The sequence below is a fragment of the Primulina tabacum genome, chromosome 9 (genome assembly GCF_025594145.1).
Source record: "Primulina tabacum isolate GXHZ01 chromosome 9, ASM2559414v2, whole genome shotgun sequence".
NCBI lineage: Eukaryota > Viridiplantae > Streptophyta > Magnoliopsida > Lamiales > Gesneriaceae > Primulina > Primulina tabacum.
In genome coordinates this window covers 14,983,532-15,044,479 of record NC_134558.1, presented here as the reverse complement: position 1 = coordinate 15,044,479, position 60,948 = coordinate 14,983,532, and the positions used below count along the sequence as shown (strand labels likewise).

Sequence of the window (60,948 nt, the reverse complement as noted above, 5' to 3'; positions counted from 1 at the left end):
AATAACATGAATATGGAATCAAAAACAAGCCAAAAACAACCAACACATGAAAAGAACGTGAATATCACAAGTTACCCCTTGTTTTCCATGCAAACTAATTTTAAAAATTACTATGGTGTGAATGATGAGTAAAAGGGAGAATATGGCGTGTCTTTGCGTTTTAAACGCACAATTTTTCGTTGACGATTGAAGAACGACGACGAGAAAACGATGGCTTGAAAATCCTTGCAAATTTTGATGTCTTTTTCCTTCAAAATTTTGTGTGTATCGTGTATTTGGTGTTGAGGGGAGAGTTTGTAAATTGTTGGGGTGTGTGGGCGTGAGTTTTCTTGAGATTATGGGGTAGGTTTAAGCTTAAATAAGAATTAAAACACTAATCAAAAGTTTGGGCCCATTAGGAAAGTTAATTAGGCCTACATAGCCCATTAGTGTTTAATAAAAAATATTTTAAATTATTTTGAGTAGAAAAGTTTGTGAATTTATTAGCCGGGTTCCAAAACGTTTGCATTTTTACTAAAAATCCAACACCGATAAAATTTACGTCCCGGCGTATAAAATCACCTCAAAGCCCTTTATTTTCAAAAATACTAAAAATCATCACCCTTAATTTAAATAATTAAAAACAAATCACCAATAAAAACATTTTCTATTTTTTCAGCCCTCGGTCTCCGTTCCTCGATCGCAACTCGAATAACCTTTAAAAATACATTTTAATGCAACCATGTAGAAAAATATATTTTAAACATGCAAATATGCACAATATAATTAATTAATGCAATGAAAATATTTAATTAAAATACAAGGGAATTAAATAATTGCATGCATGTGGTTTGCGTGGACTCTTAAATTTTCGGGGCGTTACAGTATTAACTGGAAAAAGAGAAGGCAACACATACAAAGTTTCATGGAATAAAGATCACATTAATATTCCTACATGTTTAGTTGCCTCTCTTAGTGATAATTGGCTATGGCACAAGAGATTGAATCATCTAAATTTCAAGTCAATCAATAATCTCAAGAAGCATAACATAGTTGACGGACTACCTGATATCAATTTCTTTAAGAATCTTGTATGTTCTGCATGTCAACTTGGTAAACAAGTCAGATCTAGCTTCAAGAATAAAGGTAGTAAATCAACTTCAAGATGTTTGGAATTATTGCATATGGACTTATTTGGTCCAATCCCTATCATGAGCTTAGGGGGAATGAAGTATACACTTGTTGTTGTTGATGACTTTTCTAGATTTACTTTGGTAATATTTCTTGCTGGAAAAGATCAAACCAGTAGGCTCCTGATCAAGCTTCTGAAAAGGATTCAAAATGAAAAATCAATCTCTATCATTAAAATCAGAAGTGATCGGGGCACTGAATTACTAACAAAATTCTTGAGTTATATTTAGATGAACATGGAATTCATCATGAATTTTCAGCTGCCAGAACGCCTCAACAGAATGGAGTAGCTGAGAGAAGAAACAGAACTCTTAAAGAAGCTGCTAGAACAATGCTAGCAGATGCAGACATCTCTCAGCGCTTCTGGGCAGAAGCAATCAACACAGCATGCTACACACATAACATAACAATGATCAATAAAATGCATAATCTGAAACACCTCACTCCTATGACAATAACATGTAAAAGAAATGACATACTCGGAAGCCTTAATATTGAAAAGGGAAAGAACAATATACCATATGTATCATAAACATTTTTCAAAACTAGTATGCATACCCATTCTCAAAATATCATCCAAAATAAATCCAAAAGCCAACACAAATTTTTCCCATCATTCATTTGCAAAATACAAAATTATTAACACTTCCAATGTTCAATATACCCAAAAATAAAAGTTTAATGACAAATGTTCAAAAGTTTCCCTTTCCATGAGCCATATGACTTCTTCCGCCTCGGACAATCCATTTCATTCCTTTTTATCACCTGCATCACATGACATTAACTGGAATGAGATAAAACTCAGTAAGCAGAAAGCTGTACATAACAAGTACATATACAAGAGCTTGGCTTGAAATATGGATATAGCAATGGCAATGAACTATGAATAATACCATCTTCAATGAACAATAGATAACAAAGCAATATAGATGGTATTTCATGGCATGAATTAAAAGAAGGAAAATGATAATTCTGTGACATGTGACCTGTGACCTGTGGAGAGTATCTCTTTGATATAAATATATATCAAAACTGTGAGAGATACTCATAATCATGTGATTGGCCAATGACATGCATGAATTAACTATCATTTCCTTGGCTTTGGTCATGGGAAATTTCATTGAGGCAATTTAACAAATACTTGGTAGGCAACAATAAATTACTAGCTCCTTAACAATCACTACAAGAAAAAAGGCGATAGACAACGGTGAAAAACCGTTGTTGTAGGTATTTAAAAACCGTTGTTAAAGGCCCTGTGGTTAAAGGGTCCGGTCAAAGACAACGGTGAAAAACCGTTGTGGTAGACGGCTAAAGACAACGGTGAAAAACCGTTGTCGTAGGTCTTGTAAAACCGTTGTTAAAGGCCCTGTGGTTAAAGGGTGCGGTCGAAGACAACGGTGAAAAACCGTTGTGGTAGACGGGTAAAGACAACGGTGAAAAACCGTTGTTTTAGGTCTTGTAAAACCGTTGTTAAAGGCCATGTGGTTAAAGAGTGCGTTCAAAGACAACGGTGAAAAACCGTTGTCGTAGCACCAAAAAAACGTTGTTAAAGGTTCTATGGACGCTCGAAGACAACAGTGAAAAACCATTGTCATAGCTCTTAAAACCCGTTGCCTTATAGCAACGGCAACGATTTTTAACTGTTGTATTTTATCGCATTCGACAACAGTTTGTCAATGTTTTTAAACCGATGTCTTTCACTACAATGTACAACAGTTTTACAACATTTTAAATCTGTTGTCTTTAGATTTGATTTTACATCATTTTAAAACTGTTGTGATATATATGATCATTTTACAAACCGTTGTAAAATCATTTAAATTGTTGTCTTATTTATATAATCATTTTTATCCATAAAATCAATTCAAACATCAATATATATGTACTTGATCAAGAACTAGATGCATACAACAGAAATATGTCATTAGACATGTAATTTACCAAACCAACTATTAAAAAAAAGTATGTAACCATATTCAAAAACTTAGTCAAGTTCACAAAAATAAAAATACCCTATAACCAAGACTTGCACATGCATATCAACTCCAAAATATCTTCTGTACTTGTTGGAATGAATTTCTCTGCTGGTGCATCTTCCAAAACATCATTACAGTGCCTGTGAAAATAAAAACCACATAATTTTAATGGTTGGATTAAAATCTGCAACAAAAAATGGTTTAAAATACTTTAAAACAGACCTCAGGGCCTAGAAAAATTTTGCCATAACCTCCTCGCAAGTAGGACATACCAGAAAATTTTAACACACACAAAAACAATATATATTCGAAATAAATTTTAATTTGACCATACACCACACCTATCACCTACACAGCCAGACCATACATCACACCTATCACCTACACAGCCAGACCATACAACACACCTATCACCTATAATTATCACATTCTTTCAACATATCTCGAAAGCAATGAAGAGATCCACATGTTATGAACCAACAAACGTGCAACAAAAAAAATCACACGTCAATCCAGTATCATTTGTATTGTTGATCCACCAACTGAAAGGAAAAATGCAAGAAACCAAAATAATCACTTTTGAAATACATAGAGAAGATGTGCAAAATGACTATTTCTGAAACAGCGCGTAAACATGTTAAAAATCATAACAATAAAGTAAAAATCCGTTCAATATGAGCTGTAATTTTTCAAATAAAATGAAATCATGTCTTACCTATTCATAAATATGATCCTGTATGCATTCGGCCAGCTCGGTGCGCACCTCATCAATTTCTTCCATAGAATACTCCGTTTTTGTGAACTATTAACACACAAAAAATATATTAGTAAAAAAACACAACTTAATGAATTTTCAAAATGATAAGTAGCTAGATAACTTTTAATTATTTTAGATAAGCAAGAAAATATTACTATCGATCGTAGTGAATCGCCCTCAAGAGTTACAACTTCTTCAGTAATCTGCGTCATGAATCTCATCACGTAATAACCACATTGTTTCGCATCCGGCTGCTTAGGAGCCTTTAAAAAATGTCAAATTGTTAATGACAAATATACACATTAAAAAATTAGCTCGAATGAGAAATACACATACCTTTATGACTTCCCATTGTACACGCTTTCTTCCTTTCCTGCCCTTAGTTGAGTTAAACAATGTCAACGCCCTTCATTAATATTGAACATAGTTGAAATATGAGTGTTTTTTCATTAAATGAAATGAATCATTAAAATGGAATATGAACTCACATTTCAACAACATATTTCCAATCCTCATCGCGAATGCGATGACTTAGGGAATCCACCAAATAAACAACCTCCTTATAAGGCTCGATGATAGTGAGAGTCCAATGAAAACTACACACGAACATTATAAGTGTATGCAATTCACTAAAAATAAAACAATTGAAAAATATATTAGGATCTTACTTACCCACAACAACTTGGAACCAAAACCAATTGATCCATTACTACACCACTTAGCCTATCCGCTAAAGAACTCACCCTCTTGTTTAATCTTTCAGTTTTACCTGTTTTGTCGTGTGTATTATTTTTCAAATTTGGAATGCTGTGTGGATTAACGAATATGTATTTAATAATCTTGTTTTCTTTCACCATCTTTTTATAAAGATGCCTGTCATTTCAAGTAAAAAAAATCAAAATTACAGTACATACTAAACTAACAAATTACATGCATCTTATATAATAATATAAGAAAAGAACAAACAAACTTTAAGTTGTTCGAAGACTTACCAAATGTAGACGACTATGCAATTTCCTGAAATTGGCTCCAAGTGATACAAAGGACTGATGTTCTCAAAGTGCAAGTTAACTTCATAATATCTGCAAATACTTCATGATCTAAAAGAAATGCTAATTTCCTTCCATTTTCAAGGGCTCTCTTACAATAACAATACACCATACGCACTGCTCTTGGAAAATTTGATGACAAAGTCTGGTTTCTTTCGACATTGACAGTTTTGTTCCTATGACGCTTCTGATAATTGTATTGTAAACATGTTAGATAGGTGCAATACTGGAGAATTGGACAGACATTTACTTCGAAATATAAGCATATGTGTACCTCTTATCGTAGCATTATCAAATGATTTGGCCAAAGTAGGCTAGTAAAACTCCTGCAAACTTCCCAGACCAGCATACACCTAAAGGCGCTGGAAGTAGTTCACATTCCTGCAAGACCTGCAACAGGTACATTTTCGGTTAAAGGAGAAGGAGAAGAATGTAACAGAGATAAAGAAGAAGAAAAAAGAACTTGAGAGAAAGAAAAAGGAGAAGAAGAAACAGAGGGAGGAAATTAGAAGGAAGGCAGAAAAGGAAAAGAAGAAATCCGAGGAACGGAAGTGTAGAACCCGTATATCAGTAGACGTATAAGCCATGCATAATTCTAGATTTTTAAATTTAATTGACTTCATGGCATGATTATTTTAAATGCATTTGTTTGAAGTTAATTATTTTATTATTTCAGTTCAGTAGTTTGATCTTTAGCATTTCAGTTATTTCAGTGAGGCCGGACCGGAGTTGGAGTTTTGAGATAGAATTTAAGATTCGAGAAATATTTCCAGAAGTTAATTTAGCTAGCAACCAAGTTCATTTAAGTTAGAAAGGGAGGTTTGAGGATTTAATTTAATTATTTGAGGTGATTAAGAAATGAACTCATTTAAGTTATTTAATTAAGGGGTTAGCTCACTAAAATTATTTAAAGGATTAGTAAGGCTTTCAAGGATTATTAGTTGACTAGATAATCAACATTTCCCTTTATTTTATCATGCATTTTTCGGCCACCCTTAGTGCTAGAAGATTCATTTTCCAACTCATCAACTTTGACCAATTCTTTGCATGTAATTAGTAGGATAATTCTAGGATTTTTGGGAGCACAATTTAATTAATTAATGGACATATCCTAGACTAGAAAATAAGCAAAATTTCGGCCACTACCTCCTAGAAGCATCCACCAACTCATTTGATATCAATTCAAAATTTAAAATTCAAAGGGGAGTGGACTTGGTCTTGATTCTTCCTTATATTGTGCACCCTTCTCCTCACCCCTCATAACCATTTTTCCCCCCCTCTCCTTTTCGAAAATTCAGAGTGAATTCACACTCATTTTCAGTAGAAAAATCGTGAGGTACCTAGCCAAAAAGAAGAGAGAAAAATCGAGAGCAAGGTAAGGTAGAAAAGAGAAGCGCTCCACCTCCTCCGTGCCGCGTCGTCGTCGTTTCGTTCGTTTTCTTTCGAAACGAAACCAGGCATGTCTAGATTTCTTTCAAACCTCAATCAAGTCATATTATCATTTATTTTTCAGTACATGATCATGTTTATTCAAGTAAAAATCGAGATCCAAGTCAAAACATTTTGAAACCACACATGCAGAATTTTCGATTTCCTTGGCAAGCTTCACGGTTTCTTTTGTTTTGTGAGTTTCAGGTATTGGATCGACTCCAGGCTCCCAAGGCAGCTTATATACATGTAGTAGGATGCATTAGTACCATGTTGGTCCATTCAAACCAGCCTCATGCTTGCTGGAAATTCAGAATGACAGCAACCTCCCCATAGGTGCAGAAATGTTGTTCGAAAAATTCAGTTTCTTGTCATGGAGGAAGGATCTGATCTTGGCTGCCCCAAGGGCCTATAGCCATGGTTGGATCACTTCCCTAGCAATTCTAAGACGTGACTAAGTTGCCCTTTTGGTGGCTTGGTCCATGGTTCATCGGTTTTTAATAAAAACATCACAACAGCCCCTATACCCCTTCGGCTACTTCGGTTGGACAGCTTTTGGTTTCGGTTTGTGTTTGCTTGGTGTGGATCTTGGTTGGCCTATGGCCCTTAGCCACGGTTCATATCATGCTCCTAGATGTCTAGATCATGCCATGGTCAATCAAATGGCCATTGGAACGACACGAGACATCGATCATAGCATAAACACTACACACGCATGCACGTTGCTCTCGGTTGGACCCTTCGGTTGAGTTTTGGTGTGATGCGGATTGTGGCTGGCCTAGGGCCCTTAGCCATGGTTCAAATCATTCCTTGGGATGTTGGTAAGAGTCTCTGGTCGGTGGTTCACGCCCCTAATGGCCTATAGTCTCGAAACCAACGCAAGTCTTGTAGTTGCGCAGCTGCTGGAAATTACAGCAAGTTGCTGTGTCGTTTAGAAGGCTCGTTCGAGTTCTTGGTTGGCTTTTAGCCCATGGCCTTGGACTGGACAGTGCCTCATTGAGTTATGAAGGTCATGTTTTTGACCGTTTGTCATTTGGATCATTTTTGAGGTCGTACGAGTATTTTACGGTGCAATGTGCCAAATTGACTCTCGAAAGAGCGTTTCGTGTTTTGGCCTCCATTCCACCTAGATTTCGACCCTATCATTTTAGGAACATTATTTTATGATTTTTCAGCGTATTTTAATCATGACTATACGTCGGTTCAGTGTCGGTTCAGGTTGGCTCGGAGTCATGATTAAATGCGAAGTCATTAGGCGTCATAGTCGCATCTTTTGAACGTAAATTGCATCGTTGGTCAAGTTTAAGCTATTGCATAATTTTCATGGCATAGTTAGGTTGCAGCGAGCCTGGGGACGATCCAATCCAATCCAGTTGGTAAAATTACAAGGAATTTTCATTACGCCAGTTAATTATTTTACGTGCATTAAATAGAAAATGATTATTTTTGAGATTTATGCGATATGGCTTGTGGTTCATTCACTATGTGGGAGTGTTATTTTATACGGTCGCCAGTGACCGATCAGTTCAGTATGGTACCTCCCGGTCGCCAGTGACCGGCCAGCTCAGTTCAGTTTCGGCCTCCCCGGTAGCCAGTTACCGATCAGTTCAGCTTAGTGCAGTGGCCACAGGCGTAAAACATAATCTCAACAGAAAATTTTACCAGATATTTCAGTACAGGCTCCAAGGAGCAAACATTTTTACTGTGATTATCAGTTCATTTATGCACGTATTATAATTGCTCAGTACAGATTATTTTCAACATGCCTCAGGACATGATATTTTATCCCATGCATATTTTAAATTCAGATTTTTACTCGTTACCTGCGATATATGCATGCTGAGTCTTTAGGCTCACTAGACTTGATTGTTGTAGGTACTGATGAGGCCAGGGCCGAGGGCGGGGACCAGTGAGCCAGCTTGGGTCAGTAGTAGTGGCACCCGACGACCTCAGAGCAGCAGTTGTTATTTTTTTTCCGCAAACAATTTTATCAGTCGTTGGATATTTTTAAATCGTTGTTGTTGGCAAAACTTTAATTTTCTTCCGCTGCAATATTTTGAAATATTGAACTTGATTCCCCAGTGATTTTATGAATGAGGCCATTTAAGTTCTTTTAAAAAGAAAAATTTTTAATTTTCCGCAAATTTTCAAGAAAGGAGTTTTAGGCCCTTTACAAGAAAAGGAATAGAAAAGAAAAAGTAAAAAACGAGAAAATCAATTAATATCCACTAATTTTCTTATGGTGATTCCTCTGCCAAAGTTGCATATTCTTTTTAACTCATATATTATTTCACTCGTATGATTTTAGGTTGTTTCTTGAAACAAATAGTGAGAAATGAATGAAAAATTAAAGCAGCTGCTGCAATTGATGCAGACTTCGAGTTCATGTAGTTGCAATCACACTGATGAGCCCCTTTGGATTCAGCAGAATGGACTACAATCTAAATATTTCTACTTGGAAACTAGAATTTCCGAGTTTTTTCGGTTTTAGGCAAAACCCAAACTAGAAAATGGCGATTTCAACAGCATATTGGACCCAAATTTGGATGGCAATATCAATGAGATTCAAATGCAAAGAATGGCTCTGGCAGCAACCTTATGCCTAACTCAAGCAGCACAATTTTATTCAGAAAACTGAACGATTATTCAGAAAATCAATATGAATGGGCTAAAACTTTATGAATCAACATATATGTGTATTTACTGTGAATGTATATACAATAACACAATTTAATGAAAAAAATTGATATTTTAAGCAACTATGTTAATCCTGGGAGAAGAGCAAGGACGTGTAACAAAGCTCAAACAATGTACAAAATTCATATGCTTCAGGGAGAGCATATTACCGATAAAATAAAATTTTTAAAAGCATACTCATTACATAAATTCACAATCTTCGCCCTGTTCTTATCAAGTGCCAGATCCAGCAGCTACTTAAAACTAATATAATACTTCTCAAACAACCTCAAATGACCCAAATAATCGAGTGTAATTCTTACCCAAATGGATGACAAATCGTGCGCAGAATAGGACTAAGATTCACGACCTTGCCTTGCTCAAAACTCCCGATTAAAGTTGCAATCAAGGTCGACCGGACCTGGGCTACTTTCGTGGGTCCTCGGTGACGGCGAACGAACGAGCGGCGGCTTTGATTCGGCTGGGAAAAAGGAGGGCGCGCGACGGGAGAGGGTTTGGTGTGTGTGTGTGTTGTCGCGATAATCTGCTGTGTTTTTATTATTGTGTAAATTTAAAGTGTGTGATATATATTGCGAGAAGTACTACTGATCAGTGGGGGATAATTAGTTTAATTGGGGTAATTGGTTTTTTTAACAACAGTTTTTTAAACCCTGTTGTTAAATGATTTAAAATGTTGCTTTGGAAGTTATTTTTTTTAATAATACAACAACGGTTTTATTTAAACCGTTGTCTTAGGCCTAAAAAATGTATATAGAGAACGATTTTATAAACCGTTGTCGTAGCTACTTAAAAAACAGTTGTTTTTCACTGACGTTAATATACAACGGTTTTTAACACCGTTGTTGTAGCTACATAAAAACGCGCTCATAGACAACGCTTATTAAAAACCGTTGTCGTAGCTACTAAAAAACCCGCTCATTGACAACGGTATAAAAACTGTTGTTATTACCCATAAAAGACAACGGTTTTTGTTAAAACCGTTGTCTTAGCTAAATAAAAAACAAGCAAAAAGACAACGGTTTTGAAAACCGTTGTCTTTATACCCAAAAAGCACGCTCATAGACAACAGTTTGCTAAAACCGTTGTAGTTGACCCATAAACGACAACATTTTTAAAAAAACCGTTGTCTTTGACAAAGAAAAAATTCACAAAGACAACGTTTTTCGTTAAAACCGTTGTTGAAAGGAAAAAGACAACAGTTTCTGATAAAACCGTTGTCTTTTCACTGTTGTAAAATGTAAAATTTCTTGTAGTGAATGAATTCAATGATATTCTTGGCTCAATAAACAAATAACATTACATACATCAATAAATTAACAATGGAAGGAGCTAAATATCAATAAACATGGCTTATATACATATATATCATGTGAGCATTAAAAAGGAAGCTTCTACTTACAACCCACAAGCACTATAGTTGCTATGATGATCTTGAATGATTCCTACAACAATAAGCACAATAATAACCATAAATCATCATCATTAATCCAAAGAATCAATCAATTCAACTTAACCCTTCAATATAACCTCAATATCTCTAATCCTTCCAACTCCAATAATAGAAATCTTACCTTGTAGCTTGAAATCTAGTGGAAGAAGCTAAGAAACCAACTATGAGCTTGGCACTTGAAGTAGGCAAATGAAGGAGAGAAAACTACAAGAAAAAGGGATAAGAAACGATGGAGGAGGAAGGAGAAAAGTATAAATGAGTAGAATAGTCTAGAACCATGTTTATAAGCCTCCAATACCTCCAAAAACGTGTTTTCTATGCCATAGACACTGGACCCCATGCCCCCTCCGTGTATAGGTCCGTGTACACTCGGGAAATCACTCATTTTTCATGGCAAGGCCCGGACGCCGTGTAGGGGTTCGTGTACCCACTTCCAGGGGCCAAACCTGCAATTTTTCTTGCGAATTAGCCAAAATGGTAAACATGAAAGTTGTAACCCTATGTCTTTTCTTGCTTCTCCAATTGGCCTCATGTCATTTGAAGGTCTGAGTAAAACGTTATGCCCATTCTCCCAACATGTGTCAGTGCAGGAACAACGATACACACGACACACTTCGGGCCACTTTTGGCTCGTCTTCCCTAATGATTTGAACAAAACTCAAAACATCAAAGTTATAGCCTTATATCTTATCTTTCTAATGGAAGTGGCCTCACATCAATTGGATCAATATACAAAATATTATACCAAAAACCACAACTACTGCCACATTTTTCATACCGTTTCTGCACTTCAATTTCCTATTTGACTCAAAATCAACTTTCTATTCTACCTATTCATTTCCTTAATCATCACCAACTATGAACATAATTCCAAAACAATAACCATAAACAATAACCATATTTTAACCATTCTACATAATCTCAACCATCAACCATAGGATATATCCATTACCATAATAAACCATGAATATCCAATAACCATATTTCCTAAACACCCAACCAAAAATAATATCATAAACAATAAAATGCTAACAGGTTGGGATATTACAATCTCCCCTTCTTATAAAAATTTCGTCCCCGAAATTTGGTTACCATCGAATAACCTAGGATAACGATGCTTCATCTCTTCTTCCGGTTCCCACGTGGCCTCTTCAATTACTTGATTCCTCCAAAGAACTTTGACAAGGCCAATTTCTTTGTTTCTCAACACTTTAACTTTGCGATCAAGAATTTGAACCAGCATTTCCTCGTAGCTTAGGTTAGGCAAAAGATCCAATGAATCATACCGAAGGACATGAGATGGATTAGAAAGGTACTTACGTAGCATAGAAACATGAAATACGTTGTGAACTCGATCCAAGTCCGGTGGCAATGCAAGACGATAGGCTCGGTCTCCAACCTTATTAGGAATCTCAAACGGCCCAATATATCGAGGACTTAACTTACCTTTCTTGCCAAATCGCATAACTCCCTTGAGAGGAGCTATCTTAATAAATACATGATCACCAACCTCGAATGCTAAAGGTCGTCGTCGAACATCGGCATAACTCTTCTATCGAGACTTAGCGGTCCTCATTCTTTCTTGGATCAATGCCACAACATTTGTTGTTTGTTGAACCAACTCCGGGCCCAACATCTTCCTTTCACCTACCTCTTCCCAAAACAAAGGAGATCGGCACTTTCTTCCATATAAAGCTTCAAAAGGTGCCATGCCTATAGAAGACTGTTAGCTGTTATAATACCTGAACTCCACCAAAGGCAACTTGGAATCCCAACTTCCCGGGAAATCAATCGTACAAGCCCTTAGCATATCTTCAAGAATTTGGATAACCCTTTCTGATTGACCGTCTCTTTGAGGATGGTAGGCGGTACTAAAAGCCAATTTTGTTCCCAAGGCTCTATTCAAACTCTTCCAAAATTCTGATGTAAACCTTGGATCACGATCTGAAACTATCGATACCGGTATTCCATGAAGTCTCACAATTTCCTGAATATAAGCCTCAGCATATTGATTCATAGAATACGTCGTCTTGACAGGAAGAAAATGAGATGACTTGGTTAATCGATCCACAATCACCCAAATAGAATTGAAGCCTTTCTGATTTCTTGGCAAGCAAGTAACAAAATCCATGGTTATGTGCTTCCACTTCCATTACGGTATAGGCAAGGATTGCAACAATCCTGCTGGTCTCTGGTGCTCAATCTTAACCTGCTGACAGGTTAGACATTCAGAAACAAATAACATGATATCTTTCTTCATACCTGGCCACCAATAAAGACGTCGAAGATCTTTATACATCTTGGTACTACCAGGATGTACAGAATATGGCGCTGTATGAGCTTCAAGAAGTACATCTTTTCGAATGCCATCACCCATAGGAACACATATCTTACCTCGAAAGGTCAATAAACCATCACAATTCAACCCAAACTCTGAAACTCCTGTCAGATCACTTTTTCTCTTCAACTCTAATAACTGAGTGTCCAACTGTTGTTCCTTCAAAATTCGATCAAATAAGGTTGAGCGGAGAAACATTGCAGATAATCGAGCAACTGTACCTGAAGATACCAAATTGATCTCATTTCTTTGCAAATCAAACAACAAAGGTTTAGAAATCATGGAACCCAATAATGAACTCGATTTGCGACTCAAAGCATCCGCAACCACATTAGCTTTACCAGTATGATAGCTAATGGTGCAATCATAGTCTTTCACAAGTTTCAACCATCTCCGCTACCGCATATTCAATTCCTTCTGCGAAAACAAATAACTCAAACTTTTGTGATCTGTAAATATTTCACAATTCTCACCATAAAGGTAGTGCCGCCAAATCTTTAAAGCAAAAACCACAGCCGCCAACTCTATATCATGAGTGGGATAGTTCTTCTCGTATTCCTTCAACTGACGAGAAGCATAAGCTATCACTTTCTCACGCTGCATCAATACAGCACCTAACCCCTGCTTGGAAGCATCTGTATATACAACAAAATCTTCAGTACCACAAGGAAGTACCAAAACAGGGGCAGAAGTCAACTTATCCTTCAATGTTTGAAACGCTTGTTGGCACTCAATGGTACATTCAAACTTGGTAGCTTTCCGTGTCAAACTTGTCACTGGCAAAGCTATCTTTGAAAATTCGGCTATGAACCGTCGGTAATACCCTGCCAAACCAAGAAAACTCCGTATCTCTGAAACTGTCTTTGGAATGGGCCATTGCTTGATAGATTCAATCTTAGAAGGATCTACCGAAATTCCTTCTTTGGAAACAATATGGCCCAAAAATGCCACATGCTCCAACCAAAACTCACATTTCTTTAACTTGGCATACAACTTCTTATCCCTCAATAGCTGCAACACAATCCTCAAATGCTCACGATGAAGATCTCGTGTCTTTGAATAGATCAAGATGTCATCAATGAAAACAATGACAAAAGTATCCACATACGGCTTAAAGACACGATTCATCAAATCCATAAAAACTAAAGGAGCATTGGTTAGCCCAAACGACATCACCAAAAATTCATACTAGCCATACCTCGTTCTAAACGCAGTCTTTGGTATGTCCTCCTTTTTCACCTTCAGTTGATGGTAACTGGACTGAAGGTCAATCTTCGAAAATATTGCTGCTCCTTGCAATTGATCAAAGAGATCATCAATATGTGGCAAAGGATATTTGTTCTTCACTGTTACCTTGTTGAGTTCTCGGTAGTCAATACATAATCGCAATGATCCATCTTTCTTCTTTACGAACAAAACTGGAGCTCCCCACGGTGAGGAACTAGGTCGGATAAAACCTTTATGTAATAGCTCCTGCAATTGAGTCTTCAATTCTTTCATTTCAGTAGGAGCCATTCTGTATGGAGCTTTGGAAATTGGAGATGTACCTGGAATTAAATCAATAACAAACTCCACCTCTCGATCAGGTGGTAATCCAGGCACATCATCAGCAAATACGTCAGAATAATCCTGAACCACATCAATATCCTGTAATTGCAAATTACTTTCCTTTTGCACATCAACCACTGAAGCTAGAAAACCCATACAACCTTTGTGCAACAACTTATTAGCTTGAAGGCAAGAAATAATAGGAATACCCATCGAAGAGCCTAGACCAACAAACACATCATTATCATGGTCATCTGCTAAAAACTTCATTGTTTTGCTCACACAATCGATCACCGTACGATAAGAAAATAACCAATCCATACCCAATATAACATCAAATGCAACCATTGGAATAACAATATGATCAGCAAACAATAATCTCGCACCCAATTGTATAGGACATGACTTGATAATATTAGTGGGATAAATTTCATCCCCAGAGGGCAACACAACATTGAAGTGTAATGGCATAATTGTAGGTTCAACATATATAGAATGCATAAACACTTCAGACATAAAAGAATGGGTTGCACCAGTGTCAATCAATGTAATTGCTTCTTTGCCGTAGATTAAAATATTACCTGATATCACAGAAGAATCAGGATTAACACTTTCCTTCGTCATAGCAAAAATTCTGCCTTGGACTTTTCCTTTGACTGAGGAGAGAGGACATTTCAGTGTCGGGTGCCCCATCTCCTTGCATCTAAAACATCGTCCACTACCCACCAAACACTCACCCTTGTGTGGCTTTCCACACTTAGGACATACATGTCGTTCAGTATCAGAAGAAGGCACAGGAGATTTAGAGAGCTGCTCTATCTTACCCTTACCTTTGTGGCCACCACGAACATTTGCACTTCCACCTTGTCCTCTAGCTTGGAAAGCTTGTCTTATTAATTGCCTCTCTTTCTCTATCTCTTGCTCATCATGCTCAGCTAGCAAGGCTCTCTCCACGATATCTTGATATGTGACCACCTTGGACATATGAACATCTCTTCAAATCTCTGGCTTCAAACCCCGAAGGAAATGTTTTACTTTATCCTTATCGTTCTCAGCAATAAAAGGAACAAAAACACATCCTTCCTCAAACTTCAATGTATATTCAGTAACAGACAAAGCATCCTGCCTCAATTCCAGAAATTCCTTCACCTTCTTGGCTTTTACTTTGCTCGAGAAATATTTGGCGTAGAATAAATCTCTAAACTCGTTCCTGTAATATCCAAGCTTGGTGAACGGTACGGTTTAAGATTTCTTATGTTTATGGACTATTTGGTTAAGTTTAAGTATATTTTAGATGTTAAGAATTTGGATTTATGATTTATAGTATTGTTGATTATAGATGGTGTGTAGTCATAGTGTATCGTCGTTGCGGTTTAATTCATGGTAATTTGTATGTTGAGCCAATTGGTATGAGGCCAGTTTGAGTGGTTTGATAAGACATAGAGGTGCAACTTTCATGGTGAGAGCGTTGCCGAATTATGAGGAGAAGCGACGTTGCGATTCGATTTTTGTTGCATAGAGTTTATTGTTGGCTACAGAGGAGAGTGCACCCGCACTGGAAAGGCACCGCACCCGCGGTGATTGGGCAGAGGCGACACCGCACCCGCGGTTGGAGAAGTACCGCACCCGCGGTCGACTGTTTTTGATTTTTGGATGTTGTCCAGTACACGCAGCGCACCCGCGGTCCAAGGCTTAGTTCACCCACGGTGGATGTACAGTAAAGTCGTGTTTTCGATTTTAAGTGTTATAAGACTAGAGTTGGCTCACTATTTCCTCATTTCTCTCCTCATTTCTCGAAATTTCAGCTCAAGGGAGACTAGGGTTCCTACATTTTTTTCTTTCCTTTCTTTGATTCAAGCTTATTGTTGGATTATTGAAGTGAGAACAAGGTTCTTTTGGGTTCAAGGAGCTAAGGTAAGCTTATGGTTTAGTTATTCTTTGGATTTTGGTGTTGGGGAGAAATCATGGGATTGTTGATTGTGTTGGTTTTATGGGTTTTATGGTATGGGTTTGTGATTATTAAGTTATTGATGGTTCAATACATGGTTTATTGTTGTAGGATTTGTACCAAGAGATTAGATTCAAGCTTTCTATTGGTTGTAAGTGGAATTCATTCCTTGTGCTCACATGAAGTATATGTATTGTATTTCAATGGTTTTAACATGCTATTCCCTTACACTTGATTCATGTTATGTATTGATATACTTTGTTGTATATTAGAGGCAATTGTATGTCTCAATTATGTCAAAGGGAATACAAAAGAGAAGAGTCTTCAAAGTGTTTGTTTTAATGCCAAAGAGAGAGTTCAAATTGATTTATTGGATTGATAAAGAGATAGTAAGAGATTGCATGCAATTAGTTGATCAACGACCATAGGCTTATATCCCAACAGAGTATCGATTTATATCGATGGGATATAGTTACAGAGACAGAGATACTATTTAAATGTCAATCCAACAGAGAAAAGAGAAATACCATCATTATATTTATACTATAACATGTTATTCATGTTTCAAGAGTTGGATGGTATTTAATGATTTCAAAGTCATGTTTTACAGAGTATGATATGTATCCATTGTTATGTAAGAGTTCCACTCGCTGAGTTTTATACTCATTTCAGTTATTCATGTGATGCAGATAAGAGCGACGAGCCAGGACGTTGATTGGAGCCGGGGTCATATGCATACAAGAGATTGAAGGAAGAAGATATTTTGCTAGCATTTTGACATGATCAAAAATGATATTTTGTATTTTGATGCAACACTTGATTGATCATGTATCTACTTTTGATTGTAAATATTTTAAGTCAAGAAATTTTAAATCCTTCCTCCCTCTAAGTAAATTTTTAATTTTCCGCTGTGTTATTTTATAAAATCGGTCAGAGGTGTTACAGTTCCACTTTAATTCTTGAACATTAACTGTCACCTTGGTGGCTTCCCACCAGATACGAGCAGCTTTGTCCAACATAAACACAGCACAACTTACCTTCTCTTGGTCAGTGAACTTCAAATAATCGAATATGACTTCCAACGATTTGATCCATTCAAGAGCCACTAAGGGATCAGGGCCTCCAATAAAATCAGGAGGGTTCATACGTCTGAAACGATCATAAGCACCCTCAACAGAACTTTCAGTTGTACTTTGGCCTCTTCCACTACCACGACCCTGGCTTGACGTATGCATGCTCAGTAGCTGTTGTATCTGCTCGCTATGAACCATCACTTGCTCTTTCAATAACTTACTGAATTCATTTACAACCTTGGCAGTATTATCAGTAGGAGGGGTCCTATCATCCCCTTCAATATTCTTTCTCTTGGGAGGCATATCCTACACAAATGCTCACTTGAACATAGATAGGAAGAAATGATACATCAATGGCAATGAAATAGAATCAACTCTCAATGTTAAAATCAATAGATGCAGGATCGAAAACATACCGGATTGTCCTAGGTAGAAGAAGTCATATATGGTCCAAAGAACTTTCGCTCTGATACCAATCGAAACACCCCACTCCCACGACAATAACATTTAAAAGAAATGACATACGCGGAAGCCTTAATATTGAAAAGGAAAAGAACAATATACCATATGTATTATAAATATTTTTCAAAACTAGTATGCATAACCATTCACAAAATATCATTCAAAATAAATCCAAAAGCCAACACAAATTTTTCCCAACATTCATTCGCAAAATACAAAATTATTAACACTTCTAATGTTCAATATACCCCAAAATAAAAGTTTCATGACTAAAGTTCAAAAGTTTCCCTTTCCATGAGCCATATGACTTCTTCCGCCTCGGACCATCCATTTCATTCCTTTTTATCACCTGCATCACATGACATTAACTGGAATGAGATAAAACTCAGTAAGAAGAAAGCTGTACATAACAAGTACATATACATGGGCTTGGCTTGAAATATGGCTATAGCAATGGCAATGAACTATGAATAATACCATCTTCAATGAACAATAGATAACAAAGCAATATAGATGGTATTTCATGGCATGAATTAAAAGAAATGAAATGATAATTCTTTGACCTGTGACCTGTAACCTGTGACCTGTGGAGAGTATCTCTTTGATATAAATATAAATCAAAACTGTGAGAGATACTCATAATCATGTGATTGGCCAATGACATGCATGAATTAACTATCATTTCCTTGGCTTTGCTCATGGGAAATTTCATTGAGACACTTTAACAAATACTTGGTAGGCAACAATAAATTACTAGCTCCTTAACAATGAATTCAATGATATTCTTGGCTCAATAAACAAATAAAAATACATACATCAATAAATTAACAATGGAAGGAGCTAAACATCAATAAACATGGCTTATATACATATATATCATGTGAGCATTAAAAAGGAAGCTTCTACTTACAACCCACAAGCACTATAGTTGCTATGATGATCTTGAATGATTCCTACAACAATAAGCACAATGATAACCATAAATCATCATCATTAATCCAAAGAATCAATCAATTCAACTTAACCCTTCAATATAACCTCAATATCTCTAACCCTTCAAACACCAATAATAGAAATCTTACCTTGTAGCTTGAAATCTTAGTGGAAGAAGCTAAGAAACCAACTATGAGCTTGGCACTTGATGTAGGAAAATGAAGGAGAGAAAACTACAAGAAAAAGGGGTAAGAAACGATGGAGGAGAAAGGAGAAAAGTATAAATGAGTAGAATAGTCTAGAACTATGTTTATAAGTAGACTTGTCAAGGCCCGCCCCGCTATAAAAATTAAACGGGTTGAGTTGATAAAATATCAGCTCGTTTGGAGGCGGGCCAGGTGGGCTGAGCCTGTTTGGGTTGCGGGCCAAGACGGGTCGAGCCCAAACGGGGCGGGCTGGCCCGCCAAATTAGGATAAAATTTTATATTTTTAAGTTTTAAGTTTTATATGAAAATTGGAATAAGTTTCATGCGCCTTCATGTCTTAGAACAAATATATTGATAATTTACTCTTAGAACAAATTTATTGATAATTTATTCTTAGAACAAATTTATTGATAATTTACTCTTACAACAAATATACATAAACAAAATTAAAAAAAAATAAATTTACAGATATACATAAAGAAAACAAAATGGAAGAAATTCCTGTAAATTGTATTCATGAATTTTAAAATAATTTTTAAGCATAGCAGTTGTTTGTGAACCCAAGAGTGATTTCGTTTGAAGTCCGACGAGTTGCAGTAAATTTTGTGGACCCGACGGAGGTTTGCTAATTATGTGTATTGTTGAAGACATAAAATTTTTTAAAATTTACAACCGTCTCTTTCCTCGACTTTATGTTCTCTTCCATGTTTCAATATTCATGTTTGCTTTAAACACTTTACTTTTTATGGATTATGTTGTATGATTTCTTAATTTCTTATTTCAATGTTTTTAATTATTTTATGAAACTATTTGACTGAAATATGTTTAGCATATTTTCTTAAAAAAATAAGCGGGTCGGCCCGCCTAACCCCCAGCCCAAGGTGGGTTGGGCAGGGTTGACCATTTAGAGGCCCGCCAAAATGGCGGGCTGGCCCGTCCTGCCCCGCCTAATGGCAGGTTGCGGGGGGTGGCGGGCTGGCCCGCTCCGCCAACCCATTTTGACATGTTTATTTATAAGCCTCCAATTCCTCGAAAAACGTGTTTTCTGTGCCATAGACACGGACCCCGTGCCCCCCTCCATGTGTAGGTCCGTGTACACTCGGGAAATCACTCATTTTTCATGGCAAGACCCGGACCCCGTGTAGGGGTCCGTGTACCCACTGCCAGAGGCCAAAACTGCAATTTTTCTTGTGAATTAGCCAAACTGGTAGACATGAAAGTTGTAACCCTATGTCTTTTCTTGCTTCTCCAATTGGCCTCATGTCATTTGAAGGTCTGAGTAAAAAGTTATGCCAATTCTCCCAACATGTGTCAGTGCAGGAACAATGATACACATGACACACTTCAGGCCACTTTTGGCTCGTCTTCCCTAATGATTTGAACAAAACTCAAAACATCAAAGTTATAGCCTTATATCTTAACTTTCTAATGGAAGTGGCTTAACATCAATTGGATCAAAATACAAAACATTATACTAAAAACCACAACTACTGCCACATTTTTCATACCGTTTCTGCACTTCACTTTCCTATTTGACTCAAAATCAACTTTCTATTCTACCTATTCATTTCCTTAATCATCACCAACTATGAACATAATACCAAAACAATAACAATAAACAATAACCATATTTTAACCATTCTACATAATTTCAACCATCAACCATATGATATATCCATTACCATAATAAACCATGAATATCCCATAACCATAGTTCCTAAACACCCAACCAAAAATAATATCATAAACAATAAAATGCTAAAAGGTTGGGATATTACATAATCTGACCCCGTATGAGATATGGAAAGGGAGTAAGCCTAATGTATCTTATTTTCATGTATTTGGTTGCAGATGTTTTGTTCACAATGACGGTAAAAATTATTTGTCTGCATTTGATTCAAAATCAGATGCTGGACTCTTCCTTGGTTATTCAGCAGTGAGCAAAACATTCAGAATTTTCAGTAATTGAACTCTTAATGTTGAAGAATCTATTCATGTTGTTTTTGATGAAGATAGCAGTGCTCCTGGAATTTCTAACGTGTTAAATCTAAGTAACAGGTTAGATAGGATTCATCTGGAACTGGATAGTGAAGATGATGCAGAACCTAGTGTTAAAGATGCTCAAAATTCAGAACCAGACATTCCTTTAGTAGAACCCCAGCTACACAGGAACCAGATATACCAGAACCAGTAGATAACATTCCAGAACCTGCTAATGGTTTAGATGAACAGGATCTAAATCCATCAAACCAAGAAGAAATTTCTTTAAACCCTTTTGTCTTGAGAAAATCTCATCCTCCATTTTTGGTTATTGGTAATCCAGCAGCTCCATTAAGAACTAGAAGGCAAATGATTAATGAATATATGCATGCTGCTTTTATCTCTCAAGATGAACCAAAGAAAATTGAAGAAGCTCTGCTGGATCCCAGTTGGATCGAAGCTATTCAAGAAGAGCTGAATCAATTTAAAAGAAATGAAGTTTGGTTTCTTTTACCTAGACCATCTCATCAAGCTGTTATTGGAACCTGGTGGGTGTTTAGAAACAAACTAAATGAAGAAGGCACTGTGGTCAGAAATAAAGCAAGACTGGTGGCTCAAGGTTTCAGACAAGAAGAAGGAACATACTATGATGAGACCTATGCACCAGTAGCAAGGCTTGAAGCTATCAGGATATTCTTATCCTTTGTGTTAGAGTAGGTGCCCGTCAAGCCAAGTGTTGGCCGAGTGTTCACAATGAAACTCTATGTATAAACAATCATGAAACTCATATTTTCAATACTGTATATTATAAACAGTTCCTAGTCGATTGAGCCGCCGCAAAGAAGGATATAGGCCGCTCGAGTTTGAGACTAGTATCTGCGATGTGAGTACCATGTTTCATTGGTAGGGAACATTGTGATGTCCGAGCATGCAGATAGGTGCTCCAGGTAGAGTGCACTGAACAACCCTCCATATAGGACTTTCCAAGTGGTTCTCACTTATCGAGTGGAAATGTCCTAGTTTATGGTTGCACACCATTAGTCCTTATTACCCGGGACAATATTGAGACTCTATATGCTAGCATTGCACTTAAACTTGTTTACTGACTCATATTGGGTCATCAGGTGGCAAGGTTAGGTGTTTTGTCGAAACATATAGGAGTCGATGCATTGTAGTCGGGGATTCACCGCTTACCTTCGGGTATGGATATCCTATGTGTGTGTAGTTTGAAATCTCTGATCAGAGTATGGTGGTAAATATGAAAGGAGTTTCATAGATTACACCATCGATGCAACTACGACATGACAATTAGTATTGATTTTTTGACAGCTCTCGATATACCAATAGTTTTCGAATCGGTCGGGATATATGAGATGAAGGGACCGTACTGTACGCTAATCATAATTGAATGGTTCTTGCAGGCACTATCATTTGATACCTAGAGAATCATGTAAGCGGTGCTGCTAGGCGTTTAATATGATTGATTGGTTATTATCAGACTTGAGTTCTGACATTCTTATTATCATGGAGTTTATAAGTAAGAATGGAGCAATTGAGGTATGCTCATATAAGGACATGTTTAGTCCAGAACCACATGGAGATGTGAACCCACAGCTAGTTGTATCAATGAACCATTGATAGCCACACAAGTGCTAACTTTCTAGATCCCGTTGAGAAGTTAAAAAGTAGTTCAATGTGTTAAACGACTTATAAAGGAGTTTATAAGCGCAAGGAAAATTAGAAGTATGACTTCTATAAAGGGAATGTGACTTTTAATTTGAGGAAGTGTTCCTAAATTAAAAAGTTGGCCAAACAAATTATGAATTTGAAAATTGTGATTTTCATAAACATTATTATGGACTAAATTAAATTAATTCAAGTTTTGAATTAATTAAACACTAGTGGACCTAGTAGAGTTCAAATAATTAAATTAATTCAAGTGTTGAATTAATTAAATAACATTGGGCCTTGTAAAGTCTAATTAGAAATAGTTATTAAACTAGTGGGTTTGAGTAAAATCAAGTAAAGTTTAAATGGTATCAAATATATTTGAAATATTTAAATAAAAATCCATGGGCTTTGTAATTGTTACAAGCCCAAATAGAATTGTATGCTTGGGAGGTGAAGGGTTTTGGAGACTACTTTTTCAATATCCAAGGCATGGCATTCACATGCTTACTCTAGCTTTTTCATACACCAACAAAAACACTCATCCCTCTCTCCTCCAAGGGCAAGGGCCGAAATTTTGGGCATAATTTCCCCTCAATCTTGTTCTTCAATTGTTGAAGAAAAACATTCCCTTCTCAAAGAAAAATGCCTTACATTTTCTAGTGTAAGTGTAAGGTGGATCTTCCTTGTTGGTGGTGGGCTTGATTTTGAGCAAGGTGTGCTCTTGGAAACTTGTAGATCAATCTTGCCATTGAAGAGCTTAGTTGTTTGACAACTAAGTTGGAGCCATCATCAATTTTTAAGATTGATAGGTAAAATTATAAAACACCCTATGTATGACATTTTGTGTTTTATTGTATTTGCTACACACTATAGTTTTGGGTGCTCGATTTTCTTGCTTGAAATATAATTTTGGAACTTCCGTTGCGCAATCAAGCACCTTAATCGATCCCCTTTCAAGTGGTATCAGAACTATGGTTACTATTTTGTGTAGCATATACATGATATTATATTGAGGTCAATTTCTAACCGCATGAGACAATAAAAAAAATAAATCGAAGGCCGGACTTTGTTGCTGCCCATTTCGGGCAGGAAGTTACTGCCCATTCCGGGCAGGCTGCCCGAAACGGGTAGCATGGCCAGCCCAACAGCCCCTTGCTTTTCACTAAAAAATTTTTATGTGCATGTTGGCCGGAATCCGACTACGGAGCTCTGGCGATGGCGATGATAACTAGGGTTTCCAAAAGTTTTTTGGAATATCTAAGTGTCATGGGCCTTGAGTTGTTGGGCCACTGGATGGTTGACATATTTTGTGAAATTTAAATGGGCCAACATGTTTTTGGTGAAAAATGATTTTTTGGGCCCTTAAGTTTAAATTTACAAAAGTCGTACATATTTTCTCATGAAATAAATAATTGAATTGGACTTTAATTATTTATAGTAAATTGTGACTTACAAGAAATTCGGTTATAAATAAAATAATTAGAAAGTAGACAAAGGAGTTTGTTTACTTTGTTGATTTAGTTTATAATCGTGTCGATTAGTGATTGAATCAAGATATATAATATTGGATCAATTGATTATTGTGATAATTAATTGATGGTGTATGATATATGATATTATGCATGAAGGATGATCAAAAGCCCAAGCCCAATTTGCTAGGTGTATGCTATGATATTTTGTGTTGAATGATTGTAATAATTATCAATTTATAAAGTGTGCTTGGTTTATGGCCCGTTCCCACCCCATGAGATGTATCCCTATTTGCTATGAATATTTATTTGTAAATTTTAGTATAATGGAAGATTAAGATTGGAAGATGGTGGCCTTGATGATTATGAAGATCGAAGACATGTAAATATTGGAGGCTTATGTAAAAATTGCATTTGCATCCCATGCATTTCCCTAGGATTGGACCTAGGCGCGTGCTTAACTCACATTGTGTAACGTACCGTACTTTTACTATTCAAAATTTGCGGAAAAATAAAAATTTTCTTAAAAGAGTATACAAACTTCAATTTCAATAAATTAAACCGTTTATCTCACAACCATTGTAACAAAAGGTCTCAAAGTAATGTTCACCAAAATATTTGCTTAAAATCTCATAACCAGCAACGTAACTAAAATTATTTTAAACATTCATAAAACTTAAAACATGACGGTACTCGGGTTTAGCCTCTCGCTCAGTCCAAGCCAGCTCTTTGGTCTCCACCCCTAGTCTCCTCGAAATCATCCTCACCTGCATCGATCAAGTCTAGTGAGTCTAAAGACTCAACACTTATAAAATGAAAGTAACGAGTAATACGTAATAAAATCACATGCAGCTTGAAAATAGAACGTACATACGGGAACTTGAACTTGCATAAATAAACTTGAACATACGTACATACATACATAGACGTGCCATAACATGAAACTTTTCTTAAACGTGCTTGCATACTTGTACATACTTGAACATACTTAAACTTCATCATTTTGCGTAGAGGCATGTTTCAAAGCAAGTGACCCATAACATAAATCGTCTGATCAGACTAAACCACAGTACTGGGCTGACAGAGAAAAATCCACTGCCACATACATGAGATCCCCGTTCATAATTTACCGGGTGGATTGGTCCCCGTTCATGCTTTAATGATTTCCAATCCTGATCTAAACCCGTTCATTCTTTAACGAGGTGGGTTGGTCCCCGTTCATGATTTAACGCTTTCCAACCCCATACATAAATTGGTCACAAGATATTTAGCATACCTCAAAAACTTGAAAATATTTTCTTGCACGTCAATATACTTACTTGGCGTTGAGGGATTCGTTGAATTTCATTTAAGGCCGCTGCTGCACATAATAACATGAATTTTAAATACTTAACTTGCATAGCTTAGACGTAGGTATTCAAGCTCACCACCGAAGTGAATAAGTAGCTTTTGACATTCTAGCTCCCTCGGGACTTGACCTCCTTTAATCATCGTACTAATCATTTTCTTAAACCCCAAAACAAAGCCTGCGGTGAAGTCTAATTTTTTTTTCCCAAAATATGAAGTACACGGACCCCGTGCCCGGGTCCGTGTATGGGTCCAGTCTAGGTTCGCAAAAGAAATGCTCGAAAAGAAGTAAGGACACGGACCCCGTGCTAGGGTCCGTCTCGGGGTCCGTGTAGGCTCGCAAATTTGACACTTCCAAGGTAACAAAGGCACGGACCCCGTGTCAGGGTCCGTCGAAGGGTCCGTGTAGGCTCAGTTTACTGACACTAAGGAGGAAACAAGGGCACGGACCCCGTGCCAGGGTCCGTGAACGGTTCCGTGCAGACTCGGTACGTGTGAACCAACGAAAATTTCATATACTCAAGGCTTATTTCTCCTAACTCGATCATCCCGACCAAGAGTCTACACCCCGAGACCCTTCCTAGGATACTATAACCTTGAATCCAAACCCGTACAACCACCACAAAACAACGACATCCAACCTATTACACAATACAACTCAAAACAAGGAAATTAACCCCAAATCGTTTCCTACAGCTTCTAATGAATTCAAGTGCCTACTCGGCAATCCAAATACCAACCCAACATCATACTAAGCATACCTATACGCAGCAACAATCACTCGTCGATTTCCAACGAAGCCTGCAACAATAAAACTTCAAGAACGCATCAATACATAATTTTCTGAAAAAAAATGCAGTTTGAGCAGTCCCACGAAAAACGCCATAACTCACTCAATATTTATCCAAATATTTTGAATTTACTGTCAAATCGAAGGATATCAAAAATTTCTACAATTTTCGTGTTGAAAGTTTTCTCAGAAGCACGACCAAAAAATCGTAGTTTTTGAAAAGACAGCAAAATCGTGATTTGTGATCCAAAATCTGTTTCAAAATTGATCCAAACATCATTGCTCAAACTTCTACACATCACACATGTATGTTTACGCATAAATAACGACACCACGCATAATATGACAAGATCAATGCAGAAGTAACAGAATATACGTGCCTTTGATGTGAGAAACTCACGATACGGCGATACCGAAGCAGAGATGGTGCGAGACTTGATCCGGGACAATTGTGGCTCGATTTTCTTTGAAGAAAATTCAACAAAAAATTGCTGGAATTTCAGAGGAAGGGGGCGGCTGCTGATCTTTTCTAAGAACCCTAATATTTTCTCTAAGAAAATAGAATGAAGTGTGTTGTGTGTGTGTTGTGTGAATAGGCGTGAAAGTGTGTGTGTGCGCGTGCGTTTAGTTAATTAGGGAAATATAATATGCTAATTTAATAAATAAAAATGCTAATTAAGAGTTTATCCCCTCAATTACAAAATCCCCTAATAATAAAAAAAAATACACAATGACTAAAACTTAAAAGGTTTTAAAAACTCATAAGAGTACCAAATAAATGATTTAGGCTTAAAAATGCTAAAACATGAAAAATTATTTAAAATGCCCCGACTTCAACTTACAATTAAATATCACATTTTAAAATTGCCAAAGTTGTCACGGTCTTTTTCCTCGATCCCGCCTCGAATAATCGCCTGAAACATGAAACTCGAAAAACAATTTAACGTGCATCACCTAAACTTAAATAATTTAAAATAATGCATTTAAATAAGTCATGCATGGCTAAAACTCATTTTAAACTGAAATAAATGTTTTAATAATTAAATAAATGCATGGGTTTTACGTGTACTGATTTGGGGCTCTACACACGGGCTATTAGTATTGGGGCAATTGATCATCCTTGTTTTGTTTATTGTTTATAATATATTCATGATATGTTATAAATAATGATTATGTGCGTTATTATTATGATAATAACAAAGTTGCATGAATCCGGCAAACATACGAACAAACATGGCGAGTAAGGTTCGAGTCTTCCATCCTATCACATATTTTAAAACACCAGGCTCATACGCAAAAATGGTGAAAAATGAAAAGAAGGTGTTTGATCTTGCCAAGACTGAAAATGTGATTGAAGCAATGAGACGACGAAGTTACATTCTTGAGCAGCTGAAGTGTCAGAAGCTGGAATCTGTTTTAAAGACTCTTAAGTCTAATTTCGACTCAATGATTTCGATTGCTGCTCAGGATCAGAATGTGATCCAAATTTTGACCGAGAGATTGAGATTAATGAATGAGCAACTCCTTGCTCAAGAACATGCATTTGGAGAACCTGTTCAGTATCATGTAGGCTTCGTTCCCGATTTTACTCAGAATAAGCCAGTTGAGGAAAGAACTATAGCTCCCCCAGAAGCTAAGGTTTCTAGTACTCCTGCATCTCCGAAGCATCCTACTCAATCTTCATCTTTTCTATTTGTTCTTGAATTGGCTTCAGTGGATGAATTCATTCAATCAATTGTTCTTACTAGTCTCTGCTGCACCAGAAGCAGCTTAGGCTGATGATATGGTCCAACCGAAAGCTCAACCAGTAGATCAACCCACGGCATAATCAGATGCTGACCCATCTCAATCACTGTCGAATTGGAGATTTTCTCTGCTGAACATCAAGCGGAAATGGTAGCTATCTTAAATGTTCAATCTGAACCCATTCCAACCGCTGAGCAACTGGAGGCCATGGAAGTCGCGCAACCAGAAGAAAGAGCAGTTCCTGAACCATCTGCTGCTGCTGAAGGATCTTCTGCTGAACAGTCTACTGCTGTTACTACTGCTCCAACAGACCCTGTCTCCTGTACTGCCTTTATTGTTCTTCCTACTGATTCACCAACTCACATCGCTCATATTGCTCATCTTGCTGAAATCACAGAATGACATCTTGCAAGAAGTCCATCCCCAGACGAAGTGCGCTTTAATCTTGAATATGAGATTGATATACTGAGACGAAATATTGACAGACTTTCAGATATCGTCAAAAAGATATCCTATGAACATGATGGTGAAGTTGAAGCCACCAACTTCTTCCGAGAACGTGTAAAGAAATATGTCGTTAAAACGGCATAATCGTTGGCTAAGCTTGAAGTTGAATCCAACCTTTTCAGGAAGAATGTTTTGACTAGTCACGCTAACGTCGTTCTCGGTCAATCTGATGTCATTTGAACTGTGTCTGATCATGAGACGTCTCTTCGCTCAATCTCAACTAAAGTTGAAGCTACTGATTCGAAACTTGAATCCATCGATGCCAAGATTGAGTCCCAATCTCAGTCTCTTCAAGCCCTTAATTATCGGGTTTCGAATCAAGCCCCATTTCTAGAGATGATGAATGATAGTATTATCAATCTTACTGGACGAGTAGATGAATTACTCACTCGCATTGATGACAAAAAAGGGGAAGCAGTAGGTAGGATAGAACGAAGGACAGAAGAAGGGAGAACTGGAGGAAATCTTGCAGAATTTTCCTTCAGAAGCCAAGATCCTCAGGATGAGGATACAATGTTCAGAGACATTGGAACTGATGATTGAACTTCTGATTTAATACTCTTTTGAACTCTGTTTAACTGTTTATTTATTTATCAATTATTTGGTTATAATTGCTAGTTTTTTATATAATTGTTTCTCTTCATCATGCTAACTTCTAAGTTTTGGCATCACCACAAAGGGGGAAATTGATAGACTTAATTTATTGTGGTGATGAGAATCAAAATCAATAGATCGCGTTAGTAAAACCAGAAGATAGTGTAAAAGCAGAAGTTCTCGTATCGCCTTAACAAAGCAGTACTCTTCGAGTACTTATCAACTTAGATAAACAGAAGCAGAACTCGGCTTATACAAGATTAGAACTTAACGTCTTTTACTTGATCTTTACAATATTAAATATTACCGTTACTTTATCTAGTACGAGTATTTATTGCACCATTAATGATGAACAAAGACATTTAACGCTCCTTACCAGTTTTGGCATGAAACAAGACTAATTGTTTCGTAGTTTCTGCAGGACCCATTTTATATACTAAAGCCGATCTTGCTTAGGAGTATCACAAGCCATCTTTGAATATGGACGTTGTACTCAAGTTTTCTATATATATTATATTCAATCCTGTAGTGCCCAAATTCAGTACACGTATAACTCATGCATCTGTTTAATTATTAGATCATTTAATTAATTTTAAATGAGTTTTAGCCATGCATAATTTATGAAAATGCATTATTTTAAATTATTCATGTTTATTGTGATTCACGTTAAAATATTTTTCGAGTTTCATGTTTCAGGCGATCCTTCGAAGCGGGGTTGAGAAAAAGTCCCGGTGACGATTTTTGGCAATTTAAAAATGTGGTATTTTATTTTAAGTTAAAAGTGAGGCATTCTATTTGATGTTGAGGTGTTAGTATTTTAAAGCCTTATTTAATTATCTAGCGAGTTTAAAATTTTTATAAGTTAGCAGGGGGTATTTAATTGGCTAACTAGAGAATTTTATAAATTTAGTGTGTTTATTTTAATTAAAGATTTTGTTAAAGTTAAAAGTAAGTTAGTATTTTAATTAGAGGTTAATTATCTTTTACCCTTAATTAACCTCTTAACTCACGCACACATTCACCTAAGCGCACACACTCACTCACGGCTTCACACACTAAACACACACCACCTCATCCCTTTGTTTTTTTTTTTAAAAAGAAAAAGAAAACTCTAGGGTTCTTGTCACCATAGTGCAGCCGCCCCTTCCCTCAATATTTTCCAGCGAATTTTCGTTGGTTTCCTTCAAAGATTTTAGCGCCACGTTCGTCCCGGATCGAGCCTCACTCCATCTCCGCTTCGGTATCGCGGGTTCGGTAACGTTTGATATCAAAAAGGCACGTATAACCTCTCTTTTTCTGCGTCGATCATGTCATATTATGTGTTGCATTGTTTTATGCGTAAAATTCATGTATGATGTTCATAGTTTGAGTGGATAATTGTTTGGATCAATTTTGAAGGAAAATTTTTAGATCTAAATCACGTTTTTACTGTTCTTGTTAAAACTGCAATTTTCGGTCGAGATTTTGAGAAAACTGTCAATACAAAAAACGTAGAAATTTTTTATGCCTTCGATTTGATATAAAATTCGAAATTTTTGAATGAAAATTGAGTGAGTTATGGCGTTTTTCGTGAGACTGCTCAAACTACGTTTTTCAGAAAATTATGATGTTGATGCATTCTTGAAGTTTATGTTGCAGGCTTCGTTGGGGATCGACGGGTGATCACTGTTGCATATAGGTACAATTTTTATGATGTTGGGATGGTTATTAACGTTTGGTTTCATGTCGATAGGCACTAAGTTGATCCAAGAGTCGTTGGAAAACAAATGTTGGCAATTTCAAATTGTGACGGGGTTGTTGATTGTTGTTGCTCTTCGGAATAATTTTAATGGTTTACTTGAGTTTGATACAATGCCTTAGTGTTTTAGGAAGTGTCTTGAGGTGTCAACTCGTAGCCATCGAGTTTGGTTGAGGAGAATGAAATATTAAGTCAAGTCCTTCACGCAGGTTTCGACCATCAGTGCCTAGCCGAACCCGTACACGGACCCTGGCACGGGGTCCGTGCCTTTGTTTTCTCATTAGTGTCAAATTTGCGTGCGGACACGGACCCCCACACGGACTAGGGCACGGGGTCCGTGCCTTCCCTTTTCTTCACAAAAAATTTTCCCCGCACCCACATGGACCCGGAGCCGCACCTGGGCACGAGGTCCGTGCCCCTTCTTCTTTCCGAGATTCTTTCCACTTCACTTAGACGGACCCGTACACGGACCCGGTCACGGGGTCCGTGTACTCATGTTTTGGGAAAAGTTTAATGGTTGTTTTTGGGTTTGATGTCATGGTTTAATGCAAGGATTATCACGGTCGAGTCAGGGGAAATTTTAGAATGTCTTAAGAAATGATCGAACTTGAGAGTAAGCATGATGAGTACGTCTAAGCTATGCAAGTTAAGTATGCAGTTTCGTTAGTATGTTGTAGCAACAACCTCATTCGAAGTTTAACGAATCCCTCAACGCCAAGTAAGTATGTTCGACGTGCAAAGAAAATATTTTAAATTTTTGAGATATGTTAAATGTCTTGTGACCGATTTATGAATGGATTTGGAAGTCGGTGAATGTGGCCGAGGACCTCTCCACCCCGTTAAATCATGAACGGGTTTAGACCGTGATTGGAAAACGTTAAATCATGAACGTGGACCAATCAGCCCGTTAAATTATGAACGGGGATCTCATGTATGTGGCAGTGGATACGTCCTTGTCAGCCCAGTATTGTGATTTAGTCTGATCAGGCAATTATGTTATGGGTCACTTGCTTTGAAACATTCTCTACGCAAAAATGATGAAGTTATGTATGTTCAAGCATGTTCAAGTATGCAAGCATGTTTACGAAAAGTTTTCACGTTATGGCACGTCTATGTTATGTATGTACGTTCAAGTTTATTGCAATTTCAAGTTTAAGTATGTACGCCCTATTTTGAAGTTGCATGTGGTTTTATTATGTAGTACTTGTTACTTCTAGTTTATACGTGTTGAGTCTTTAGACTCACTAGACTTGATCGATTCAGGTGAGGATTTTCATGAGGAGACTGACGGTGGGGACCAAGGAGCAGGCTTGGGCTGAGCGGGAGGCTAACCCGAGGACCGCCCACGTTATTTTAATGATCTTGTGCAAGTTTAATACTCTGATTTTATGTTTTGATACAAGATGTTTTGAGCAAGCTTTTCTTTTAGCAAAATTTTTATTGGTGATGGATGATTTCAAAGGTATTTTTATGAACGATGAGTTGACGACCGTATGGATGTTTATATTTAAGAAAATTTTTAATTTTTCCGCAAATTTTAAGTAGTAAAAATTACGGTACGTTACAGTTGGTATCAGATCAGTGTTCTTGTAAAGGGTTATGCCTACTGCCAGTCGCAAGAAGCTCACGAAGTCACACCTCAAGTTTGTAAGTTTTAAAGCTTTGAATTATGTTATGTAGTAAGCGCATTGTCATGATTTCAGCATGTTTACATTTTTGAGTTCAGAGTACGTGCATCTATGTTATGGTTATTATATATTCTTGCATAGTGGGTTTACGTGTTGGGTAAATGGTTGGAACAGAATGTCTCCTAGACATGTGATCGACCGTGAAGCAAGGGATGAGGACAGAGAGCCTCGAGAGGAGAGAAGGGACGCTCCTCCACCTCCACCGCCAGATATGCAAGCACAAATGCTGGCAGGAATGACTCAGTTCTTCGCACAGTTTGCGAGAAACAAGACTGCAGTAGATGCGGGGGAGAGGCCCAGACCGGAAGCGGTGTATGAGAGGTTTAGGAGGATGAATCCTAAGTTGTTTTTGGGTACCACTGACCCGATGGTAGCTGAGGGATGGATTAAGTCCATCGAGGTAATCTTCGATTTTAACTGACCGATGCAGATAGGGTCAGGTGTGCCACGTTCCTTCTGTCAGGGGACGCGAGGTTGTGGTGGGAGAGTGCGTCCGTGGCAGTCAACTTGCAGGTGTTGCCTTGGAACAGTTTCAAGGAAGTCTTCTACTCCAAGTACTTTACTGAGGAAGTACGCTCTCGCCTAACAAGGGAGTTTATGACGTTGAGGCAGGGAGACAGCAGTGTGGCAGACTTTGTGAGGAAGTTTGAGAGGGCATGTCATTTTGTACCCCTGATAGCTAATGATGCCCAGAGTAAGCTGAGGCATTTCATGGATGGGTTGCATCCGGTCTTGCGCCGTGACGTGCAAGTTGCTGGTCCTACTACTTATGCAATTGCCGTGTCTAGAGCTTTGGCGGCAGAACAAGACCAGAGGGACATAGAGGCGGACAGGCAGGGCAAGAGGCCCTATCAGGCACCACCGTAACAACAGCAGAAGCAGCATTAGAGGCCCCAATCTAAGAAACAGTATCAGGGGCCACCAGGAAAGAAACCTTATCAGGGACCACCAAAGGGCAAGGGTCCGATTCAGCAGCAGGGGGCGCCTCAAAAGCCCGGTAATTTCCCAGTGTGTCAGAAGTGCAATCGCCAGCTTCCCGGACAGTGCTTATGGGGATCCGGGAAATGTTTTAAATGTGGAGCTACTGACCACATGCTGAAAGAGTGCCCACAGTGGAAGCAGCCTACTCAGGGCAGAGTGTTCGCCATGCACGCACAAGAGGCGAACCCAGACACGACTTTACTGACAGGTAAATTTTCTACCTAAGCTCAGTATTAATTTTTCCTTGCATGTGAAATTTTATTTGGAATTATTAAGGTGCTAGTAATATTTTGAGTGATTTGGGATACTAAATTTTCTGCTATGTTTGAGGTTAATGTTAGAATATTTGGGAATGTAAGTTTTGTGTGTGCTAACGCCTCTCAAGAAATATTTTCATTAAGAGAATAGCCACTCAGGCCTTGATAGATTCAGGAGCCACCCATTCATTTATTTCGGAAACATTTGCTAGTCACTTGGATATCAAGACCATTGGACTCTACGTGAATTATTCAGTAACCATCCCATCAGGGGAAGAGCTGTCAGCTGCTAGTGTGGTCAGAGACATTGATCTAGAATTGCACGGCCATCTGGTGTATGCTGATTTGATCGTCTTGCCGATGCCAGAGTTCGACATTATTTTGGGAATGGACTGGCTGACGAAGAACAGAGTTCCGATTGATTTTCAGAAGAGGTCAGTATTGGTTAGACCGCCGGGCATGGAACAGTTTCTTTTCGAGCCAGCCAGATGGAGGAGTTTCCCGCGCATGATCTCCTGCATGCAGGCGCGGAGACTTATTTCTATGGGGTGTCAGGCGTTCTTGGCCAACATCATTTCTGCACCTGACATATCCACTCCGTCTTTATCAGAGGTGCCAGTAGTCAGAGACTTCCCAGACGTCTTTTCTGATGACGTCACAGGTCTTCCACCAGAGAGAGAGGTGGAGTTTGCAATAGATCTTATGCCAGGCACTGTGCCAATCTCTAAGGCACCGTACCGATTAGCTCCAGATGAAATGTTAGAACTCAAGCAGCAGATTCAGGAGCTTCTCGACAAGGAATTTATCCGCCCTAGTTGCCCGCCTTGGGGCGCACCAGTGCTTTTTGTAAAGAAGAAGGATGGGAGTATGAGGTTGTGCATCGATTACCGAGAATTGAACAAGGTAACAATCAAGAACAAATACCCACTTCCTAGAATCGAAGATTTGTTCGACCAGTTGCAGGGAGCTACAGTGTTCTCTAAGATAGATCTTCGATCAGGGTATCACCAGCTGAAGGTGAAAGATGCAGATGTTCACAAAACAGCCTTCAGGACCAGGTATGGGCATTACGAGTTCTTAGTGATGTCGTTTGGACTGATGAATGCTCCAGCAATTTTCATGGACCTCATGAACCGAGTATTTCAGCCTTACCTTGATCAGTTCGTCATAGTATTCATTGACGATATTCTCATTTACTCGAAGAGCCATGAGGAGCATAGCCAGCATTTGAAGACAGTGTTGCAGGTTTTTCAGAGTCGCAAGTTGTTTGCGAAGTTCAGTAAGTGCGAATTTTTGTTGGAGAAGGTAGCGTTTTTGGGTCATATTATTTCTAGCAGTGGAATTGAGGTGGACCCAACCAAGGTAGCGGCAGTTAAGGATTGGGTTGAACCGAAGAATGCATCGGAAATCCGCAGTTTTTTGGGTTTAGCTGGTTACTACCGTAAGTTTATCCAGGGATTTTCGTTGATAGCAGTGCCACTCACTTCACTGACCAAAAAGAATGCTAAGTTTGTGTGGTGTGAAGAATGCCAGAAGAGCTTCGACACTTTGAAGCAAGCTCTTATTTCAGCTCCAGTGCTAGCCATGCCATCTGGGCAAGGAGATTTTGTGTTGTATACCGATGCATCTAAGCTCGGGTTAGGCGCAGTGTTGATGCAGCAGGGTCGGGTTATAGCTTATGCTTCCAGGCAGTTGAAAGTGCGTGAGAAGAACTATCCGACACATGATCTTGAATTAGCCGTAGTCATCTTTGCGTTGAAGATTTGGAGACACTACTTGTATGGCGAGAAGTGTCAGATTTTCACTGATCACAAAAGTCTGAAATATTTCTTCACGCAGAAGAAGCTGAACATGAGGCAGACGGTGGTTGGAACTGGTGAAAGACTACGATTGCGAGATTAGCTACCATCCGGGAAAAGCTAATGTTGTGGCAGATGCCTTGAGCAGAAAGGTTGCAGTCATAGCTCAGTTATCAGTGCAGAGACCTCTTCAGTCTGAGATTCAGAGGTTTGATTTGGAAGTTTACCATAAGGGCAGAGCACCAAGGCTGTCTAATCTGACAGTCCAATCTTCCTTGCAAGACCGTATTCGTGCGGGCCAGCCTTCAGATGAGCAGTTACAGAAATGGAAACTGAAGGATGAAGCCAAGGGCAGTGATCTCTACACAGTGTCAGATGGTATTGTGAGATACAGGAGTAGAATGTGGGTGCCCAGTATTGATTCGATCAGAGAGGATATTCTAGCAGAGGCACACGCATCTCTGTAATCTATTCACCCAGGAGGTACCAAGATGTACAAAGACTTGAAGATTCTGTATTGGTGGCCGGGGATGAAGAGAGACATCCGCAGATTCGTATCAGAATGTCTTACTTGTCAGCAAGTGAAAGTTGAACATCAGAGGCCAGCAGGGATGCTTAAGCCACTCCCAATCCCAGAGTGGAAATGGGAGAACATTAAGATGGACTTCGTCGTTGGATTGCCTAGATCAGTCAGAGGCTTTAATGCCATTTGGGTTATTGTGGATCGACTCACGAAGTCAGTGCACTTTTTGCCAGTGAAGACGACTTTCTCCATGACGCAGTATGTGGAGCTTTATATCAGGGAGATTGTTCGATTGCATGGGATCCCAGTTTCCATTGTGTCCGACAAGGACCCGAGGTTTACATCGTCCTTTTGGAAGAGCTTACGTGCAGCCATGGGGACAAAGTTGTTGTTCAGTACAGCTTTTCACCCGCAGACAGATGGCCAGTCTGAGCAAGTGATTCAGATTTTAGAGGATTTGCTGAGAGCCTGTATGATTGATTTTCAGGGGACTTGGGAGTCTAAGATACCTCTAGTGGAGTTTACCTACAACAACAGTTTCCAATCATCTATTGGTATGGCTCCCTATGAGGCGCTGTATGGACGGAAGTGCAGATCACCAGTCCATTAGGATGAAGTTGGGGAGAGAGCAGATCTTGGTCCGGAGATAGTTCAGCAAACTGCAGATGTGGTGGTCAAGATTCGTGACAGAATGAAGACCGCCCAAAGCCGTCAGAAGAGCTATGCTGATAAGAGGAGGAGAGATCTCGAGTTTGCCGTTGGTGATCACGTATTCGTCAAGATAGCACCCATGAAGGGTGTTATGAGATTTGGGAAAAGAGGCAAGCTCAGTCCAAGGTTTATTGGGCCGTTCGAGATCCTTGACAGAGTTGGGACACTAGCTTATCGTGTTGCCCTTCCGCCGAATCTGGCCGGGGTACACAATGTGTTCCACGTCTCGATGCTGAGGAAGTACCTAGCTAATCCTTCGCATGTTCTGAGCTACGAGCCGTTGCAGTTGGCTCCAGACATGTCTTATGAGGAAAGACCCGTCCAAATCCTAGACCAACAGGAGCGCAAACTTCGGAACAAGGTGACTAAGCTAGTCAAAGTCCGGTGGCTAAACCAATCAGTGGAGGAGGCCACTTGGGAGACATAATCAGATATGAGGAGTCGCTACCCGGAGTTGTTCGGTAAGATTTAATTTCGAGGACGAAATTTTTATATGTGGGGGAGGAACTGTAGTGCCCAAATTCAGTACACATATAACCCATGCATCTGTTTAATTATTAGATCATTTAATTAATTTTAAATGAGTTTTAGCCATGCATAATTTATGAAAATGCATTATTTTAAATTATTCATGTTTATTGTGATGCACGTTAAAATATTTTTCGAGTTTCATGTTTCAAGCGATCCTTCGAAGCGGGGTTGAGGAGAAGACCCGGTGACGATTTTTGGCAATTTAAAAATGTGGTATTTTATTTTAAATTAAGAGTGGGGCATTCTATTTGATGTTGAGGTGTTAGTATTTCAAAGCCTTATTTAATTATCTAGCGAGTTTAAAATTTTTATAAGTTAGCAGGGGGTATTTAATTGGCTAACTAGAGAATTTTATAAATTTAGTGTGTTTATTTTAATTAAGGATTTTGTTAAAGTTAAAAGTAAGTTAGTATTTTAATTAGAGGTTAATTATCTTTTACCCTTAATTAACCTCTTAACTCACGCACACATTCACCTACACGCACACACTCACTCACGGCTTCACACACTAAACACACACCACCTCATCCCTTTGTTTTTTAAAAAAAAAAAAATTCTAGGGTTCTTGTCACCATAGTGCAGCCGCCCCTTCCCTCAATATTTTCCAGCGAATTTTCGTTGGTTTCCTTCAAAGATTTTAGCGCCACGTTCGTCCCGGATCGAGCCTCACTCCATCTCCGCTTCGGTATCGCGGGTTCGGTAACGTTTGATATCAAAAAGGCACGTATAACCTCTCTTTTGCTGCGTCGATCATGTCATATTATGTGTTGCATTGTTTTATGCGTAAAATTCATGTATGATGTTCATAGTTTGAGCGGATAATTGTTTGGATCAATTTTGAAGGAAAATTTTTAGATGTAAATCACGTTTTTACTGTTCTTGCTAAAACCGCAAATTTTCGGTCGAGATTTTGAGAAAACTTTCAATACGAAAAAAGTAGAAATTTTTGATGCCTTCAATTTGATATAAACTTCGAAATTTTTGAATGAAAATTGAGTGAGTTATGGCGTTTTTCGTGGGAATGCTCAAACTACGTTTTTCAGAAAATTATGATGTTGATGCGTTCTTGAAGTTTATGTTGCAGGCTTCGTTGGGATCGACGGGTGATCACAGTTGCATATAGGTACAATGTTTATGATGTTGGGATGGTTATTAATGTTTGGTTTCGTGTCAATAGGCAATAAGTTGATCCAAGAGTCGTAGGAAAACAAATGGTGGCAATTTCAGATTGTGTCGGGGTTGTTGATTGTTGTTGCTCTTGGGAATAATTTTAATGGTTTACTTGAGTTTGATACAATGCCTTAGTGTTTTAGGAAGTGTCTTGAGGTGTCGACTCGTAGCCATCGAGTTTGGTTGAGGAGAATGAAATATTACGTCAAGTCCTTCACGCAGGTTTCGACCATCAGTGCATAGTCAGACCCGTACACGGACCCTTACACGGGGTCCGTGACTTTGTTTTCTCATTAGTGTCAAATTTATGTGCGGACACGGGCCCCCACACGGACTAAGGCACGGGGTCCGTGCCTTCCCTTTTCTTCACAACAATTTTTCCCCGCACCCACACGGACCTGGAGCCGGACCTGGGCACGGGGTCCGTGCCCCTTCTTCTTTCCGAGTATTCTTTCCACCGCACTTAGATGGACCCGTACACGGACCCGGTCACGGGGTCCGTGTACTCACGTTTTGGGAAAAGTTTAATGGTTGTTTTGGGGTTTGATGTCATGGTTTAGTGCAAGGATTATCACGGTCGAGTCAGGGGAAATTTTAGAATGTCTTTAGAAATGATCGAACTTGAGAGTAAGCATGATGAGTACGTCTAAGCTATGCAAGTTAAGTATGCAGTTTCGTTAGTATGTTGCAGCAGCAACCCCGATCGAAGTCCAACGAATCCCTCAAAGCCAAGTAAGTATGTTCGACGTGCGAAGAAAATATTTTAAATTTTTGAGATATGTTAAATGTCTTGTGACCGATTTATGAATGGATTTGGAAGTCGGTTAACATGGCCGAGGACCTCTCCACCCCGTTAAATCATGAACGGGTTTAGATCGTGATTGGAAAGCGTTAAATCATGAACGTGGACCAATCAGCCCGTTAAATTATGAACGGGGATCTCATGTATGTGGCAGTGGATACGTCCCTGTCAGCTCAGTACTGTGGTTTAGTCTGATCAGGCGATTATGTTATGGGTCACTTTCTTTGAAACATTCTCTACGCAAAAATGATGAAGTTATGTATGTTCAAGCATGTTCAAGTATGCAAGCATGTTTACGAAAAGTTTTAACGTTATGGCACGTCTATGTTATGTATGTACGTTCAAGTTTATTGCATGTTCAAGTTTAAGTATGTACGCCCTATTTTGAAGTTGCATGTGGTTTTATTATGTAGTACTTGTTACTTCCAGTTTATACGTGTTGAGTCTTTAGACTCACTAGACTTGATCGATGCAGGTGAGGATTTTCATGAGGAGACTGACGGTGGGGACCGAGGAGCAGGCTTGGGCTGAGCGGGAGGCTAACCCGAGGACCGCCCACGTTATTTTAATGACCTTGTGCAAGTTTAATACTCTGATTTTATGTTTTGATACGAGATGTTTTGAGCAAGCTTTTCTTTTAGCAAAATTTTTATTGGTGATGGATGATTTCAAAGGTATTTTTATGAACGATGAGTTGACGACCGTATGGATGTTTATATTTAAGAAAATTTTTAATTTTTCCGCAAATTTTAAGTAGTAAAAAGTACGGTACGTTACAAATCCTATATAGAAATCAACGTTATTATCTTTATCCACACAACGATTATTCCAACGTAAGTTTGAGCTATCATCAACTACTTATCCTCAAAGCTCAACATACAGAAAAGCATCACACGCTTTATTTTCAATATCCGATCTTCTGAGATCATATTGTGCTGCTGTTTCGTAAATCTCTTCTAGCTTAACACTTTGCTACATCTTTTAGAAGAGTTTGTAAACTGGAAAAGAGTCTTTTCCAGAACCTTGTTGTATTCATTTTTAATGAGTCGTGTAACTAAGAGTTTCAGTAGACCAATGATAAGCCATACTGAAGTGGGTGTGAAAAAGTGTTGTATGATGAAACTTATAATTAATAATTTATTGTATGTTAAAACCTGTATTTTAAAATTTAAGTTTCATTAAAATTATAAAATTATGTTATTTTAGTATTGTTTTTTTATATTTAATTGTCTTACTAAATATGTTTTATTTTCAGGTTTTCTACGTGTTGGTAAAATAATGATAACTCAAGCTAGAAATTCAAATGGAGGTAACTCAAACATGTTTGGAATCCTTGAGAAATTATCTACAACTTTGCAGAAGACATGATAGCCTAAAAAGTTCATTAAGATGATCAAATTGTGCAAATATCAAAAGGAGGACAAATTTACTTTTACTATGACCAGCATATAGTAAAAAAATCATAACTATTTCAATATTTAACCAAATGAGGTGAACCAAGTAGCCAAATTCATCTACAGACAATTCCCCACATGTTTGCCGTTTTGAGCAAAGTCAAATTCGGTGATTAAAGTTGTGGAACAAAGCATTGAAAAAAGGGACATGGAATTGAACTTGGAGGAGACAAAGAATACTATTGCAACTACATGACATTAATAAAAATTTTGACCCTTTCTCTCATTTGGCCTATAAATAGAGGCCTTGTGCTAGCTTGAGAATCATTCTATCTCATTGTAAAATATAGTGTGAGTGTTTATCAAAGTTCTAAGTTCCAATATATTTTTTTCATGTTCTCAACTATGAGTGATATTTTAGTGTTGATCAAAAGTAAGCTTATGACAAGCTAAATCTATTATGTCAAGGTGAAGAGGATGCATTCTTGATGAAATAAGATTGTTTATATTTTGTATATTCTTTCTTTATTTCTTTTCATTTAACTAACTTATTTTTATTGTAGGTATAAAAATGAATTATTTGTTGTTATCAATTTACATCAAATGCTTGATACCATTAAAGTGGTTATCTTGATTTGTTGTTTAATTTTGATACAATAAATATTTCATCACTTATTATTATTATATATATATAGATATATATATATTTATATAATAATATCATAATATTTCATTTAGACGATAGCGTGGCTCTGCCGGTTGTTCTAAATGAAATATTATGATTTAATACTAACATCTAACAATTTAACATTTACTTTATCGCAACTAACTTTTATATTTCGCATCTAACTTTTACTTTCTCGCAACTAACTTTTACTTTTCCGCAACTAACATTTACTTTATCGCAACTAACTTTTACTTTACCGCAACTAACTTATTAAATCAATATATTTCATTTAGACAATAGCGTGGCTCTGCCGGTTGTTCTAAATGAAATATAATGATTTAATTTAACATTTACTTTATGCAATTATTTATTTATATAGTTATAATTATAATCATAGGTACCATATATAATATATCGGTTAATTCGGTATTTTCTATAGTGGGAACTATATTATATTATGTGTGTGTTTAATTTTCTTGGAACCATTATTTATGGTGGTTTCTTTTGTTTTACTTTTAGTTAAACAATATTACATAAACCAAGAATAAATCCTCAAGCCTTGACAAAATTTATAATTTGTAAACTTCATTCTTGCATTTGGTAATCTATAAATTAATAAATTTAAACTCAAAATAACCTCTCTGAGGATCGATCTCGTACTTACGAAATATATTACTTGCAGACAACCTACACTTGGGTGAATTATTATTTAAGTAGTAGCAAGTTTTTGGCGCCGTTGCCGGGGAGGTATAAATTAAGTTTATACTTGTTAATTAGGTTTTATTTATAAGTATTGTGTTGTGTTTTTTTTTTTGTATGAGTATTTGGAGTCGAAAAAAAAGTGGTAGACTTATTCGAGTATCTGAAAATAATTTAAACATGGATGATAATTCAAATAATCAAGATAATGATAATAATAATAATAATAATAATAATAATCAAGAACATGATCAATTAAGAACACTTAGGCACCATATGAACCCTATTAGAACTAGTGCCCCATCATGTTTAGTTTTTCCTCCTGATGCATCTAATTTCAACTTCAAACCTCAAATTATTCAACTTTTACCAAATTTTCATGGCTTAGATTCTGAAAATCCATATTTGCATCTAAGAGAATTTGATAAAGTTTGTAACACTTATAATGATCAAAATTGTAGCATGGATATAGTTCGATTAAAGCTTTTCCCTTTTTCTTTAAAAGATAAAGCTAAAACATGGCTACAAAATTTAAGATCAAGTTCAATAAGATCATGGGAAGAAATGCAACAAAAATTTCTCAAAAAGTTTTTCCCTTCCCATAGAACAAACTCTTTTAAAAGACAAATTACAACTTTTTCTCAAAAACAAGGAGAAACGTTTTATCAATGTTGGGATAGATATAAAGAATTACTTAATACATGCCCACATCATGGTTTTGAAACATGGAGAATAGTTTCTCACTTTTATGAAGGTCTAATACCTAAAGATAGGCAAATGATAGAATTCATGTGTAATGAAACTTTTGAAGTTAAAAACCCAAATGAAGCTATGGAATATTTGAATTCATTAGCAGAAAATGCTCAAAATTTGGATAATATAGGCACAATAGAACCACCAACAACTAAAAACAATAATTCAACAAATGGGGGTGGTATCTATAATCTTAAAGATGATATAGATATTCAAGCTAAACTTGCATCTTTAGCAAGAAAAATTGAGTCATTAGAAATGAAAAAGAGTGGACAATTAAAAAGTATTCAAGAAATTGTTTGTCATATATGTGATACACATGATCATGCTACAAAAGATTATCCAACATTACCTTCATTTAAAGAATGTCTCCATGAACAAGCAAATTATGTTAACAATTATAAAAAACCAATATTAGATCCTTTTTCACCATCATATAATCCTGGATGGAAAAATCATCCTAATTTTAGTTGGAGGAATGATAATAATGCACAACCGTCACAACAATATTTTCAAAATAACCAAAATCATCAAGGTTATATTCCTTATGTTACACCTCCAAGAAAAAACTTTGAAGATGTAATTCATGCATTTATCCAAAAGCAAGAGTCTATCAATATTCAAAACAGTCAATCTATGAGTGATTTGAAAGAAACTCTTGCAAAATTTGCATCTGCACTTAATATTCATGAAAAAAAAAATTTCCATCTCAACCTCAACCTAATCCTAAAAACAAAATCAAGAATTAAAAAATGAAAAAATTGATCAAATAAAATATGTTATTACCCTTAGAAGTGGTAAAATAGTTAATGATCCATATAGTAATGAAAACAAGGATCATTTAAAATCAAAGAGTAAGGATGATAATCCTGATACTTTTGAGAATGATGATACCTTAAATTTTAAGAATAATATGGTGAATGATAAATCATCTGAAATAGTAAATAAGTCAAATAAACCTCCAACCAATAGAAGTACATAATGAAATTCCAGTAATATTGGGACGACCATTTCTATCAATTTCAAATGCTTTAATTAATTGTCGAAATGGAATAATGAAATTGTCTTTTGGAAATATGACTCTAAAACTTAATGTGTTCAATTTATGTAAACAACCAAGTATTAATAAAAATGAATATGCTAATGAAATTGAAACAATTGTGGAAGAAAATATACAAGAAGAAAACTTAAATCAACAATCTGAAGTTTTTTCAATAGAAAGTTTTGAGTCTAAAAATAATTTTAAAGAAGATGATAATACAAAACTTGAATTAAAAGTTTTACCATAAGAATTGAAATATGTAATTCCTTGGTGAAAATAAAACATTTCCTGTTGTAATTTCTTCCACTCTTTTGCCAAATCAAGAAGAAGATTTGATTAAATTACTTAAAAAATATAAAAATGCAATTGGATGGACTTTGAAAGATATAAAAGGTATGAATCCTTTAATTTGTACACATAAAATTCACTTGGAAGAAAATGCTAAAACATATCAATAACCACAAAGAAGGTTAAATCCACATATGAAAGAAGTTGTTAAGAATGAAGTATTAAAAATATTTGATGCTGGAATTATATATCCAATTTCAGATAGTAAATGGGTAAGTCCAACACAAGTAGTACCTAAAAAGTCCGGCATCACTGTTATAAAAAATGAAAAGTGAGAGTTATTACAAGCTAGGATTCCATCTAGTTGGCGTATGTATATTGATTATAGAAAATTAAATGATGCAACTAGAAAATATCATTTCCCACTACCATTTTTAGATCAAATTCTAGAAAAAGTAGCAGGAAATTCTTATTACTGTTTTCTTGATGGGTATTCGGGATATTATCAAATACCTATATCATTAGAAGATCAAGAAAAAACTACTTTTACTTGTCCTTTCAGAACTTTTGCATTTAAAAGAATGCCATTTGGTTTATGTAATGTTCCGGCTACTTTTCAAAGATGCATGTTAAGTATTTTCAGTGATATGATTGAAGAATATGTAGAAGTTTTTATGGATGATATAACTGTTTTTGGAAACTCATTTGAAAATTGTCTTAAAAATCTAGAAGAAGTATTAAAAATATGTGAAGAAAAAAATCTTGTTTTAAATTGTGAAAAATGTCATTATATGGTTAAATCTGGGATTGTTTTAAGACATGTGATATCTGAAAAAGAAATTGAAGTTGATAAAGCCAAAGTTGATGTTATTGCTAATTTAACATCACCAAAAACGGTCAAAGAAGTTCGATCATTCTTGGGTCATGCAGAATTTTATAGAAGGTTTACAAAAAATTTCAGCATAATATCTAAACCAATTTCAAACCTTTTAACAAAAGATACACAATTTGAATGGACTCAGAAATGTGAAAATGCTTTTAAAAAAATTATTAATCTTTTAGTTACATCACCTATTTTACAACCTCCAGATTGGTCTTTACCATTTGAATTAATGTGTGATGCAAGTGATTATTCTATAGGAGCTGTGTTAGGACAAAGAAAAGAAGGAAAACCTTATGCAATCTATTATGCTAGTAGAACCTTAAATAGTGCCCAAATAAATTATTCAACTACTGAAAAAGAATTACTTTCAGTAGTATTTGCATTAGATAAGTTTCGATCTTATTTAATTGGTTCTACTACTATTGTTTACACCGATCATTCTGCCATAAAATATTTATCAAATAAACAAGATGCTAAGCCAAGATTAATACGGTGGATTTTATTGTTACAAGAATTTGATATTATAATTAAAGATAAAAAAGAAAAGAAAATGTTGTAGCCGATCATTTATCAAGAATAATGACTGAATCATCTCATAATGAAATACCAATAAATGAAAATTTTCCAGATGATTAGTTGTTTTATGCTACTATTATGCCCTGGTTTGCTAACATTGTAAATTTTCTTGTGACAAATAAAATGCCTTCTCATTGGAATTCACATGATAAGAATAAATTCTTGATAGAAGTTAAAAAATTTTATTGGGATGATCTTTACTTATTTAAGTATTGTCCTGACCAAATTTTTCGACGATGCATACCCGACAATAAAGTAAGTAATGTTATTAAATTTTGTCATTCTGAAGCATGTGGAGGTCATTTTTCATCCAATAAAACAGCTACAAAAATCTTACAATGTGGATTTTATTGGCCGTCTTTATTCAAATATACGCATTTATTTTGCAAATCTTGTGAAAACTGTCAGAAGATGGGATCAATTTCAAAACGAAACATGATGTCTTTAAATCCAATCATAATTATTGAAATATTTGATAGTTGGGGGATAGATTTTATGGGTCCATTTTCATTATCTTTTGGATATACGTACATTTTAGTCTCTGTTGATTATGTTTCAAAATGGATTGAAGCAATTGCATGTAGAACTAATGATCATAAAGTTGTTATAAAATTTTTAAAAGAAAATATTTTTAGCCGATTTGGAATACCTAGAGCAATAATTAGTGATGGGGGAAGTCATTTTATAAATAAATCATTTTCTTCTTTGTTAAGAAAATATGGCATTACACATAAAGTTTCTACCACATATCATCCTCAAAGTAATGGTCAAGTTGAACTTGCAAATAGAGAAATAAAACAAATTTTAGAAAAAACAGTTAATCCAAATCGAAAAGATTGGTCTTTAAGATTAACTGATACATTATGGGCATATAGAACTGCATTTAAAACATCATTAGGGATGTCACCATATAGGTTAGTTTTTGGTAAGCATTGTCATTTACCGGTTGAACTTGAACATAAAGCTTATTGGGAAATTAAAGCATTTAATATTAATTTAGATGACGCATCTAAATAAAAAAATTGCAAATAAATGAACTTGAAGAATTAAGAAATGATGCATATGAAAATTCAAAGATTTATAAAGATAAAACTAAAGCCTTTCATGATAAAAATATTATAAGAAAGTCAATTGAAATTTGACAAAAAATTTTACTTTATAATTCTCGTTTGCATTTATTTTCAGGTAAACTAAGATCGAGGTAGTCAGGACCATTTATAGTCAAATTTGTTTATCCTCATGGTGCTGTTGATATTGAAAATCCTAAAAATAATGACGTGTTTAAAGTTAATGGGCAAAGACTTAAGCCTTTTATAGAAAATGAAATTCTCAATAATGAGTTTATGCCTTTATATGATCCACAATAGTTGTTTGATATTTTCATTTTGTTTTGCAGATTCTAGTTCATTTCCCGGTTAAGTGGCGGATAACGGTACTCCGTAACTGTTTAAGTCGGTTTCTTCAGTTTTCCCAAAATAATTGAAATATATATATAATAATAACATGGATGCGTGTATTATGAATCTTCGTAAATATTTTGCTTGTTTACCTGATATTGCGTTGAAAAAAATTTATAAAGCTAGATGTGAGCGGCTAAGGTTGATGATGTCATATGGCATACCGAATGATGTCCGTTTGATAATTGAAGCAAAAGTCCGATTGGTTGGGGAAGCAAGTGAATTAATAATAAGACATATGCCAGGATTTGGTAAAAGCACATATGCCAAAAAGCGAAGAGCTAAACGTATAGGTGGATGTCATAAATGTGCAAGGTGGACTTGTAAGGGAAAATGCAAAAATATTGGAATGACATCAATGAATAGAGAAGATAAAATTTTATTCATTAAGAATGGTCTGAGTAAAGAGCATTTGGATAATTTTCTAGAGGTTCTTGATACGCATTCTAGTGGGTAGGTGCAAAATGAACTTCTTAAACTATGGTGGCAATTTCAACAGGAGGAATATCAATATGGACGGTGGAATCAGCCTTACAAAGATCCTACTGTAGTAACGCATATCTATTTAGATAAGTAAATATATATACACAATTTCGTCTTGGGAATCTGACGTTAAAAGACCATGTTTGCCAATTTATAAGAAAATTGGATGGGAAGCATATCCTCAACTCATAGAAGGTGTTGAAGTCGTTACTGAACGTAAAATCAGAGGAAGATGTGAGCCACAATCACAACTACGCTGTATATATTTGTTTTAATTTTGTCAATTTTATTTTCTTTTAATAATAATAATTTCCTGTTCAAATATTGACTTTTGGCATGTTACGCTTATAAATTCATATGCTGTGATCTAACAATTACAAAAAAACATATTTCTCAACATGTCAACGTCCACGGTAAGTAAAATAAAAAATATTTGTGTATTTTGTGGATCTAGTGCAGGAAAAGATTCAATTTATGAAGAAGTAGCAGAAAACCTTGGAATAACACTTGCTAAAAAAACGATTCATTTGTTATATGGTGGTGGTGAAGTTGGCATCATGGGAAAAGTTGCAAAAGCTGCGCATGCAGGTGGAAGTGAAGTTTTAGGCATTATTCCGATTACCTTAGCCAATCTTACAGGACCAACAATAGGAGAAGAAATGAAAGTGGACAACATGTATGAACGAATTACTCAAATGATTGAACATTCAGATGCTTTCATTGCTTTGCCAGGAGGTTTCGGTACTTTGGAAGAAATATTTCATACTGTTTGTTGGGCACAATTAAATATCCACAATAAGTCAATTGGTTTGTTAAATGTTAACAATTATTATGATAAACTGTTATCGTTTCTTGATGATGTTGTGGAACAAGGATTTATTTCATTAGCTTCACGAAGGATGTTAGTTTCTGCTACAAGTGAAGGTGAACTTATTGATTTACTGCAAGGATTTAGTCATGAACCAGATCCATCCTTATCTCAACTTAATTGGCCAACATCCAAAAGTAAGAAAAGAAAATTCATGTGATGTTAAACTTGTGATTCAACGGTATGTTTTAATGTTTTTTTTTTAAGGTATGAATAATTTATTCTTCTTCTCCTCTTAGTTTTTTTTATATAAAAATTAAAATATATACTTATATATAGTAATAATAATAATAATTTTTAGTTCAATGTCGAGTAAGGTGTCAGTAAAATGCACCTGAGACGCATTAGTTAATAATTATTGGAAAATCACAATACACTAGATTTTAATATTCATTATATTCAAAATACAGACTAAAAGAAAAATTAGTTTTTCATATGTACCAATTTATATATATATTTTGATCAATTAATATAAAATATATAATAGATGTGTTCATATATATATATAATTGTATGTGTTTTCAAATAAAATAATTTCTAAAATTTTTATGAGAATATAGTTAAAAGATATGGTTTGTATGGTTGTTAACATGTATAATTGAAAGAATTCTTTTGTAAAAGTATAATATATACTCACACATCTTTTGTGATTGAGTGGTGAGAAATGAGAAAACAATTAATAAACTTTTATTGATTATTAAAAAATGGTTAATTACAAGAATATAACTCCCCTAAAAAAATATTTATTGAAAAAAGAAAAAAAGAAGTAAATATATAACGGACTGCAAAATACTTTATTCATTGTAATTTTTTTAGATTTGATTGATGTACTATCAATGTGTTCTAAAAACATCAATATTGTGTTCTCAAAAAAAAAAAAACAAAAAGATTTGTTTGTGGTAGATAAATTTCAAAGGTAGTCGAATGTATCCGTTATATAAATGTTTATATATATACATATATATATATATATATATATATATATTTATGGTAGAAAGTTTGGATAAAAAATTTTATGTTATTGTAAAATTTTGAAGTCACGTTATTTAAAAAAAACAATAAAAAAAGAAAAAATGGGGATTTTATTCTTTGTAAATTTTCCTATTTTGTTTTCAATATTAGTTTAATTAATTGTCTGCTTTAATACTTAGCCTTTTTCAATGAGAGTTAATATTCATTCCAACTCCATGAGTGAAAACTAGCTATTCCTTAAACATTTTGACCTGAAAGAATATATGGAGTTGAGGCTTTACAATAATATTCTTGATATTATACATGTTATGGTGGGTGGTGTAAATTATCTTTTTGACTATATTTTATAAAAAATTTAGAAATTTAAAAAAAATTATATATATATATTTTTACTTTATATATTATGTGAAAATAAGAATAATAATAAAAACACATTTAATTATATATTATTATATTAAACGAAAAATATATATATAAATCGGTATATGATTTTGTTTTTAATAAATATGTTTGTATTTGAATATATAAAAGGAATAAAGAATCTAGGTTGTGATTTTCCGATAAAGTTTATTACTAAGGGACTAGTAATAAGATAGTGTGGGGGTGTGATGAAACTTAAAATTAATAATTTATTATATGTTAAAACCTGTATTTTAAAATTTAAGTTTCATTAAAATTATAAAATTATGTTATTTTAGTATTGTTTGTTTATATTTAATTGTCTTACTAAATATGTTTTATTTTCAGGTTTTCAACGTGTTGGTAAAATAATGATAACTCAAGCTAGAAAATTCAAATGGAGGTGACTCAAACATGTTTGGAATCCTTGAGAAATTATCTACAACTTTACAGAAGACATGATTGCCTAAAAAGTTCATTAAGATGATCAAATTGTGCAAATATTAAAAGGAGGACAAATTTACTTTTACTATGACCAGCATATAGTAAAAAAATCATAATTATTTCAATATTTAACCAAATGAGGTGAACCAAGTGACCAAATTCATCTACAGACAATTTTCCACATGTTTGCCGTTTTGAGCAGAGTCAAATTCGGTGATTAAAGTTGTGGAACAAAGCATTGAAAGAAGGGACATGGAATTGAACTTGGAGCAGACAAAGAATACTATTGCAACTACATGACATTAATAAAAATTTTGACACTTTCTCTCATTTGGCCTATAAATAGAGGCCTTTTGCTAGCTTGAGAATCATTCTATCTCATTGTAAAATATAGTGTGAGTGTGTATCAAAGTTCTAAGTTTTAATATATTTTCTTTCATGTTCTCAACTATGAGTGATATTTTAGTGTTGATCAAAAGTAAGCTTATGGCAAGCTAAATCTATTATGTCAAGGTGAAGAGGATGCATTCTTGGTGAAGTAAGATTGTTTATATTTTGTATATTCTTTCTTTATTTCTTTTCATTTAGCTAACTTATTTTTATTGTAGGTATAAAAATGAATTATTTGTTGTTATCAATTTACATCGAATGCTTGATACCATTAAAGTGGTTATCTTGATTTGTTGTTTAATTTTGATACAATAAATATTTCATCACTTATTATTATTATATATATATATATAGATATATATATATATATATATATATATATTTATATAATAATATCATAATATTTCATTTAGACGATAGTGTGGCTCTGCCGGTTGTTCTAAATGAAATATTATGATTTAATACTAACATCTAACAATCTAACATTTACTTTATCGCAACTAACTTTTATTTTTCGCATCTAACTTTTACTTTCTCGCAACTAACTTTTACTTTTCCGCAACTAACTTTTACTTTACCGCAACTAACTTATTAAATCAATATATTTCATTTAGGCAATAGCGTGGCTCTGCCGGTTGTTCTAAATAAAATATAATGATTTAATTTAACATTTGCTTTATGCAATTATTTATTTATATAGTTATAATTATAATCATAGGTACCATATATAAAATATCGGTTAATTCGGTATTTTCTATAGTGAGAACTATATTATATTATGTGTGTGTTTAATTTTCTTGGAACCATTATTTATGGTGGTTTCTTTTGTTTTACTTTTAGTTAAACAATAATACATAAACCAAGAATAAATCCTCAAGCCTTGACAAAATTTATAATTTGTAAACTTCATTCTTGCATTTGGTAATCTATAAATTAATAAATTTAAACTCAAAATAACCTCTCTGAGGATCGATCTCGTACTTACGAAATATATTAATTGCAGACAACCTACACTTGGGTGAATTATTATTTAAGTAGTAGCATTGTACTGTAATAATCTAAGTCTTTTAGTGATACCCTCTTGAAACAGAAGAAGGAGAGACGTAGAAGATTTTATCTTCGAACTTCCAGAAACAACCACTGTTCTACTGCCTACTGTTTTTATTGTGTTTCACCGTACTCCATCGGATCATTTTCGCACTTATTATTGTGATCTGCTGGACTTACTCTTGAATAAGATAAGCTATAATCTCTTACAGGATTCTAGCACCCTTTGCAAAATCAACCAACAAATGAAAGAGTTTATTCACCCCCTTTTAAACTCTATATCGATCCCCAACACTTTTGTTAAGCGCCGCTGTTTGACAAGAGTTTAAAGTTTTCATTGATCTTTTCTACCTAAAGATGTCTCTTGGTCATATTTCGAGATTTGTGACTTAAATATCAATATATCTGAATGAACAATGAGAGACAACATCACATCAACTTTGAGATGATCAAACAAAAGAAGAACATTTGCATTAATTTTGAAATTTTTTTTTTCTTTCTTCTTCCCAATAGAAAGTTTGCTTCTTTTTCTGGTTTTGGAACTTGTGATTTATAGCACTACCATCACAAGTTGGAAGTCATTGTATCTTGAGAGACGATAGTCATATCCCGTGAGCTCCATGTGCGGAGCAAATTAGTCTAAAGGACAAAGAATTCTCTCTTGCCTCGACTTCAAATTTGCTAACATACTTTCTAAGTTTTGTTGTCTTCAAGTTGCAGATCCAATGAAAATGTTCTTGGAGAATCCACACCAACATCTCGTACCACCTACCAATCCTTGTCTTTCAAGAGGACATAGTGAGGATGAGAATGAAGAAATCGAAACAAAAAATAGTGATTACAGTAACAGTAAACTTCTAGTTTGTGTCAGTTCTCCAAATTTCTCTCTCGAGTCTCTTATTGTCGTGGTTCGAAAAGACAAAAATAAACTATTGATTACAAATAGGTGAAATCAGGTATCGACAACTTGCAAACATAACAAGTTCATATTCACATAACTACCGAACACCACATTCGTTTTGCACAGTTTTTTTTACTGATGGCAATTAGTTTAAAGAAAACCATATTTTGCGTATTATCTTGTTTTTCTTCGTTTCGCACAGTTCTTCTTACTGATGGCGATTAGTTTAAAGAAACCCATATTTTGCATATTATCTTGTTTTTCCACGGAAGAATTTCAGGAATCAACTGACTTCATCATCAAGCCACATAACAAGAAACAAAACGACCGCTGAGGAATATTCCATACTTAACTAGAAGATGAATAAATTCAGCACACAGGATATATAATCTGTGCACAGAGATATTCGTAACAGATGAAAAGATCGAATCAATGGCTAAATACGAAACGACATAACATATAATATGGTTATAAGACAGTAGGTAAAAACTTCATCTCTCTGAAGGAATTTAAAGCTAAAAGGCTCCAAAATTTGTTTGGGTATTTTTACCCTTCAAGAATTGAGATTATTTTTCTTAAAAAAAATTTGACTCGGGTATTCATAGACATGTTGATGCCTTTGAAGTTCGTTTGTCCGTGCCTAGCACAATTACAATAATTGTAACGTCATCATGATATTTTCGTCTTCTGCCAGCAGGGATGCTCATCAGCTCTTGCATACTAAAACCTGAAAATATGTAGGACACGAAGAATATTCTGATCAGCCGCAGAAACATAGATAAACTAATAATTTAACTTACATTTTGTTATGTTCAAGTAGATTGATTGCCTCTAATGGTGTGAGTAGGTTACTTAATTCCTTTTTACATAATTCAATAAATAACAAATCATTGATGGGAGGAGATGCAAGTGGACAATATAAAAAATTAAATTACTATTTCTGTGATGAGTTATTTAATCTGGTCCACTCCAAAATTGTCCAGATGCAGCCAAATATACCAACCGAAGAGCAGTAAAATATATAAAATCATCAAGTTGTTTAATAAGTAAATTAACAGTATGTAAGAGAATCAATTTTATTTTTTCAAGTCAAACTTAATATGATGCACGATGCAATAACAACGCAGTGTCTAAGATTTCAAAGAAATCATCAAACACAAGCATCACAATCTGTAAAGCATTGGAAACGACCTTTTACTGTTGCATATCAGAACAGAAAATGACAATAGAATAGGTGATGTACCAGCTGACTCTGCTGCTCTTGCAGCAAGCTGTTCGACGAGAAATTTAGCTGGATCACCTGAAGTGTTCCTCGATATATATGAATTTACAAGCTTTACGATTTCATTGTTGCTGAAGAAGTCGAACAAGCCATCACTCCCTAGTACGAAAAAATGATCAGAATTTGAAACCTCGTGTACAATTAGTGATGGTTCTGTGGATACATAAGGGGGACTTATGAGATTACGGACACGAAGAATACCCATCAAAGCATCATTCATGTCTTTCTGCATAACAGAAGTAACATGATTAGATTTCGTACAGAGTTTGAAAATCAATGTTTGTCGATTCGAGAACCGTTAAATGATTGTCAAATATGAACAAGTATTATAATTTTTAGACCCTACAAGAAAACTTCAAATCATTTTTGCACCTTCTTCAAGTAACCAACTCCAAAGGCCCTTGTAACTTTTAGCTTTCCCTTGACTTTACCGGCCACAATTGTTGAAGGGTCATCAAGATGCTCATTCATAAGTCGGGTTCTTTCCACTACATTGTCAACGGTATGACTATCAGTGAGCTGGATGGCTTGCAGCCTTGCTGTTTTGTTCATGTCACCACCTTCGTTATATGAAGCCAATACGGCTCGAATATCACCCACATTGAGTAAGTACAGGTCCTTTCCATGTAGTAGCACAAGTAAAACACAAGATCCTATAGACACTAAATCGGGACGGTCGTCCATTTCTTGTTCGACCATGTGTAGGAACTCGTTCTCTGCCTGAGTAAATGCAAGGTGAAGGCTGTTAAGAACACTCTGCTTAAATGAAGAATCATAAGACTCCTGCTCGAGATCCCAGTCTAGTAAGTTCAGATGAAACACAACCGTTTCGTACAAAGTTCCAGCCAGGAAATCAGCTGCATCCCTTCCATTGAACCCATCATAGATAGCACAGAAAAGCCATCCATTTTCTTCAGAACAAACAGCTTGAACTCTATCTTCACCAGCGGCACCTCCAGCCACTTGTACTTCCTCTGCATTGAGGAAACTCGATGAAAATGAATCATTATCGAGTGTCTCACTCGGTGAAGATGGACTTTACTCATGTTCGACATGCTACTCTGCAGAGAAGATGATAAAAACTCCATTTTTCCCAGGGAAGGTGAAGAAGGGATTCTGCGGAATGAGTTAGGAGAGTCCAAAGTAGGTAAAATTTCTGTCCTGATTATCCCATTACACATATTTGTATTAGCTAACGTAGCATTGGTGCTCAGTGCCGCACCAGAGAGACAAGAGAAGGAGTTGTTTGCTCTTCGGAGCTTCCCGGGAGATGGAATGTCGATACCATTCGGGATATCCCAAGCATTACCATTCTTGGTGTCACATTGATAGCCAAAACTAACTTTAATCTCTCCAGCTGGATCCTTTATGCTTTCCCTTTGCATCTTTGAAGCTTAGAAAAACAAGAGGAGTTTGATCACTAATTAATCCTTCCATACATGGAAGCATTAAAAGATATCACCACAATAAGATACCAAATATAACATGGATTTTAGTATTTGTATTGATTTCAAGATATTGAGTCACACCAGGACGTTCAAAAAATTAAAAACGACAGCTCAGGGACTGCTGGCAGCACACCCTATCTGCAAGAAAATAAATTTAGGTTGGCTCTCTTTTCTTTTTTTTTTTGTGAGAACATTCTTCTTCTTTTTAAATTAACGCTTGTGATCTTTGGTGAATACTGTATATTTTCACTGAGCGGTGACACTAAATTACATATTCCACGGTTAGATTTTGCCAGTGAATCGAGTGTTCAAGATCCTACAATTTTCAAGAATTTCTTCACAAAGTTCACAAGAGGAGAAAGATCTAAATCGTAAGAAATACCGAAAACTAAAATATAGCATGGTCAATGATAGCAATGCATGGCACACACCAATTACATTTCAAGGTTCATAACTGGTTTTCCCAATCATGTATATTGATACAACATATCTCGTTACAATGATTAAACCATTCAACAGTTCAAAACAAGTAATTCTTCAGTACTGAACCGAACATCATAAACAGGTCATCTTCTACTCTTGTTCTGCTCAAAGCAACAAAAAGACCAGACACATGGCAAGAAAACACCAAGAAAGATTGAAAAATGGAACAACCCAACTCAATACTCACCTTCCTGACAACAACAAAGAACCCTTCAAGCCTCAAATATATCTCATGCACAAATACACACTTGGGGTGAACAAACGCACATAGATATGGAAAGGCCTGGAAACTTTTTCATAGAATTATGTGAATTTTGTAGTTTATAATTGTGATTTATTTTTTATTAATTTTTTTAAAATAATTATTGGACATAGATAACCTCTTCAATTTTAAATTATTATTTTTATTTATGAATTTAAATGAATTTTACTTACTTAAAAGTTAAATCAATTTAATTTGTGAAAAACGACAAATGAACTATCCAATTTATTGTAATCAAAATTTAAATTCTTTATGTCAATTCAACATATTAATGAATAATATTTTTTAAGTTCATAATAAAATTTTATTAAAAGAACACTCAAAATAATGAGTAGTCTTTTATAAAAAAAATCTAATAATTACTGACAATTTGATCAATGTCGTTCTACATTCCATTGGCTATGATATCCCTCCATGCATTAGCATTTGCTCGTTGTTGTTTTTGAGTATTAAATAACTGATCAAAGTCGTCACCTTCATAAACTTGTGGTGATGAAGACAATTGAGCTTCATTATCTAGTTCAATTTGAAATTCATCAAATTGACACTTCTTTCAAAGAAAATTGTGTAATATAGCACATGCCAATACAAGCCCTGTTAGGGGTGGGAAAAAATACCGAATTTTCGGTATACCGAGATTACCAAAACAAAAAAAATATTGAATTTACCGAATTTTAAGTATACCGAAGATTTCGATACGGTACGGTAACAATATCGAATTTTTCGGTACGGTAACGATATCCAATTTGAAAATTTTGGTATATACCGAAATACCGGAAAAATATACAAAAATTTTAAAATATATAATATTTTAAAACAATAAATTATAAATTTTTTTAAAATGTAAGGTTTTTTTGGTTCGGTATACCGAAAGTTTTGGTATAGTATCGGTATGAATTTGCTTATACAGTAATTTAATATATAGATTAACTAAAATTAAAGAAAATAATTAAAAATAAAATGTTATATAATAATTGATAAAAAAATTAAATTTTAATTATGTTTTTAAAGAGTACAAATAAAAGGAAAAATAAATAGATAAGAAAAGAATGAAAGTTTGTATTGAATTTGGGAGATTTCTCAATTAAATGTACATCCAAATCTTTAGGTTGAATCAAAGACTTTTGTTGACATTTTATTGTTGTACATTAGGCTATAATTCTTGTACTTAATAGAATTTCATAGAGTCATTAAAAATCTATTGATATTTTGAATACCTATAGACTTTTGTAGAGTTTTTAAAAGTCAAGTTTGAATACCACATTACTTTTTAAAATTCTACAAAAGTTTACATTGAATACCACTAAACTTTTATGGAGTATATAAAAGTCTAGTTTGAATACCTCTAGACTTTTAAACTCCATAAAAGTCATTAAAAATCTATAACCAATACACCCCGTATTCAAGTGCTCTTATGCAAAGGGAAAGGTCCTGATTGTTGGCTTTTTCTTCGTGCAAAGAGTTTTCTTGTATGGACTCTTGACCATAAACTCTTTATTTTTGTAGATGCGAAATATTTTCCACTCTTTTCTCCCCGCTGTGCGACTTTTCTCCCTTTACTTTCTTCCAAGTGTCCACATTTTTTTTCTCTGTATTTTATTTTAGGTTTTATACTTCTCTCCTTGGTCCTTTAGTGTGTGTTTTTTCATTTCATTTTACAATATATCATTTTTTTATTTGCCTTTTAGGTAAGCTATTTTATAATATATTATGTTTAAAATATATTTAAGAAAGAAAAGCACTAAGTACTCCATCTATCCCAAATATAAAAGCTTTCATTTTTCATTCCTCCAAGATATATAGTTCATAGTTCAGTTTCATTGTTTAGTATTATTTATTTATTTCTTTAATCAATCTATTCTATCATTAAATACATTAATTATTACAACAAAATTTTTATTCTTTTAAAATATTCATTAAATAAAGATAAAATTGCTTTTTTTTAATAATTTATTTTTCTAATAATTTTCTTAATATATATGAAAACAGACACAAATATAAATATATGTAGGATTTTAATTTTAAATTTTTGTTTATTTTATTCTTGATGTTAATTTAATTTGATTAAGTATGATAATTGGTGTTTGACCTCAATGTTCTTATTCGGGTCTAATTAACAACTAGCAACAAAAACAATCATTAGTATACTCTAGATTTGGTAAGATCAAAAACTTCTGCATTTGTTTATTTAGGTCATGTATTTTATTAAAATATTTCAAGAATGAAGAAATGAAGACTTATTGTTTCATGTTATTAACCATGCAAAATAATTGAGAAATTTTCAAGAATAATACTCATTCAAAAATAAATAAATAAGTAAATGTCCACATATCATTTGTGTTATCTATAAATAATTGCATTTTGATTCAGAAGTGATAGCTCCCACACTAGAAGAACGATGTAACGTACCGTACTTTTAACTATTTAAAATTTACGAAAAAATTTAAAATTTTCTTAAAATAAATCGAGAACCTTCAAAATTCGAGAAAACATCTGTTTATCTGAACATAGTTGCAATCAAAGATCTCAAAAATAAAGTTTGTCAAAAGTACTTAGTTAAAATCTCATAACCAGTAACATAAATCAGAGTATTTTGAACATTTTATAAACTCTTAAAAACTGGACGGTGCTCGGGTCTAGCCTCCTGCTCAGTCCAAGCCAGCTCCTTGGTCCCCACCTCTCGTCTCCTCAAATGCATCCTCACCTGCATCGATCAAGTCTAGTGAGTCTAAAGACTCAACATGTATAAACTGGAAGTAACAAGTAATATGTAATAAAATCACATGTAACTTTAAAATAGAGCGTACATACTTGAAACTTGAACGTGGCATACTTGAAACTTGTACATACATACATAAACATAGACGTGCCATCATCTTAAGACTTTTCTTAAACATGCTTGCATACTTGTAGATACTTGAACGTTCATAAACTTCATCATTTTGCGTAGAGGCATGTTTCAAAGCAAGTGACCCATAACATAAATCGTCTGATCAGACTAAACCACAGTACTGGGCTGACAGGGAAAAATCCACTGCCACATACATGAGATCCCCGTTCATTCTTTAACGGGTGGATTGGTCCCCGTTCATGCTTTAACGCTTTTCAATCATGATCTAAATCCGTTCATGCTTTAACGGGGTGGATTGGTCCCTGGTCATGCTTTACCGCTTTTCAATCCCATACATAAATTGATCACAAAAGATTTAGCATACCTCAAAAACTTAAAAATATTTTCTTTGCACGTTGAACATACTTACTTGCTTGGCGTTGAGGGATTCGTTGGATCTCGCTTGGGGCCCCTGCTGCACATACTAACATAAATTCAACACTTAAATTGCATAACTTAGACGTAGGTATTCGTACTCCCTATTGAATCAAGTAAATAGCTTATGACATTCTAGATTACTCGGGACTTGACCTCGTTTAATTGTCGTACTAAACTATGACAAAAAAACCCAAATCGATCCCTAAAATATTTCCCAAAGGCTGGAGTACACGGACCCCATGCACTCCTCCGGGTCCGGGTCCTTGTAGGTACTGTAAAAAGCATACTCGAAAAAAAGTAAGGACACAGACCCCTTGCCTAGGTCCATGTAAAGGTTCATGTAGACTCTGTAAAAAGACACTTCGGAAGAAACAAGGGCACGGACACCGTGCCAGGGTCCGTGTACGGGTCCGTGTACCCACTGTTGACGTGAACCAACGGAAATTCGGTACACATGATGCTTAATATCCCTAACTCGATCGTCCCGACCATGAATCGACACCTCGAGACCCCTCCTTGAATACTATAACCTTGAATCCAAACCCGTACAACCACCCCAAAACAACGACATCCACCCTACGACACAATACAACTCAAAAACACGGAAATTGACCCCAAATCGTTTCCTACGGCTTCTAATGAATTCAAGTGCCTATCGACACTAACTGGCATACCAAATACATACCCAACATCATACTAAACATACCTAAATGCAGCAACGATCACCCGTTGATCCCCAACGAAGCCTGCAACAATAAAACTTCAAGAACACATCAATAACATAAATTTTCAGAAAACGCAGTTTGAGCAGTCCCACGAAAATGATCATATCTCACTCAATTTTTATCTAAATATTTTGAATTTTATATCAAATCGAAGGTATTAAAAAGTTCTACGTTTCTTACATTGAAAATTTTCCAAAAATCTCGACCAAAAAATCGCAGTTTTTAAAAGATCACTAAAAACGAGATTTGAGATCCCAAATGTGGTTTCAAAAGTGACCCAAACATGATTGCTCAAAGTTCTACACATCACACATGTATTTTCTCGCATAAAAATATCGCAACGCATAATATGACTAGATCGACGCACGAAAAACAGAATATACATGCCTTTTGATAATTAAAACTCACGATACGGCGATACCGAAGCGGAAACGGTGCGAGACTTGATCCGGGACGAACGTGGCACTGTTTTTTCTTGAAGAAAACTCACGAAATTTGCTGGGAAATAATCAGAGGAGGGGCGGCCGCACTCTAGAGGCAAGAACCCTAGGTTTGCTCTAAAAAAAGAATAAATTCTGAAACGTGATTGTGTGTGTGTTTTACGGTATTAGTGTGTGTAAAAGTGCGTACGTGCTTGTGTTTAGTTAAATTAGGGGAATAAATATGTAACGTCCCAGATTTGACGACTGTCCTCACTGTATCAAGACGAGTCTTTCCAGCGTGCTTATGTCCTCACTCACACGCACCCTGGGAAACTTCTCAGGAGGGTCACCCATCCCAAAATTTCCCCAAGTCAAGCATGCTTAACTTTGGAGTTCTTATGTGATGAGCTACCGAAAAGAAAATGCACCTTCGTGATATGAGTAGTACCAATCAAA

The 60,948-nt window shown here is 35.6% G+C and overlaps 2 protein-coding genes, 1 non-coding gene and 1 pseudogene across 5 annotated transcripts; all 4 read right to left on the bottom strand.

Annotated features, from left to right (window-relative positions):
* Positions 1-3,116: 3,116 nt before the first annotated feature.
* Positions 3,117-4,755, bottom strand: LOC142556534 (uncharacterized). Of its 3 annotated transcripts, XM_075667995.1 has the most exons (6): positions 4,576-4,737; positions 4,392-4,499; positions 4,240-4,309; positions 4,059-4,166; positions 3,862-3,948; positions 3,117-3,288 (listed from the first exon to the last, which is right to left on the bottom strand). In XM_075667995.1, the coding sequence occupies exons 1-5, from the start codon at positions 4,608-4,610 to the stop codon at positions 3,862-3,864; spliced, it is 408 nt and encodes a 135-aa protein (XP_075524110.1). In that variant the 5' UTR covers positions 4,611-4,737; the 3' UTR covers positions 3,117-3,288. The 3 variants fall into 3 exon arrangements, with proteins under 3 accessions (XP_075524110.1, XP_075524107.1, XP_075524108.1); XM_075667992.1 differs by having other exon boundaries at positions 3,117-3,286; positions 3,862-4,166; positions 4,576-4,752; XM_075667993.1 differs by lacking the exon at positions 4,392-4,499 and having other exon boundaries at positions 3,117-3,286; positions 3,862-4,166; positions 4,576-4,755.
* A 7,976-nt stretch (positions 4,756-12,731) lies between these two features.
* LOC142556936 (uncharacterized) lies at positions 12,732-15,397 on the bottom strand. Its single transcript, XM_075668424.1, has 4 exons — positions 14,276-15,397; positions 13,339-13,975; positions 12,790-13,086; positions 12,732-12,736 (listed from the first exon to the last, which is right to left on the bottom strand). The coding sequence occupies exons 1-4, from the start codon at positions 15,395-15,397 to the stop codon at positions 12,732-12,734; spliced, it is 2,061 nt and encodes a 686-aa protein (XP_075524539.1).
* Positions 15,398-42,707: 27,310 nt separating this feature from the next.
* On the bottom strand, positions 42,708-42,818 carry LOC142504662 (small nucleolar RNA R71). Its single transcript, XR_012804287.1, has one exon. It is a non-coding gene; the product is annotated as a small nucleolar RNA R71 (small nucleolar RNA).
* A 10,173-nt stretch (positions 42,819-52,991) lies between these two features.
* On the bottom strand, positions 52,992-56,104 carry LOC142556434 (putative protein phosphatase 2C 40; annotated as a pseudogene).
* Between the last annotated feature and the right edge of the window lie 4,844 nt (positions 56,105-60,948).

Coding starts and splice junctions, on each gene's coding strand:
- LOC142556534 (XM_075667992.1), bottom strand. CDS start 4,610: ATGGATCAATTGGTTTTGGTTCCAAGTTGTTGTGG. Junction 4,500..4,575: donor TTGGTTCCAAGTTGTTGTGG/GTAAGTAAGATC, acceptor GTTCGTGTGTAG/TTTTCATTGGACTCTCACTA. Junction 4,167..4,239: donor TACAATGGGAAGTCATAAAG/GTATGTGTATTT, acceptor CATTTTTTAAAG/GCTCCTAAGCAGCCGGATGC.
- LOC142556936 (XM_075668424.1), bottom strand. CDS start 15,397: ATGTCCAAGGTGGTCACATATCAAGATATCGTGGAGAGAGCCTTGCTA. Junction 13,976..14,275: donor GGGGAGCTCCAGTTTTGTTC/GTAAAGAAGAAA, acceptor CGTGTCTTTAAG/CCGTATGTGGATACTTTTGT. Junction 13,087..13,338: donor TTGGCGGCACTACCTTTATG/GTGAGAATTGTG, acceptor TGGTATCTTCAG/GTACAGTTGCTCGATTATCT.